General features: G+C 38.8%; 1 protein-coding gene and 1 long non-coding RNA gene across 3 annotated transcripts in view; both read left to right on the plus strand.

Moving 5' to 3' along the window:
* Window positions 1-10,433: 10,433 nt before the first annotated feature.
* Window positions 10,434-46,286, plus strand: EMC2 (ER membrane protein complex subunit 2). 2 transcript variants are annotated; one of them, XM_064394730.1, is made up of 11 exons: window positions 10,434-10,580; window positions 16,287-16,400; window positions 17,047-17,111; window positions 21,241-21,326; window positions 24,093-24,150; window positions 34,882-34,967; window positions 35,138-35,197; window positions 37,632-37,713; window positions 38,846-38,956; window positions 39,817-39,921; window positions 45,878-46,286. In XM_064394730.1, exons 1-11 carry the CDS (start codon window positions 10,493-10,495, stop codon window positions 45,962-45,964), a joined length of 942 nt encoding a protein of 313 aa, XP_064250800.1. In that variant the 5' UTR covers window positions 10,434-10,492; the 3' UTR covers window positions 45,965-46,286. The 2 variants fall into 2 exon arrangements, with proteins under 2 accessions (XP_064250800.1, XP_064250809.1); XM_064394739.1 differs by lacking the exon at window positions 35,138-35,197.
* A 20,741-nt stretch (window positions 46,287-67,027) lies between these two features.
* Window positions 67,028-72,089, plus strand: part of LOC135289805 (uncharacterized) — an 8,229-nt gene continuing 3,167 nt past the window's right edge. The window contains exon 1 of the long non-coding RNA XR_010352550.1: window positions 67,028-67,378. This is a non-coding gene — a long non-coding RNA (uncharacterized LOC135289805). The remainder of the gene's footprint in view (window positions 67,379-72,089) is intronic.

Consider the following 72,089-nt stretch of genomic DNA (forward strand, 5'->3'; position numbering starts at 1 on the left):
CTTCTTTCTCCTCTGCATATGTACACCAAATAAATATAGCCCATATGGCATTCAGAGTATGTATGTGCTCACATTCATGCCACACATAGTTATCCTTTCAAGAAATCACCTGCTAACTTGTGCTATTCTGCAAACTGGAAGTGCTCCTACTGCTGCAATACTGCACTGAAGAAGATGCTGATCTGTAGGACAGATGTTATCCCTGAAAAAATTCTAAATCTGGTAGTGTATAAAACATTGATTTTTCTGCTGAATTAAGTATTGATTTAATTGGAGCTTTTTTCTGCCTCCAATTTTGAGATCATGGAACACTTTTTCTAAGGCTTGTATATATTGCTTGGTGGTTTGCAATATTTCAGTAATGCCTTGAGGCTTTCTGTTTCATTGCAATTGCATTTACAGCAATAAACTGTTCAACAAACACTGAGTTTTATTAAACTGGCAAAATATGTCATAAAGAAAGCTAAACAAGCCCACATCAGCTGTGCCAAAAATAAACAAATGCTTTCTTTTAAATGCTAAAAAAACAACAAACGAGGTCCAACAAAACTAAAATGCAGAATAATTCCAAAAGCGAAGTGTGTATAAAATTAAATTTCACAAGAAGAATAGTCACACTATCCAGCTGCAGTTCCACTACAGCAGAGATTCATCATTCCCTGTGTAAGGAATCAGCCATTTTCTCCTATCCATGGCCACAGTGTATTGCTCCTTCAACTTAATGAGAGACTGGAGTGCCACCCCTGAGCTGGAGGAAACGATCCCCCTTTCCTAAAGCTTTTTTAGGGTTAATTTTCATCTGTCCGTAGTGACTGGTTGAGAACCAGAGAAAAGTTGCACCAGCACAACTGAGGACAGCTGTGTTCTCAGGATGACAGCTGGACAAGGCACGCAACTCTTCACGCCCGCCTTGCTGCCTAATCTTACATGTGGCATAAGTGTGGTCACCCTAGGAATGATGCACTCTACAATCTTCTCCCTTTGCTTTCTACTTTCCTTTCCCATCTTTTCTCCCATGAACAAGAGTGTAAGAAGAAGAGGAAGCCATGGCCTTGCAGCTGCTGAGCTTCTTCAGCACCGACAGAATGACCCTCCAGCCATCTGCAGCAGCACTGCCATATTCCTATTGAGCAACAGACAACTCACCCCACATGCCCCCATGTGCTTTCAGTGCGAAATAAAGTAGTTTGTTCAGTGTTTTGTTTTCAATTGATTACATACAGTTTCTCCTCATTTCCTCTTGTATCTTGTCTTGAATATTATAAAGCTACAGTTTGCATTTTATGGTTGGATCAAGACTACAAATATCCAAGATAGGTAATGCAGAGGTGAACAGTGAAAGGCAAAGCAACTGTTGCCATATTAGAAGGTAAGTTATTGTCTTTTCAATTAACTAATATAGGCAGTCATAGAAACATAAAATTCATCCTCATCACTCCTATTTTGTCTGTTCCTAATATCCTTCACTGATATAGATGCCATAATTTACCCAAGCAGATTATCTTCACCATCTTTTTTTAACATGGTGGCTTGCAATTTTTCTGCAAATGGAACATGGTTATGACTGATACAAAAGATCTCTTTCACCAGTCAGGGCTCCACAGCTTTCTTTTTAGCTGATCATCTTGTTCAGAACAGATATTTTTCAGAGGTTCCTGACAGGAATAGCATGGCAAATCTTCATGCCAGTAAAAAACTTTCTTCAAGGACACTCTTTTACAAGTCTGGTGACTTCAGAAGATACACATAAACTGAGGGGAATGATAATTTCTTTAACTCACCACTTAATAAAAACCAGCAAATCTCACTTCTTTATAATAGCTTGAGAAAAGAAGAACATCACCAGTGTGAAGAAAGAAGATGCTCAGGAGCTTTGTGCTGAGAACTTTAATAGCCTATTCACTTAAGTGAGAGACCTCCTAAAAGCAGTTTGTTCTGTCTCATTTTCAGGGGCTGTAGCAAGGCTTAAGAAATGACAGGATATACTCCTCTAGAGATATTACATCTAACTAAACACAGACATTGTCAATGAAGACATCTGCAGATGAGTTGTTCTTCTCAATTCCCTTCACAGTTAATGGAAAGAAAGAGTTGCATTTGGTTGTGATTCAGCTTATGCCTTGGACACCTTCTATAGGATAAGACATACCCTACAAATGCATGATTTGCTCCACTGAGTATAAACTCAACCCGAGATTAATAGCTTGTATATAGACATCTAGACTGTATGGATTTAAAGCAAAGTGAGAGGAACCCTTCTGCTGCTGACTTTTAACAGGAACAGTTTCCATGGATGGAGTAATTTTATTTGCAGGCCAAATCACAGTCTTGTTTTGATTAACTTTTTTCTGGAACTGCAGTCCATTAACACTCACTCATGCAGATTGTAATGATGTATTGTATATTCTTTTTAAATCTTATATAACAGCTCTAGTGTGTAACAATGTCACGGTAATTAGAATCACAGTTTTGACTATTAAGAGGCATTTTCTGCTTGTGGTTCTGAAATACAATTTCTGTCATTTGGCAGCTACACTGCCAAGAATGTAGCAAGGTGAGGGAGATGTGTAAACAATTTACTGAAGTTTCTATTCCAAATCAAAGCTAATGACACCCCAGAAGAGTAAAAATCATCTGTTTCCATTATCAATCCATGAGAAAACTTCTCATCTCTGAAATTTTTCTTCCAAGATGAAGCAAAGAGGGCAAATTTGAGATTTCTGGTAATAGAGAGTGCAACTTAGGCTGCACTAGAAAAAACATCTGTGGAGAAACTCCCCAGGCTATCTCATGGAGCAGGCTCAGAGCAAAGAGGTTTGCACTTGCTGAGAGGTACCTGCTATTGCAGCATCCATGTTCTACTTCTGCTCTTCCAGTCTTTTCTGCCTCCACAAAGAGGCCCCAAGCAGAAGAACTGAATGAAGCAAACAGTAGATTAGCATTGAGAGAACCAGCAAGCATCCAAATTCAGGATTTTGTAGCAGGGTAAATAGTAAAGACATTCTTGTCCCTTTAATGAATTTCATTTGATTTCCAGCTGAGCTGCTTCATATGTGTGTTGTGCTTGTGGCTCTGGTATAGTAAAAAGACAGCTGAGGCAGCTGCTGTTAATACTGATGTGCTTTACTACTGCAATGATTGTGCTCACTGCAGCTCCTCCAGACATGCCCCTCTCTTTGGACACAGAGTCTACTTTTCCAACCTGCAACTTGAGTATGAGAGCAAATGCTTGCACTGGTAAAACAGCATCTAGCTGGCAGTGTGGAAGCTCGTAAAGGTTGGACAAGCAGCTTCCAACAGTTTGTAAGGAAAAATGAAGGATTAAATGACAAATAATGAGATCTATATTGCCACTAAGTTTCTAAGAAGTCAAGGCAGGAAAAGGGCTGGAATACCTAGAAAAATCAGTGCTGAAATTTAACACCTCACAAATGTACCCAAACTGCAACAGGACCTGGCAGTGTAGGATGTGAGCAGCATGTAAAAGAGATGTGTGGCTGAAACCAGGAATAAGGACTTTCAATTTGGACAGTTAGATTATGCATAAATGGGGAGTAAATCCTTTGTTTTGCTTTAGGAGTTTAGATAAGTTACATGAACTCCCTGTATTTTAATTTTCTTATCTCTAATACTGAGATGAGAAACATATATTCAGAATCTGGTTATTTTCTTCAGTATGAAGTGATGCTTTGCTCAAGGAACAGAATGGAAGTAATTTCTGCCTCTGCTGAAGCAAGAATGGATTACCTAACAGTGACGAACTGTCACCATCATTTTGCCTTGGCAGGTTGAATAACTGATTCCTCTTTCTTTTTAAGGATAAAACCACAAATCACTTTATCCATGAATAAAACATGTTGCCCTACAAAGAGATCATTTCCTCTCCAAATCAAGTGGTTGCCCAGACAAAATCAGCTCAGAAACACCGCAAAAATAATGACATATAGCTGAACACAAGGAGAGAACTCAAGAAATGGAACAAAATTAATAAATAAGGATTGGGAAAAGCACAGGAGAATTCTTTGTGAGACAGATACAGGGTTCAGAAATGAGAAGATTTTTAAATGGTCAGGATGTCAGGAGGGCATTAAAGAAACATTCAGAGAGCAGACTTCAGTCCAGAGAGAGTACTGTAATTCTCTTAACTTCAGTACAATTTATTTCAAGTCAGTCAAAAAAGATCCCAAATGTATATGACACACTACTGCAGCTATGAGGAGATGAGTGACTGGGCTGGGAGCTGCAGAGGTGAATGCAGGATGGAGTATCTGACCCTCCTTGACAGCAGCCTGGTGTGTCCCGCCATCCCTGAAGGAAATCCACGGGACGCGCTGAGCTGCAGACCCCCAGATTTGATCCCCTCCTCTGTCCCTTCCCCGCTGGCGGCTCGGGAGCTGGCACGTCTGCTGACCCGGGAGCGAGGCGTTCTCAGGTCTCACCGCTGCTCGTCCTCTTTTCTTGTGCAGCTCTCCTGCACAAGCCCTCGTCCCCGCGCCAGAGGCATGACATGCTCTGTCCTCTCTCAGAGGGACATTGCCGCTTGCAAGCACGGACTGCGAGCCATTGTAAGGAGCGCGGGGCCCGGCCCTGGCGGTGGCAGAGAACTCGGCGGAGGGCGGCGGCAGCAGGGCCCGCAGCGTGCCGGACCGCTCCGTCCCGCACCCGGCACGGCTGCGGGGAGAGCTCCGCGCCAGGCCCCGCTCCGTGCTCGGACTGCTCCGTCCCGGCACGGCTGCGGGGAGAGCTCTGTGCCCAGGCCCCGCTCCGTGCCAGGGCCACGCTCCGTGCTCCGACTGCTCCGCCCCGGCACGGCTGCGGGGAGAGCTCTGTGCCCAGGCCCCGCTCGGTGCCCAGGCCCCGCTCCGTGCCAAGGCCACGCTCCATGCCAGGACCGGGCCCCGTGCCAGGGCCTGCAGCGTGCCCGGACCGCTCCGTGCCAGGCCCCGCTCCGTGCCAGGCCCCGCTCCGGTCACCTCCCGGCGGGGCTGGCACCATTCCTGGCGTCCACCGGCTGGGAAAGGGGGCTGCCCTGGACTGATGTCCCCTCCTCAGCTCCCGCCTGACTCCGGCAAAGGCATCTCCTAACTACAAACGGGCTCACTTTAGATATAAGGAAAAACAGCTTCCAGCACCAAATTTAAGCCTCGGCAACATATTACCATTCAAGAATTCTTACACTTCTTTAATGCCCACAGGCGCAGTTAAGACTCTGCAAAAATTCTTAATTGAGTGTGCAGCAATTTCAAGCTTTTGTACACTCGGCTAGTAAACATGAACTTACACTACCTTACTCTTTGGAATCAGAAACTTGGATCTGCAGTCTTTGTTCACCTCACTGCCCTTTTAGAATCAGGCTCAGAAGGCTCTCAGGGTACGGTTTAGGGTATCAAGCCATAGAGGAAGTGTTGTTTTACTTGCTTAAGGATCACTAACATTGTCAATTCATCAAGTTGATTTATATTTCTTTTCCCCAACTTTCCAAAATTGTGTCCTCTTTGCCTTTTCTCATGGCACTCTGAATGATGTGATTCTGACATGTTCTCCATTTGTGATTGTCAATACCCAGGAAGATTTATAGCCTAGAGTTAAAAAAATTCCTCTGGCTATGCTGTCTTGTTCTTTAGCTTAGGAATCCAAAACGGGAAATTAGCTTTAAATTGATTGTAAATACTAATGCTGGATTAAAAATTTGACATTATACCACTTTGCTATGTATGTTTCAATATATAATATTTTGTGTTGGTCAAAATGATATGAAAAAGCCTCAATTTTTTCAGGATGACAGAAAAAATTTTACTTGCCACTTTTTACTGTGGTGATGCTGTGATAAAACCTAAAAGAATGTTAAAATGTTCTGCATATATTAACCACCATAGTAATGCTTTTAAAGCAAACGTATTAATTTATTTTTTACATTTTTTTTTGCAATGTGTTAAGTTTTAAATTTGATGTAAGAAAATATCTGAAGCTCTAACATTAATAAATGAATGACTAGGATCAGACTCAAAGTTATCTACATTAAAGCATGAAGTCCTTCAATTGCATTATTCATTTTTTTTTAAATTCCCTATACTTTTCATCCACTTATTTAATTTTTTTGACTGATCTTTAGCATCACTAAACAAGACAGTAATATCTTTAAAAGCTCCTCACATAAAATGAAGACTGTTCCTATCTTGCATCTTAACAAGCAAATGAATCATTGATTCACACAGAGGATTAATTCTCACTTTATTCATTCACAACATACATGGATCCTACATGTGTACATTCTTCCTCATGTCATGGTGTTCCTTCAAGGCTGTCCTGGAGTTATTTTCTCCTATGTCCTACTTTCTTGAAGGATGCCACCATTGTTCCATTACTAAACGAATCCCCCAACATCACAGAACTAAAATGGGTCCTAGATGCTATTTGTTAGGTGGTGAGCCCAAATGTCTCTATAGGCCCCATATCTCATGCACAGGACGCAGACTTACATACTTTACTTCTATTGGTAAGCTGCAAATTAAACTATTCTGTTTTTCTTCCTTAGCAAGTGTCACTTGTCTGAACAGCAATTCTGACTGAATTATTATTGAAGAGACAGACTGGTTTCACAATAAAGAGAAAGGTTTTTTAATAGCACACTGAGATAGAAAAACCAACAAAAAATTACTTTTTTTCATTTTCAATTGGTTAAATGAAGAACTAGCTGTGGTACCTACCAAATGTAGGTGGTGAGTTTTCTGTGCTTTAAAATAATGCCCTCAAACAAGCTGTGCATTTACAACCCATTATGTGAAGTTGGGATCCCTGCCGTCCTACTTGGCTCCTGTAAAAGTGGTAGAAAATTACAGAAGAGCAGAAAATTACAAATCCAGAAAGGAAGTTTCACACACTTTTAAAGAATATTTTAAGCTTTATTAACAAAACACTTTAAACTTTGAATTAAGTGATGAAGCTGCTTGGCATCAGAAAACAGCTTTGAAAACCAATGTTTTAGTTTCCAAGAAGAAAAGACTTAATACCAAAACCATTTCTGTTTCCAACTATAACAGTATTTGGCATAATGTGATATTGTAACAGTAATTCCCATCTCTTGGTGAGTGTGGATGGCTTTCTGCTCCACAGCAAGAGCAGAGGTATGCAGTGGAAGGGTCAGGTTTGAGCTTGGCAGAACACAGCATATGTGATTTTAGGCAAGTCATTTGAGACCACGTCCAAGAAAGGCAGCAGGCAACACTTACAGTGCATAACTTCAGGGCCTGCTCTCCTCTTACAGTTCAGGTGAAGGACTGCATAACTGGGGAATTGTCTAAATCTAGCTAGGAGAGAGATCACTGAGAACAGTAACTGGACTGAGTGCCTGTGGTGTACCATTGCCTGCCTCTTGCCAAGACAAAGTTGTGGGCAGGTGCACAAGCATGGAGCACAAACACGGAACCAAAAGTCCAAACCCCTCCCAAACACTTCAAACACACATTTCTGAAATTTCAGCTCCTTCAGTGCTGGATGATAGCTGACAGAGCTTTTAAAAGAATCAAAATATTGGATTTATATGCCTAAAAGTTCTGTCTGTCCCACATTAGGCATTCCAGCAGCACTGAACTCTCCAAGTTAATTTTTCTTTTTACCTCAGCTATTTCAGTGTTACCCATAATGTGCAGAGCAGGTGTGTGCTAAATTCTTTCTGCATCTGGATCATAATCATTCTGTATTCACTCCTTTACACATAGAACAAGAATATAAATTCCCTACTCATATACTACAAGAACAAATATAGAAATATTTCTGTAAAGTGTTCAGATAATATAGACACTGACATTTTAAAATTAGATGGAAGTACAGCTATGCTATACTTCCATCTAATTTTAGATCTAAATAGTGTAGTCACTCAGAAGATCAAAAACCACTTTAGAGAGAAGAAAAATCAGTAACTCCCCCCTGTTTCTAGACCAGCATTTGAATTCTAGATGAGACCTTTTAGCTGTCCACGTATTGATATGTAATTACACTGTAGACAGTATTAAGAACTGTTTATTTTAGTCAGAGGAGGAACATAAATATAGAAAGCATTCTTGATACTAAGGTTCATTTGTTGATGGAGCTAGAGGATTGATTTTGCTTTTTTTCTGAGAGATTTCCCATGAAAGTTCTTGTTAGAATTAAATGCCAGATAATTAAGTTTCTGGTGATATTTTCTAAAACCCAGTTTCTTTAGTATACATTAATTTAAAAATCCATCTTTTTTTTTTTTTTCCTCAATGTCTTCAGCAGAGCTACATCTGTTTCTTACCAACTATACAGTATTGAAATCGGGAGCCTCATTTACTAAGAAACACTTCCCAGCAGAAGCTGTGATGCCAGAAGGTAAATAATGGAGAGGACACGGAGGTGGGCACAGCTGGCCCCACTCCTGCCTGTAGATACCCTCAGAGCTTCTCTGGTCCATGGTCAGAAATCAGCACTGTGGTGGTTCACTGCCCATGGGGTGTCTGGGGCACACGAAGAGCGTATTGGTTTTGCACAGCCTGGTTTTTGGTCGCCACAGAGGGGGCCACAGAGGGGGCTCCTGTGGGAAGTTGCTGGAGGCTCGCTGGCCAAAACTGGGCCAATGAGAGAAGCTGGTAATGTGAGAAATGAAACACTGGAGATGGGAGCTCTTTTTCCAGAGTGGCAATTGCTAGTTAATGTTGATGAAGTTGATGGGATCTTAATTTGAAGTGTTGGTCTGTTGTTGAATATTGGATGTTAAAGGAGCTGGACTCCTGGCCTTGTTTACTACAGTAACAGCTCTGTGATTGTTATGAATAAAAAGTTATCTGTTTTTTTTAGGTTGCAGAGTTAAAAACAAGTCAGACCAGTTGCTGCAAGTTAGTTTCATTGTTAAAGAGTTCTTCTTCAATTACCTGTTAATGGTTGGTGATTAACCATTGTCCCCCTGATGCTTGCCGCTTGCCAGGGAGGGGCACCGGCACCCTCCCAAGTACCAGGAGGATAGGAGCGGCATCAGAACCAGTATGCAGATGAGAAATGCATTGCGCCCTGAATTTTTCTCCTGCCCATTTATTTCATAATGACATATTTAAGACGGAAATCACATCAAAGTCAGGTTTTTCCCCTAGTCAGAGAAAAAGAGGAGGTGAGAACATGTGAAGGAAAACAACATGGCGACACCAAGGTCAGTGGAGAAGGAGGGACAGGAGGTGCTCCAGGCACTGGAGCTGAGACTCCTCTGCAGGCTATGGTGCAGCCATGGTGAAGCAGCTGTGCCCCTGCAGCCCGTGGGGATCCACGGGGGATGCAGAGATCCACCCGTGCCCATGCCGGAGCGGGTGGATGCCTGCAGGACGCTGTGATCCCGTGGGAGACCAGGTGGAGGGAGAGAGCCCTTGCTCCCAGGCTGGAGCAGCCTTGGAGGACTGCACGCCGTGGGAGAGTGACCCACGCTGCAGCAATTTTGGGAGGAGTGTCTGCCTGCGGGAGAGAGTCACGTTTGCAGCAGCTGTGGTGTGGGAGTGGACCCAGGCCGGAGAAGTTCACGGAGAACTGTCACCCGTGGGACGGACCCCATGGCCTCAGAGGGGAAGGACTCCTCTCCCGGGGCAGCGGAAGAAAATCTCGGTGATGAATTGAGCAAACCCCAGGCCCTGTCTCCCTGCACTGCCGGTGGGAACGAGGGAGGGACTCAGGGGAAAAGGTTGTTTTAAGGGCTTGTTTTACGTCTCATTATCCTCTTCTGATTCTGTTAGTAATAAACTTTACTTTACAACCTTAAATTGAGCCTGTTTCCACCTTGAAGTGTTTCTTTCTGTCCCTATCTCACTCATGAACCTTGTGTTAATTTTTTTCTCCCCTCTCTGCTACCCAGCTGTGGCAGGGGAGGGTAAGCGAGCGACTCTCGTGGGTGCCTGGCCATGGGCCAGTGTCAAGCCACGCACAGAGCAATCGATGGTTCACCCTTGACGGTTCATGCCCCTCACCAGGACGCCAGGGGCAGGAAAAACACTGGCAGTTCTCATGCTGGACCCAAACCGCACCGGGCACCTCCGCGCCCGCCGTGTGATCAAGGTGTAAAACCTCATGCCATGCGAACGGGCCCTGGACAGTTTATAAGGACTGTAACACAGGGAATTAACATAGAGCCCTGAGTGCCACCTGCAGTTTGGGCTCTGACGTTTTAACCCCGGTGTCTACGGGCGAGACAGGAACGGAGCGCCGCGGACTGGGGGTCACGCATGGCCCCGTCACCGCGCTCCCGACTCGAGCACGGACTAACAGAGCCCAAAGGCCCGGCGGGACAGGCGGCGGCTGCCTGAAGCTTCGGCCCTTCGGGGGCTCCCCTCCAGCGGGGCGAGGCTCTCTCTGGCCGCCGCGACGGTGACAGAGGGGATGGAAGGAGCCCCGCGCGCACCCGGCCGGGCAGCGCGGGCGCTGCGGGCGTCAGGCGGCCGCGCACCACTGCCGGGCTCCGCTCCGCCGCGCCGGCCCCGCTCCCGCCCTCCCGCCAATGACGGCCGGGGCCGTCACCGCGCTGCGTCACGGCGCGGCCGCCAAGATGGCGAAGGTGTCGGAGATGTACGACGTGACTTGGGAAGGTAACGCCGCGCAGCCGGCGGTCCCCGCCCGGGGCAGGGGCTGTGCCCGGCCCGACCGGCCCCCGGTCGCGGGGAGGGGGCGGCGCTCCCGGAGCGCGGCGGGCTCGGGCCGGTGCTGGGCGGCCGTACCCAGGCCTGGGGAGCAGCAGCGAGGGGCGGCGGTTCTGGCGGCCGCCCGGCTCCTCGGGCTGTGGGCAAAGCGGCGATCCGCGCTCGGCTGCTCGGTGCCCGCAGGTCCCCGGACGGTGAGCGCCGCTGGGCCGGAGCGTCCCGTGCTGCCCCGGTGCGCGGCGGGCCCGCCTCCCCTCGCCTCCGCTCGGCGGGGACCCCCCCGCGCCTCCCGGGCACGGCCGCTTGCCGGCCTTCGCCCCCTGGGTACAGCGCTTACAGCAAAAATGGTCTCTGGGCAGGGTCAGCAGTTTGCGTCATGGTTCGTCTTTTGGTGAACTGAAAATTTGTTGATACTCTTGTAAAGCTCGATCATAAGCATTTATATGCAAACTTCAAGAAGGTCTGAAGTGACCAAAGTTTTTGCAAATCCCACTCTTCAGGTCTTTACAGCTTTCACATCTGTTTGATCCTAACGGTGATTTATTTTTCCTATAGCAATACTGTCTGAGCTTTACTTGACATTTTCAGTGGTTATTTTTCCATAAGCAGTATTACCATGTGAGCTCAAGACAGCACTCAAGCCCTTTCCAGTCTCCTGTCAACAATAAATGAATAGTTTATAGTAACAGTTTTGGCCATAAAGGGGGTGTCTTTAGCTATGTACCATGCACTGCAAACATTATAGTGTAGAGAATATAATGCAGAGAGAAGTTGTGTGATCTTGGGTTCTCATTTACATACTGCTGAATGTACAGATCTGTACATCTTTACAATCTGTAAAGAAATAATTGAGTAGTAGAATAATTGTCCAGTCATGAATTAATGCTTGGTTTGATTTTGTAGCTAACAGGAGGAACATTGGGAAAACCTTGATTGACCATTCTTTTATCTCTTGAATGAACATATAGTACTTGAGAAGCTCAGCTTGGGTGGAGATCACATAGATCATTACTTGTGTTACTGTTGGATTTTCACAGAAGTTACCCCAAACCACCTTGTGTTGAAAAAAATTCCAGTTTTTATTATTCTTGAGCAGATGGGTTTTTTGGGGGTTTTTTTGGTATTTTTTTGGTTGGTTTTTTTTTGGGAGGGGGGGTTGGGTTTTTTGTTGTTGTTTTTTGGTGGGTTTTTTTTGTTTTTTGGTTTTTCTTTTTTTCCCCTGGTTGCTCTTGCGTGTCAATGATGGAGAAGAGCAATGAGCTTTTTCACAGGGTGGGTAACACACATGTGAACATGTCTCTGTACATTCAGCCCTAGATTGTTTTGTTTTGGCCCAGGGTATGGCAGAGTGTATGTTTATACTCTAATGTAGAGGCCAAGTGTAGGATGTTCAAGCTTACTGCTTCTAGACTTGGCTAATTCATACTGAGGTGAGCTTCCTGCTCTTTGAAATAACCTCCGCATTTTGTTTCCAAGAATTCTCATTGGCAGTTGTGGCATGGTGCTAGGTGTAGAGTCTTGCGTATGGGTGGGGTTGAATGAGAAATTTCAGAGGACCAGCTTATGAGTTTTATTATATCAACTTCTCAATCTCTTCAAGTGTTCATCCAAATGAAAGGCTGGTGTGTGTTGGTACAAGGGACTTGCAGGACTCCTTTTTCATTTTACTTTTCTCTATTGCTCTGTGTGAGCTTTAACAGATCCTAGTGCAATGTAGTTTTTCATGGGTGAGGTGATCCCAGCAGTGTTGTGACCTAGTTCCTAGCAAACAACTTGAACACAGTTCTAGGAATTTTATGTAGCTCATTTTGAATCTATCTAAAATGCCTAATTATGTGAAACTAGGTGTATGATTCATATGTCCTTTATATACCCAGGCCTTTCTAAACAAGACATGTGTATCTCAAGCTTTAAAGTGTATTTGGAAATCTGTGTAGCAGGAAAACATCTTGTTTAACTTTATGGTCTTGATCAATGGACTTACATGATCCAATACCACAGAGTACTGTGGCATTGAAAGAGAAGCTTATATGTTGTTATGTAACATATATTTTACAGTAAAGCTTATTTACTTGAGACAAAGCTGATGTGTTGCTTTTTTATTTTTTATTTTTTTAATACTTTTTCTAATTATTCTAGGGAAAGTGGTGTATTTCCTGGTTCCTTCATGAATAAAAGAATTAGAAACTCTGTGGAGTGACAGGAAACCAAAAACTGTGGGTGTAGCCAAGGGGCATGATGTAATAGGTTTGCACATCACTTGGTACCTGGTGATGTGTAGCCTCTTACTAGGACTTTCTTAAGCTATGTAGAACTTCTTAGAATAAATATTTATCATATTGTCAGTGATACATTAAAGATGAATTTGTCCCATGAGTGGAAATATTTAAAAAAGCAAACACTTGTGTAACTTCATTTGAAGAGCAGGTTTTGGAGAACACAAGTGTAAAATTTAGCACAATCTGCAAAGAGGCAGCAGTTCAAGAACTATTGAAATAATAATTGACTTTCACAGAAAATGCATCTGACAAATTGTCATAATTGGACAGAATGAGCCAGGTTTTCTTTTCTTAACCTTGCACAGCAACATAATGGTGTTAAACACATCACACCCTGCTAAAGGGAAGCAGTGCCTTTCAGCTGTCACTGCTGAGCTTTTTGGGGATCTTTGAGTGCTGTCACGGCAACTCTTCTTTCAGTCAATGATTCTCTTAAGTGGTTATCAAAATGAAAAAGAGAAAGGAATGGCGTATTCTTTAAACTAGCTTTCTTTTTATATAAATTGAAAAAATGAAGTATTTTTTTTAGATTTTTATTGGCTCTGAATGCCTCTTGCTTAAGTTCTCTGTAACATTAAATTAGTACTGCTATTTTCTGTATTAAAAATTACACTCCTTCAATAGTGGCACTTTAAAAGTTTTCATTATCGTGTTCTTGTGAGACTTTTTTCAAGGAACTCTTTGTCATTTTTGAAAATATCATAAAATGCTTTATAAGATGACGTTTACCAGCGTGTGTATTTCTTGCAAATGTGTGTATCTCGGAACACATTATGTACAAAAACAAAATTCCAAATTAATTTAAAAATCAAGCACTTCTGTCTTTAATGTTAGGTGACAAACTCCCCTTCTATGACTTAGAAAATAAATTCATATTCAGTATGTATGGCAAGTCTCTAGGAAATAGGAAACATCTAGTATTTCATCTTTGTAATAATCTATGTGCAGTTAGCTGTTTCTGATACAGTTTTTTTCTGTGCTGTCTTTGCTCTCTTTTAGCTATTCCTAATTTTCAGTTGTAATCAAAGGGCCAGATCAGTTTACTCTGGATTTTATATATAGATTTATGGGATTACAGCAGGCAAAGGTGATCTGCTGTTTTTTGGTTGTTTTTTTTTTTTAATTGGAGCCCTTTTGACTGCAGAGTTGCCAGGGTTAGAGGCAGCATCTGCAGCCCCCAGCGTGACACCTCTGCCTCTGCCTGCACCTGCCAGATGAGAGTGCGCAGAGGTGGGCTGTGCGTGAAGATTTGGTGTCTGTAACAGAGATATCAATATACAAATGAGCTCTGGAAATGTAATGGCTGTGGGGTCCCTGAGTGACTGCTGTGGTAGCAGCAATATGCCAAGGTGACATTCTGGCATTTTGTGTCTGCCCCAAAGAGAAAATTTCCTTCATTTCATCACGTGCTTTTAGATCTCAGGGACTTGAAAACTGTGATGCAATTAATCAGTGAAAGTGTTGGTAATTATAGGAGTATTTCTTCATATCTGGTTGTTCAGGCCAAATGAACTGAGACCTTACTGGGCCCAAAAATTAAACACAGGTTGTGTCTCTTAGCTTCCGTGGTTTTGGGCAAAAGTAAACATTGTCCCAAGTGTCTCCTTTCTAACATTTTGATTTACACATGCCATGGGTGCCAATTTAGAAAAACCCAAATCTAAAACAAATGTATCAATTGCTCAGCACCAGTCTGTATGTGACAGTAAAAGTTCTAATTAAACTTTTGGCATTTCCTTACCTTACTTGCTTTTTTCTTCTAAAATCTGTAATTGTGTCTCCCCAGCCTTGTATTATGTCTCCGAGACTCAAACTATTATTGCCTGACTATTTTGATAGACTTTTTAGTAAAAAATTCATTGTTTGACAACATTGTAAAAAGACTTGTATAATTTTACTGCAGTTCTTAGTGTTTTCTTTCTTCTACCTTTTACATAAAATTCGGTATTTCTAAAATCAATAAATGTTTCATTCATCAGCTGATGTTCTATTCTTTATGCTAGAAGTTTGTTTCCATTGCTGTAAATGTTGGACTTGTGTGATGAATGGTAGATGTACCTTCTGTTAATACATAATTCAGACACTATTCCATTTGGAATCACACTGGAATGAAGGCATTGATAATTTCCAAGTAAATGAGTGGGTGGAAATCAGACAGCTTATTTATTTTTAGGCGTTTAGCTTGTCAGCTTTTGTGAATGTTTGTGTTCACTCACATTCTTGCCGTCTAACGTTGAATTTCCAGGGACCATCATATGTCTAGAACCATTTAACTTTGCCCATGCATATGAAATGTAACCCTGTGGTGGTTTTGGTTGAATTTCAAAACACAAAATGTAGCACAATAAGAGTCTTATAAGCGATCCGAGATCACTTCAGGTAGATGGAACAACTTTTAGTGCTTAATTTTTAACTGTCATTTACATTAACTCTATGTTTTGAAGTGCAAGAAAAACTGACAGTGTTTAGTTCTATCGTTGTATTTGCTTTTCCAGATGTTGTAAAGTTTTAAGAAATACTAGCAAGAGTTATCCTTGTACTTTCTTATTAGTAAAGCCACTATCTAGTAATGAAAACTGTTTGCCTTAAGTTTTCTTAAAATTCGTTCTTGTGTATAGAACAGCTATACTTAGATAAATGTATATATGTGTATAAAATCACATTCTTAACAATTTCCTGGTTTAGAGGATAAATAAAGCTCAGGCAAGGTAGCATTCTCTAGCTGACTTGATGAATATGCCTGCTTTCTTGGAGATCTTAAATGTGCTCTTGAAACAAAAATCCTAATTATAAAATAAACTGTCATTTCTGTCTTGCCTGGGTAAACAGTGATGTTCTTTTATACCTTTGGACACTTCCCCCATGTAGAAAGCTTTCACATCCATGTGTACCTTTATTGGAGCTCCTTTCTCTGGGAATGTGTAGATTCCTTTCGGAATGGAAGTTCTAATGTTTTTTCTAAAATTTCAAGTGAAAATTTATTCACCTGTAGCAGAAATGCAATTTTAGTGTTTTTTGTAAATGGGTGAAACTACTCAGGAGAAATCTCTTGTAGCCTATTTTACCTAACAATGGATACATTTTATTATTTATTGTATAAATAGGTATATTTTTTTACTTCATGTATTATTGTCCTGAGAGACTGCTAACTTAGAAGTTGAATTGATAATGTTAGAGCATGAGCACAGTTTGGGTAATAAGGTTTCAGAGATCTGTTCTCTAATTTAGTAGAAGTACTTAATTTTAGTAGAAGTCACTTTCTTAGCTCTGTTGCTCTTTAATCCCGTTCTTCAGGTGTGTCTTATCTATTATATGCATATTCAAATGCCATTGCTATCTGAAAATCTCAGGTTTTTTTCCTCCCCTTTGCCCACAGATATGCGTGATAAAATGAGGAAATGGAGGGAAGAAAACTACCGAAACAGTGAACAGATAGTGGATGTTGGGGAAGAGTTAATTAATGAATATGCATCTAAACTTGGAGATGACAGTAAGTAAGCAATCATTATTTTAAAAGTTCCCTTGTCTGTTTTGGTTTTGTTTTTTCAGTCTGTACTTTAGTTAACAGCCTTTATATTGTATTCCAGTATGTGCTGATGTTGATGAAGTATATATTGCTTTCTTAGTCTAATAGGTTTCCAGAATTCCAAGAGCTTATTTCTTTCCCAAATGTGGGCTGCAGTGAAAACAGCCTTAAAAATTACATGATAGAACTGTTAGCTTGCTATATTAGTATTTAGACTGCAATGTGAAAACTTCATTTGAAACTGTTACAGAGATATTATTTGCATGATTTTCTGTTCTTCAGCACATGACAGAAATTGAAGCAAGTCCTCACAGGGATCTGTCTAGAACGTGGCAGTTATGATGTTGGGAAAAATAGAGAATTAGAGCTTTTTTGCCTTTCAAGATGTCAGAAAGTACTTTGGCACTGAAAGTGCTAAATTGCTTAAATAAGTTGTTGATTAATTCCAGTAGTTTCTTAATTTGTTCATGTTTCAGCCATGATTTGTGGGAGTAGAAGGGGAAAAATATACAGACAGAATTAATTAATCCTGTTTACGTGATAGGTGCTTCCTATTATTTTAAACAAGCCCCAAACCAATTATCTGCATTTATTGTCTCTTTGTGTCCAGTTTGGATAATTTATGAACAGGTGATGATTGCTGCCCTGGACTGCAGTCGAGATGATTTGGCGCTGGTAAGTTTTCAAGCTGACTTTCCTTTCACGCTGTTGTGTATTCATCCTGGGTGTCTCTTCCAGATAGTTTTTTGGAAGTTATTTTGGAAGCATATTTTGAACTCCATAGCTGGGACTGGTAGAAAGAATATCTGTCAAGAAATGCACAGCTATGAAGAACTTGCCACCACCTACCTCCTCTAAGGCGTAACTTTTGTTTAGACAGATCACATCTCTTCCAATAGCCATGAAAATATTTACAGCTACTCTGGTATGGGCTGAAGGTCAAGAATAATATTGAAGTTGCCATATTGTACAGAGAGTGTTTGTTTATTGAAAACCTCTCAAATTATATTGGTTTTCTGAATGTTTTGAGGTAAAATGACCCATCTTACATATATTATATGTCATGTTGGCTACCCTGAAAGAAAGTCACTGACATGTTGGAGCAGGTCTTCAAGATTAATAAGGAGCTGGACTGCATGATGTGTAAGGAAAGGCTGGGAGATCCGTGTTAAATCTTAGGAGAGCCAAGAAGGGATTTTTGAATACTGATGGGAAGGAAGGTATAAAGAAGGTAGGTGCATATTTTCATAGGTGTGAAACAAAAGACAAATGTGGGACATAAGCTGTAACAAAGGCAATTCCACTTATGTATTATGAAAAAATTAGTGAATACTTTATAAAAATGGCACATTGAAGCTGTGGAATCTCCTTTGGAAATGCTTAAAAATAGGTTGGGATATGGCTCTGCACACACTGGCTCTGTTTTGAGTGGGAATTTGGAGCAGGTGACCTCCAAAAGTCCACTGCAATCCAAGTTATTTGGTGGTTGTTGATAAATATATTGTTAATGGATATTTGAGTCAATTTGTATGCAAATTTATTTGAATTATATAAACAACAATTGAGATAGAATTAACTTATTTTGAACTGTAACCTGTTTGTTAAATTAAAAACAAAAAAAGCCACTGGAACAAACAAACAAAACAACTGAGTCAGCTTAGCTGACCCTTTGAAGCCAAAATCAGAAGAAAACAGAGGCTTACCTTGTGCCCTGAAAGCCATCAAACTTGAGCTTATTCTAAGGAAAAAGCCCTTTTCAGGGCTCCAGGTCTTTCACTGCAACTGTTCCTCCAGTGCCTTGTTCCCTGTCAGATGACAAAGTACCTCATAAAATCTTTGAGGTTTGTGTGATGTCATTTGGGTAAAACTTAATGGAAGGGGTGTGAAGGTAGGCAGAACTAGACAGAGTTATCTGGCCATATATGTATATACACATATGTTGAAATGGAATATACTGGAAAATGTAGTACAAGACTTTGAACTTGTGAACTCACTGAACTTCCCTCTCTTTGTCCCTCAGAAGAAAGTACTGTTGTAGTATAGCTGTTTGTTTAAACAAAAACAAATAGGCTTACTGTTTAAATAAATACATTTCTGTGTCCTGATTTATATGTAAAACAAATTTGGTCTTTATTTTCAGGGTCTTTTAAAGAAGACTTTCACAAAATTGTTGGCAGAGCCAGTATTGAAAGATCAGTTGTGAAACGTTCTTTATTTTTACTAACCCTGGCAGGGAGTTTAAATTTCAGTGTCTGTGCACTTTAAGGAATATTGCTTGAGATGAGAGAATGCAGCACTTTGTATACAGCTTGGAAATAAGATTAAAAGCACAGGTGGAAACTTAGAGGGATTTAATTTTTTAAAAATTTGATTGATTTATAATAAATAAGTAGTTAATTTGAACAAGTTAACGTCATCTGTGGCATTTTACTAGACCTGTAGCTCCAAAGTAGACAAATAGCTTTGGCTCTTCTGCTTTTTTAGCAGTGAGATTTTGACAGCTGGGATGCATTTTGCTTGTGGGGGGGATAGGTACAATCTACTCCAAATGAGAAGCTGAGGTTGTTTTCAGAGTAATTTCTCTGACTTTCATATTTTCTTTTGCTTTCTTTAATTATTACTTTGTCCTTTTTATCCGGCACCAAAAACCCATGTGTAATGCAGCCCCTGCTGCAGCCAGCCAGTTGGTTCACACAGGTGGTTTAGTGCAATCACCTATTGTTGGCAGCACTTGCATTACCAGTGTTTTACCTGCTGAAGTCCAGGTTTACATTTCTCTGCCTCTGACTGATGTTTAAAAAGCTAGAAAGCAAATGAAGTGTGAGTTGAAGTTTCACATGCAAATTGTGTTTGCCATTGTAACTGAGAAAATTCTGAGAGAATGTCACAAGTACATTACTGACATGATGCAAAACCAGTCCTCAATAAAATAAATTATTATGGGAATTACAAGTCCCATTTTAAAAAGAGGACATTCAGTGCTGCTGAGTCCAGAACATTTTGAAGATCTAGCTGGTATAGTCTATTAATATGCCTTTGGTTTTATCAGTGTTACAGTGAGTTCTTCATGACTTTCCTACAACTTTTCCTGTCACTTTACTGTGTCTGATAGCTTAATCTACAGGAGTTTATTTTGGCCCCTGGACTGCGGTGTTCAGTTCAGTAATGGTTGTGTAGTGAGATCTAATGTGAACAGTTCTCTTCTTGCATTAATCCTGCACTTGAGCACTACTTTGATATTGTCAATGAGAATTTTTTAAAGTCCATCTACAGATGGTGGACTTTAGTGTTGTAAATACTACATTTTTTTTAATTTGTACTGTTATTTTTGAGAAAAATAGTACATGTGTTTCTAAAAATCACAGTCCTTCAGGGTTCTCTGATCACTAGACCACAGTATTTATTGTATGCAAAAGTTCTTTTCAAAGTCTACAAGGTTGTCTGGGTTCTAAAAGCTGGAATGAGTCTACTTTTCTGGAGTTTTATGTAAATTTTCCTGTCTCTTTAGAATGGTCAGAGATTAGTTCAGTCACCATGTAACATGCTGATAAGTGCATGTAGTTTTTTATGACTAGAGCAACAGCAGTTCTCCTAGGCATCACTCAAAGTGCCAGTAAGCAATTCCTGTGCTAAACCTGAGCCTTTCAATGTGAAATCGCATTGTAAGGATCTTGGTTCATCACAAATTAAGTTGATTGTGATGAAAATAGTCTGTTCTTGCTTGAGGCTAAGCATCACAACTTTGGTCACTGTTGCTTTTCTCTCTTCTATTTCTTAGCATCTGGGAGAGATATGAATATTCCTCTTGGATGTGCTTTAGCAACCTGTTTATCTACAGAAACACAAAGGGATCCTACTAATTGTTACTGATCTGTACTTTGTCCTTTGACCAGTGGATTTGATGAGATGGAACAGATTATGTAGATAGGCCTCTGCTAGAACCTTATATCTGAAGAACAAGTTTCTAAGTTGAGTTGCACAAATAAGTGCCTGGAAGAGAATTCAGTCTGAAGCTTTTAATGTGATGCACACCACTGGTCTGTTCTGAGAGCCTATGGACTGTCCTGCCTCCCACTGTCATGAGTCAGCTAGGAACTTCACAATGCTACTTAGCCACATCCATGATATGGTTGTGAGTTAGCTTGCTGTGGGGAAGTTGTGACTCACTCCCTCTTCCAAACGTCCTCTGCTAATCCAGAAAAATCTGTCTATGATGAATTCCTTTTATCCAGCCCAGGTGTCTCATTGATTTCAGGAGTTAAAAATTATGCCTCTTCTGCCAGCAGGCTGTACCCAAGCCAGTGGCAAACATTTTCTTTGGATTGCAAGGTTTTATTTTAAAAATAAACACAGAGCATTGTATTAGCATAGTTTGTTCCATTGTGAAATATCCATTTATTAAAGAAGTATCACTTAAGCTCTCACTGTCTTTGTTTTTTTTACTGCCTTGTGTGACTGTGGGACAACTAAATAGAATTCAAGTTTTAAGAGTGTCAGTGCTGTTTAATTGGTGAGTGTAATTTTCTGGGCAAATAACTATTTCCAAGGGGGCCTGACAATCTAATGCCCTGTATGGAAGATACTTCTTAAAATCAGTCATCTAACAGACAGAATTTCAGTTTCCAACCTTCTCTTTGTCAATGCCTTTTATTGCTTGTTTCAAAAATTGGTAATTACTTTTACTCAGAACTGGTATGTCAGGTAGTTGAATTATGAGTGAAGGCCTTTTTTTTCTGTTTTTTTTTTCTTCTAGCTTCTGTGAAGATAATTATATTCACAATAGTATTTTTGGTTCTTTGTATAGTTTTGTCTTCAGGAGTTGAGACGGCAGTTTCCTGGGAGCCACAGAGTTAAACGATTAACTGGGATGAGATTTGAAGCCATGGAAAGGTAAAGCCTGAATTAAAACAGAAATGTACTTTCTGTCTGAAAAAAATCTTTGCTCTTTCTTTAAAAAGCATTCAGCCATTGCAAGTGATAAAATAATGCCGGGCAGTTTCTTTATAGGAAATAACATTGTCCATGATCATATTAAGATTTTTAGACATCTGTATTGCATTTTTGCAGGTACTGTGCAGTATTTCATTTTTGCAGTCTTCCAATCAGATATCATACATCAGAAGGATCTCTTAATTCACAGCATAAGCCATTATAAAGTAGAACAATGCAGAGTTTTTTGGCAAATTCTGTAAGGCCTAGGTTTCATCTCAGAGAGCTATGGCAGCATATGAAAACTAGTGCCAGCTGTTTTTTTGCTTTAATTGTTCTTCTGTACTCCTTATTACTGCAGGGTGCAGATCTTTACCCTTGTTTCCTGAGTGTAGGTAAATGAAATTAAAAAGGCTTAAATCTATAGAGTTTGTTATAGAAACAAATAAAAAACCAAATGGAATAGAATGCCTGAACATAAACATCAGACTGACCTTTTTGAAACATCAAAATGTCAAAGGATTATAACATACTAAGTTCAGCAGAAATTACTAAAATAATGAACAGATCAAAACTTTGCAACTTTCCAAATGAATAACCTCAGGACCTGAGGACTAACTTTATTGTACACATTTCTCCTTGGATACATCTTTGTTGTCAACATTCTGTTCTATAGGAATTGTCTTGGGTGTTAAGAATGACTTCCAGTGCATTTGAATGATAGGAAATCTGTTCCATGCCACATTTTGCACTGAGTTGGTGAGTTTGGAGCCTTTGGGCCATCTTGATAAAAAGGAATTGGAAGTACAGCCTAAATGCTTTTTTAAAAGATGTTTATTTAGCATATGTTCTTCATCCATTACATTCTTGCAAAATTAGCTTTGAAAATGGTATTTGATATGAAGCACTGATAAGTGTCCATTGCTTGGATCAACGAGAATGAATAAATAGACTCCATTCTCAGGAGCTGTCTCAGGGCAGCCAGATGCTCTGTTTCACACTCACTGTATATAAGGTGTGTATTTTTGAAGAATTTCCATTAAACTAAGCTCTCTTGTCGTTATTTTATATAGGGTAGGAAGACAGAGAATTTCCCCCTTCCCAAAACCTATTCAGAAGTACAATGGGTCATAATTCCCTTTAGGTTTATGTGTCTGCATTAAAGATGTTACTGCATGGGACCTGATCTTTGTGGGAGACAACTGCTGCACAAACATGAGAGTATCAAGGAGCAGAGAAAGTAACAAAACCAAAAGTTTCATGTCCATAGGTTTTCTCTAGAAGTCAGAGCAGAAATAGGTTTCAACTTGGGCTTGTTTTGAACAGGATCCCATCTGCAGGTTCTCTAAGCCTTGCCCCAGAGGAGCGTGTCTGTCTCCCCCAACTAAAAGAGAAATCCAGGAAGATTTAGGCTGCAGGCATCATGTTTAACTTCAGCTGAAGTGAACTACTTATTAAATTCCAAGTGACTTGTAGGATCTAGGGAGGATCCTGCTTTCCTGGACAGGAAGAGGAAACAGTGAAGAACATCCCCATAGACTGAGACATTCCTGTAGACACCTGCTAAAAGAAAGAATAATTTTCTGGAACTTTACCATGTGAAGCTGGGATAATGGCCATCAGATTCAGCCTTCTAAAATGCATTTGACAAAGCAGCAACTAACAGAGAACACAAATACAGCATTTTACAGCATGTCTGCTCAGGTCTGTAGCAGTTGCCTTCTGCTCATTTCTGCTTTTGTGCTTCCTTTCTGCCTTGTTTCTACAAGTAGTTTCTACACCTTAGGGTAGCTGGGGTGGACAGCTGAGCTATGCTGGTGTCAGCAGTGCTTATGGAGCAGTGGAAGTATGTAAATGAGTGTCTAAGGTGATGTCTAAGGAATGTGGAGCATCAGAAGTCAATCAGTAGTATCTGACAAGCTGCTTGTCAAACTACACATGAAGACACAATGTATGCCCTAGTTCTGTGGCAATATCCCAACAGCTGTGTAGTGAAATGTGGTTTTGAATTGAATTATTTCATTTGCTGGGGCCATGTACACAACTAATTGAACACACAGAGCTGTTTCCCAGAAGGTTTGAAGGTTTGGAGTGCTCATAGCACCTGAAGTAACCTGTTTCAAGCACACTTCAGATAACAGAATTAATTGATAAACAAACAAAAAAAGTTGGAAATGGTGGAAAACATTTTCTGTGAAGATTTATGTTATAATCTGTGTTAGACTCCTATAGGAATATTTCCAGTTTCTGGTATGCAGCTACTTATACTTTTTTAAGTCACAACAGAAGGAACTTTACATTAAGTTACAACAGTGAAGTGGAATGTCATTATTTTGGATGGCTTTTCAAGTCTTGGAGTTTCTGTTTCTTGGGAGATGTGAAAAGGGGGAGTAGGGATGTGATGGCTGAACCTATTGGGTAGACAAAGAGAACAGGCAGGAGAATGAGATGCTGGCTGTAAAATATACAAGTTGCTGCTGAAATGGTATTTCATGAAGCAATTTCCATGTGTTTTTCTTAATTGGTGACAAAAAAATACTGCTGTTTATAATTACCACTCTCAGAGGAATTTTGTATAAATATAGTTTGCTTACTATATGTATATTATATTATATATAATATTTCAGTATTAAAAAATGCAGGAGGGTTATTAGCTATTGCAAGGAGAGTCAAAAATTCAGAAGTTCTGTCTTAGCAGAAATAAATGTGAGTAATTTCTTTGTACAGGTATGATGATGCTATCCAGTTATATGACAGAATTTTACAAGAAGATTCAACTAATACAGTAAGTTTAAAAGATAATTCTAAACTGCACTGATGTGTTTGAAATTGTGACTGTATTTTCTGTTTCAGTGTGGAAAAATGTGTGTCTGTATTGCTGTATATGTTTCCTATAGTTTTCTGTTATAATTACCATTTCATGATGGGAAGATGTAATGTAATACCTTCTTAAACACTGATTTTAAGAGACAGATTATAGCTACTGATCTTTCCAGAAGTCTTAGTAGTGTTTAGAGCTAGGCCTTTCAACTCTTTCATTTCCCAGAATACAGAGTATTTAAAAGACTAATATAGTCTGTCACATGTGTTCTATGCTCCTAATGTGTAATCTTACTTAAGGATTAACTATTAATACACTCAGGTAGTGCTTGAATAGCAGTTATTTTGATTCATGTCTGAGCCATTTTACTAGTTCTTGAATCAAAATGCATAAAGCATGCCAATTGTACAAAACAAAATGTGAGACAGACTGTACTGTTCTTCTAAGCATTTTTTGAATACTGTTTGTAAAAGCCACTGTGAGCTATTACCTGCCAAAATAGAAGTCTAGAAAAGCTTGTAGCAATATATTTTCATTGATATTTTTTTCTGCAAGGATAAAACTTGATATATGAACAAATGCTGGAGTTTCAGATTTTGTATAACATAGTTATTTATTGGAAAAATCAAAAAATTATTAATCATTATGTGTTACTTGGTTTTGAGGAGCTGTCTATTGGGTGAACTTTTGTGTAAATGTAATACTTGGGCTATTTCAGATATTTTGGCAATCTCACGTAAATCTTCCTAGGTGTGTGTTGAACTTACACCTTTCCTTGGTCAGCTTATTTGATGAGGTCTGCTATTCAGGAGGGGAAGACCCACAGAAACACAGATAACTGGGATTAACTAGGGTATGCCAGAGCTGGATATAGATCATGTGCCATCCCTTGAACTTAGTAAACGATTAAAAAACCCCACAAAACAAATTAAAAAGCAAGCAGCAACAGTAAAAAACACCCCAAACACCAGAAAGTTATTTTTGAGGCAACACATGTGGAAACAATACCAAGCTGAGTACTTGGACAACAGCGGAAGGTTAAACTCACAGATTTTGTGCAAGGGTAAAAGGAACTATTTCAGTTCTTCACTCTTCTTTTTCACTCTCCCTGAAATAGTAGAAGCTTGAGCTCAAGAAGTTTTGAGCGCAAGATGCATAGGTGTCCATAGTAAGTGATGGATTTTATCACTGCATGGCCCAAAGAGTTTGACACTAAATCTTCAGAGTCAAGTTGGACCAATATGGAACCCATTTGCAGTGAAATCACAGAATGGGTCACCTTGGTACATGTTTTATGACCTTTTGCTGACACCAGTGGAAAATGGAGCACCCTATTACAGTGACTTTCATGGACCACAGATCTTTGAAATATATATTTTTGGCAGTTTTACTTTTTGCTCATCTCAACATAGCTGACATCACCTGAGTGCTTTGTTGGATGGCATTATAAAACAAAATTATATATTTAAATAAGTAAAATGTATGATTGCTACTTTATTTGAATTTTCTCCATAAACTTGTAATATTTAGAAGTATACGTTGTAAATATTAGAACAGTTGTGTAGTTGAAGTTCTTAATTCTAATAATAGAATTGGAAATTGTTGAATGCAAAGGAAAGCTCCTTGCTATATAACTAGAATTGATTGGGTAAGGCTTGCATGTCAAGAGTGAAAGTTAAGTACAAAGTTTTGGTAAGTTGTCATGTGTAGATTTCTTTGTCACTTACCTGTTAGTTATTTCCATGCACACGTGTGGCTGCTGGAGGAAAATAAATATTTCATGATTTTAAAAAAGCAACTGTTGAAGAGTTTGTCTTGGCATTCACCTAACTTTGTAGAAATTTCTTCTGGTCTGCTGACACATGGAGTTACTTATATGCATTAAATGTTTTGGCAAGTGCTTTAAGTGAAACATAGACATTTGTTCACACAAATCATGTAAAAATCATAGGTTTCATGGACTAATCAAAAAATAGCATGGAAAAAGATTTTTCCAAAAAATACTTCTTGTAGACACATAGCAGAATTTTCCATTATAAAAAAGTAAAGTTTGAGCTCAAATTATGTAATGGACATTTACACTTTCATGTGAAGTTTTGTTGCTGAAATTACATTAACAGTAATTACTTAATTTCTTAGGATAGAATTCCAAGTAGTCTTTATATTTTAAAATAGGATAATCTCTAAGTTTTTTCTCATCTCTGAAAAAGATGATTCATTTGACAATGAAATAGTGGTAATGTCACCTCAGATTTTGTTTCATTTTTCAAAGCATGTAGATGTTGAGTCGTAGTCTCTTTAGTTCTGAAGACTTTAATGAATGAAATGTGACTCTTGTGAAATGCATAGCTTGCATACATTTCAATAGGGTAAGAATTAGAATCTTTTCCATTCCTGTCTGTTTTGGTTGAAATAATGGCATGTCAAGCTTTCAGATTCTTCTTATTAAGGCTGCATATTATTTTCTATTATAGGGCTCTTTTATTAATTAAAACTTCATGTAGTGTCCAATTCAAAATGTCTATAGTGATGCTGAACAGTAGCTGATTTGTTTGTAGATCTTCAGATAAAATGTTTATTCTGTTTCTCAGAACAAAATAAAAGAGTTATTGGGCTTTTTAGTAGTGTTGGTAGAAAGGTTTTGTTTGTTTGTTTTTGCTCTTTATGTATTTCATTGAGAAATCCTTATCCTGCTCTGCTTTGGAGGAAAACTTTTTAGTTAGACAGCTAAATATTTTCCATCAGTCAGGCTCTTCTTGAGGTGGTCTGTTCAGCAGAGCAGAGAAGCTTGTTGTTGAGAAAGGAAATTGAGTTCATGTATTCAAGGCTTAGATTGGTCTCTAACCCACTCCACTGTCATCCTAGTGCGCTTGCAGTCTCTCTTGGTTATTCAGCTCAACCGTCAAGAAGATTGCAGAGCATTTGCTCATTACCAGGGGAAAGCGAGATAAGGCACAAAGTTCTGTCATAATTCTAATCCATAGAATCTGGAGCCTTTATTAGGATAATTCTTCAGCTGTTTCTTGCCATTTTTTCGACTAAGCTTTTAATGCAAGACACTGTCTGCTTCCTTAGCTTAGAACATGTGGATAGTATCAATACCATTGTGGGTTTAGTAATATAATTGTGTGAATGAAGAATTTAAAATTTTTGTAGTAAGATAGTGTTCTCATCAACTCTAATGTTTATAGGAGTGGGCAGAAAAAAAGGGTATGCATGTGGTCACATGAAGTTACCCTTTCTCTTACTACTTTGAGATTCTTTTTGTAGATGAGCTGGACATATTTCAGAAGAGGCAAAGGAGGTGGTTGAAGACCTCTGGGAATCCAGAATACTAGAAGGATTCAGAGCAATATCTTAGTACTTAGTATCATGTAAATAGGTAGCAGTTATATACCATGAATATCTGAGTTCATCTCTTTCTGCATTAATTCCATCTAGACTGTATAGGTAACCTTTCTTTCCCTACCTCCTTGTATTCACTAAATGAGATGAGAGTAATGAGCACTGAATTTGAGCACTGGATTTCTGTTTATCATCTGAACTGTGATAATTCCTTAAAACTGCTGCAGTAGCTGTAAATTAATTTTTAACAGGGACCTCCTGTGAAGATCTTGCAGCTTTGTACATTTATCTACAGGATGCTCTGAGTTGCAAAAGAGAAAACTGCTCACCAAATGAAGCATCTACTAATGGGCAGAATTTTCTGAGGTGGCATGTGTGTTTGCTTAAATATATTGGCCACACTGCCAGGAAAGACAGAACTAGACCTAAACATAGGTGTGTACAGTGATAGTTTTAAAGGGAGTTGAAAAAGATAGCTTGGCACTGACTGACACAGGGTGGAGTTGGTGAGAGTTGTGAAGAGTGGCTGCTGCTACTTCAGTTTAGTACCCAGTGAGAGCTGCTGGGGAAGCTGGGAATGCACTATGTGGTCCTAAAAAAATGGGTTTTTTTTTGCTCTTGGCAGAGCATCATTTACCATTGTGGGGTTTTTGTGCTTCTTTTTCAGTCATGATTGGTGAAGTGAGAGAGCAGAGTGCATTCCACCATTTGTCCCGTGTTTTGTGTGCATAGCACTTTTAAATGTTGATGGAGATTTTGTCTCTTGAAATTAAGTATTTGAGAACAGAAGAGCAGCTGTACTGCAGTTGTGGCAAAAGTCCGTTTTACTTGTCCTGGGTCTGGCTTTCACTTACTGCAGATACCAGAAATGTGTAAGAGCAGGGCAATGACAGTATGCTGTGGTCTGTTCTGCCAGTTTCTATTCATCTTCATGTTGCAGTTTTCCTGAGCCAGAAGTGTTAACTCTGTTTTTAAAAGCTCTTCATGAAATTCCTGCATAGACTTATTTTTAAACTTGCTTAAGTTTGCCATGCCTACATCTACAACATAATTGAGAAATTAAATGTTGTAATTTTTTAATGGGTTGTGCAGATCTCCCATTTGTGTTTTTTTTTTCTGTTCCCACACCTTCAATCTAACAATTTTATTTAATGCCTCTGAATTTGTCTGTTACTGTCAGCAGTTGTTTTCTCTTTATTAATACTTATGACTATAGGGATCTTTTGCACTTTTCTTCCCTCTAAGCTGAGAAGTCCTAATGTGCAGTTGTTCTTGTTACCATTCTGTGCCTTAAAACTCTGCTGCTGTTCTCCGTGTAATTTCTGTGCTTTTTCTGATATTTGGGTGAGAAATGAGAAGACGGAACAGCAGTCAGTATTAAAAATGCAGGAGCATTATAGACTTAAAAATCACAAAGTAATGCCATAGATGTGTCTCTTCTGTATTCTCTTCTGATAACTCCCATATCACAGTATTTTCAGTTTGTGTTTTTGGGGCAGGGTTTTTGAATTTTTTAAGATGGTTTCTGAACACTGAATTGATGTTTTATAGAACTGTTTATTGCAAGTCCAGTATCTCCCTCCTAACCAGACCAATTCAGACAGGTTTTTTGTGTACATTAAATTAGTATTGTTTGTCCCTATGTGCAGCCATTTGTGTAGATTAAATTTCACGGGTCGTTTTATTGTGCTGGTAAAAGTATTCATTATGATTCATTATTGTGAATGCTAATATTTGTATTTGTCTTTTGTTCTTTATACTTAAATAAATCCTTATTAACATTTAACTTTACGTCACTATTAATTCCCTTGTTAGATCTCTTCTCAAGAGTGCTGAGCAGTGGTTTTTAATACAGGTAATTCTGGGATTCTCAGTGCAGAGAACTCTTTTTCTCCATTTTATATCTTTTGACTTACTTATTTATCCATGTGAATACCTTCCCTTGTTAGGCTGTGGTAACTCTAGTTTCCTTCAGAGCTTTCAGCTTCGAGGTGAGATATCTTGTTGAAATTATATTTTAAGTCAAAGATGACTTTTACATGGATCTTTATTCACCTACACTTAACGACTCCTTGAAGAACTCCACCAGATAAGGGAAGCCTTACTTTCCTCTGTGTAAACTGTTCTTACTTTTTTGTTGATATATAACATTTTTCATGTTTTCCAATTCCAGGCTGTAGTTTTCCAGCCTGTGAAGCTCCTACCAATTTTCTCTGTGCTGGTGTTAGACTTTATAGGTTGTTTATTGGATACAAAAAGTTATGTTTTGCTTTGAGGTTATCCCTAAAAGGGCAGCTTCAACCCAGTAGTTCTGTGCCTGAGTGAGTTTGCAAGATTTAACTGTATTGCACGGCTAACTGTGAAAAAAGTCTGAATTCTGGTAGGAATAAATTTGTTATTGTGGTTGTTTTTGATTATGTGCTGGTTTTGATTATGTGCTTTTTTGACATCCGTGTAATTTTTTCCCTGTATGTCAGTTGTAGCTGTTTGCACTTCTGTTTTGATTTGCATATTACAATTTAAAGGAAAATGTTTCAATGGATCAAATTCTTAGACTAAATACACATTTTCTAAAATGTTAAAAGGAAAGAAAAAATTATTTTTAAGATGAAAAATATAATGTGTTAAATGCTGTAGTGTTATACAGATAAGAAATTCTTTCTTTCATAGAGGTCTCAGTCGCTGAAAATTCTCCTGCTAATACTTTCTTTACGGCCATGAAATTTAGAGCAATGTTAGACTCTCTCTTGGTATGTTTTACTAATGAAATGCAGAAGTTGATAAATGTTCAAGTCCTCACTTCATTTTGAGTCTACTTGATGCTAATTAAAAAGAATCATTGTAAATTGAGGACTAGTTCTTATGCCAGATTGGGGATAGCTAGTCTTTAAAAGAAATACCTTAGAAAGGTTCACTCCTTAATAAATTTGTACATACTGAAGTAGCTTACTCCATATGATACTGCTTCTTTAAGTATTTCTTTAAGATGCAGATATCTTTCCATAAAGAATTATGGATTTACAGAATTAGCCAATAACCATTCTAGTATTCTGCTTTAAACTCTGGAAAGTTGAGGGGGAAATCTGTGTCATAGTATCTGTGTGGTCAAATGCTGCAGATCTTGTTACAGCACTGGAGGTTTTGCCTTTTCTTCTTTACTTAAGGTGGAAGGAGAAAGAAGATTGAGTTAATTTTTGTGGAGGCTTGTTCTAGAAAGTCGTACTGTTGTGATGTGAAGAACTGAAATGTACACCTTGAACGCCGTTTTTTAAATCTTTATCAATGTAATTGTTTGTGACTATTTTAGTAGACTTAGACTTCAAACTAATTTCAAGTTCCTGCATTTAAAAACTAATTTCTCAAGAATATTCTTGGTGGACTTGTAATTAATAATTGAACAAATTTGTGCTCTGCATTTTGCAGTTTTTTAGTATCTTGCAATAGGTCTACTAAAAATGAGTTTGTGTTTTGAGATGTGAGTTTTTTGGTAAAGAGGACCTTTAGCATAATGGAACATGAAATTGTCTGGTTTTCTTTTATTGGTTGGTTGTAAGGCAGGTAAAAAATAGGAAATATGGTATAAATGCTAGGTAAAGCTTTTGAAGAACTGTGTAAGCCTGGCTTTACTTAACAAATAACTATTTTTGTATGGTGAAGTGGTTATTAGTGTTGACAGTGGTTCTGTGCAGTAAAGCATTTTGTTTAATTTATATGGGAATAAAGAAAAATTGATGCTATGAATGTTAGTTGCTGTTAGTTATATTGCTGTCCTCAGGATGCTCAGGAAATTGTGTGAGCTGCAGCTCACAGAGCAGCACTTAAGCTGACTCACACAGTGAGCTCAGGAGCAATATAAATGAGAACAAGAATTAGAAGTTCACAGCACACAAACTGTGGTCCATGTTTTGTTTGTAATGCAGGCCTTTTTGTATATATTTTTCTTAATGTACTGACTACTGGAATTACTGAATTTCATTTTTATTTAAAAACTGATAGACTTCATGATTGAAGGAAAATCTAGGAATAGGAAGTCAGAAAGGAGAGTAGTTTGTGAATACCATTGCAAGCAATAGTAGTTTGTTTTATGTATTCATTTTTTCACCTTATATCAATCCTGTGAATCACAGATCTACTGAAAACCTCTGTGCATATCTCTTGGCTTTATGACTTTATTAATGTAATGGAAAAAGTTAGAATCTGCATTTAAAAACACTCTGCATCCTCACTGAATTCTTTCCAGTGCTTTTAAAAGGTCTCTCAAAAATTCTGTGCTACTAGACAAGGTTTTGTTCTTCCTCAAGATGTTAGCACTGTTTTGAGTGGCTGAGCCTCTCTTTTGTAAACTTGGAGTTCTCTGTAAATAAACTTGTCTCCCAGCATTTTGAGGGTGAAGAGAGTGCAGATTCCAAGCCTAGATGCTGCTATATTTTTGATGGTGAGGAAGGTAGACCAAAAAACAAAGTTTTAAAAGTTGTAAAAGTGTAATTTTGAAGAAATTTCTCGGGATTTGGTGCAGCAGGCGGATTCTATCAGATGTAAACGTAACTCATTTAATTCCTAAGTACTTCTGCCAGAATATGTTAGTTGTGTCTAATGCTTTTGTTCTTGTTATTTGATTGTGTTAGATTACATGCTTGCTATAGGTAAACATCAGTTTATGTTTGTGGCTAGAAGTAGTTGTAGCTTTTCATAAATTAATGTCTTGAGGCTACTGTGATTTATGTTACTTGTGAGTGCTGTGGTTAAGAAATAAAGCAGCTATGGAAAAAAATCTATTTCCAAACTCTCTTGGAGGACTGACTTGGATACAGTTGAAGGAGTTGCATTAGAAACAGAGAAAAGAGTGACTTATGTAGACTGTTCCTGTTTGCCATTGCAAATTAAGTTTTCATATACATTGATTGATTTTATATATTTAATAGATTATTTTAGTTCTCAGGGGTTTACTTTAATCAAGCTCTTTCTTTAGATTTTGAAAATAACCGAGTCGTTAATCCAAAAGCTGCATTTTAAAAGCTGCACTTATAAAGTCAATAGTCTGTTACCTGCAAAAACCCTTCTGTCTTCCTAGGCTGTGATTGCTTGATGCATTCTTTTGGCTGTGCATGTTGTTATCCCCACTTTTCCTCTTTCCATGTTTCAGGCTCGGTGGGCAGGTCACTGGGCTGTGTATAATGTCAGTTTTGGATACTGGGTTAACACTGCCCTGGTGTTCCCACCAGAGAAGGGTGTGACCTGCTTTACAAAAGCTTTGAGAACTCCATAAAATGTGACAGCAAAGAATGGTTTGGTTGAGGTTTTTTTGGTTGTTATTTTGGGGTGTTATTTTGTTTTGTTTGTTACAGCAGCATGATAAGCATGTGGGATTATTCTTTTTGAATTTAAAGAAAATAAGTTTAATTATGCTGTTATCTTTATTTCTAGAAAAGCAAAAATAAAATAGAGAGTGTGTTATTGTTACAGTAATAAATGTGTCAGCAGTTAAAATTTCCTGTTATGGCTTTTAGCCAGATGTCTCCCAGTAAAAGTAGAATGATGTATGTAACTTCACAGGTTGCAGTTTGACAAAGAAGCAGTGGAAACCACACTCGTGTTCTAATTTGGCCTCTGATTAGTCTTCTCTCTGTCTTCTTCTACTCTACATGTAGTCAGAAGGGTGAAATATTTTTTTTTCCTTACTTGAGTTGTTTTCACTGAATTTCTATTGAATATGTGTTTGTGAGGGAGATAAAGGGGATGAATTAAAAGGAAATTAATTAAACGTCAAAATAATTTTTAGCTTTTCTGTTTTGGTGCTTGAACTAATTTACCACTCTCTTGTTTTGAAAGCAATTGATGTGTTCAAATGGATCAAAGGATAAAAAAGTATTTAGGAGAGTAGTTATGTTTAAAATGTTCTGTAAATATACAAGAACTCTTGTAGGGTATATGTGACTGTGAACTTAGGGTACATCATGAAGAAAGTGATTTCAGAGCTATCTGAAATTCAAATATTTAAATTGTTCAATATTTTGTAGAAGAGTTGTCCTGTCAAGGCTTCTAAAAGATGATATCCAACTATATAAACTCTTTAGAAGATCTGAAATAGAATGAGAGCTATAAGGGGATAAACAGTGGGACTTAATTACCAGAGAAATGTGCTTTATATTTTTTGTCATTAATGTTATCTCATGGAGGAATTGCAAACAAGAGGTGTGTGTGCATGTTGATGTCATGGACACCAGACTGTGTGTTGTCTCATGTCTGGTCTCAGTGGTTGTGGTCACCCAAGAGCACAGGGATGAGAGGCAAGGAAGGAGGCTGATGGCATTCCTTTGTTATGTTCTGCTGGAATTGTGTTTCCCTTCCATTTGGTCAGATTTCTGATCTGATGACTTTCAGGCTGGCTGAGGTGTATTGTTTGCTCCCAGCTGGGAAGATTCCTTTGTTTTGAATCACACCTCAGGTGTATGTTGATATTCAATTGGTTTGAGCATGGTGCTGGTAACATCAAGGTCACAGGTTTGATCTGTGTAAGGACCATTCTTTTAAGAGCTGACTCAATAAGATCCTTGTGGATCCTGAAAACTGTAACCAGCATCATTCAGAAGCTGGAATATTGGATTAAAGTACAGAGTAATCAGCTATTACAATCCTCTATATCTTTCCTTCTTTTGGTCTCTGACAACTTTTCTGGACTTCAAAATTTAAATCCATTGTAATTCTTATAACTCATTTGTATGTTTAAGTTGAAGTACATTTTCTACCCACATATCAAAGTACTGCTCAATTTTTGGCATTGAAATAGTGATTTTGTATCACTGTTCCCTTTACATTGCAGAGCCTACTTTTTCCTCCAAGAATGATGAGAGACTATTTTAGGGAATTGGTGTGTATTTAGCATTAGTTAAAGGTGCCATTCAGCACTTCAACAAGAATATTTTATAGAGGCTGAAAGCCATTCTTACAGAGATAACCAAGATGCAGCTGTGGGATTCTCTAGGACTCAGTCACCATTTCTCCTCTACAGTCTTAGATCTTGTGAATGAGAAGGTGGGGGTAGTTGGAATGGCTGAAGATTAGCATCCCCTGCTGTTTTGTAATTATCAGAATCTGGACAGTCATTTATTTGAATGAAATAATGCATACAGTTTGTGCCTCCAAAGAAAAGCATACATAATGTGATTGTAAGAAGAGGTTTTCAGTCTCTCAGTGGGATGTGATAGGGTATGTTTATAAACTTCAACCTAGCAGTGTCTCTGCAGTGGAATTCCACTGGTATTGAGATACTAATTTGCACAGTCAAATTGCTTTCCTTACAAAAACCCAGGGAATTATGAGGCCTAATCCTTTATTAATGTCAACCCATAGGCAGCAAGAAAGCGTAAGATTGCCATTCGAAAAGCCCAGGGGAAAAATCTCGAGGCCATCCGAGAGCTGAATGAGTATCTGGAACAGTGAGTGTCTTACAAGAATACGGATTGTGTTTTGCTGTTCTGATAAATCTTTTTAATTAAAGTGGAATTTGCATTTAATTTACGCTTTTGCTTCAGTGCTAGTCATTTACAGAATCCCTAGCACATTCTTTCTTTTTTTCCTTTTTCCCTCTCTTGTATTCTCTATACAGATTTGTTGGTGACCAAGAAGCTTGGCATGAACTTGCAGAACTTTACATCAATGAACATGAGTAAGTTGTTTGCTAAGTCTGCATAAAAAATGTTAATTTGAAACCCACTCTGTGTAAGTCAAAAACCACAGTAATTTTTTTTAAGGACTAGTGTTACAAAGTATGCTGTCTCATTTCCAATATACTGGGCCTCAAATGGAAATAATTACCAAGCTTATTTGGCTACCAAATACTTTAAGAAGGAATTTGTTTTTCAAACAAAAAGAGTTTATTTAATTATCTTTATGTTTTAGTAGTTTTTTTTAAAATCTGACGTTTAAAAGAAGTGGTTTGAGCGCAGCAGAGAACACTTCCCATCATTTTTTGTTCAAGTTATGTATTTTACTTGTTAGAGATGTTAAATTCTCTACTTCTAAAATCAGTTGATCACAGCAAGCTATATTCTAATTTTCTTTTAGCCTATCTCTCCCAGAACTTTTAGTAACCTTTAAAAAAAACCCCACAAAGCAAAACATGGATCCAGAGTTGGAGTCATCTGGTCGCCTGGGTACAAAACCCAATGCGATCAAGAATGCTGAATGTTGTAGTAACTTGCTTATTGGATATTTAATGTTTTTGTTAGCTTTTTTTATTGCTGTAGTGACAGGAGGAAATCCCAGTGTGAGAGGATTAGCTCCAAAGCCTTAGTGCAAGTTTTCTAATATCACAGCATTAATTCAAACCTCCACCAAAAGGCGTATCCTTTTTTTCCCCCTCTTTCTTTGGTTCTTTAGGCCAGCCTGAATTATATCACATTGTTTCCTTCTTTCCTTTTGAGAGGGTGGTAAAAGAATCAAATTGTCAAGGAAGAAAGAGTCATTCTCACTGTGAGGAAAGAATTGTTCCCCAAACACCTCTCCTTGCACCCCATTCTCAAAGAAAATAGTTATTAAACTCTTTTAAATGTTGACTTCAGGAATAAACTAGAATTTTGATACCCAGGCTTCCATTTGTTTAGGGAAATCTACCAGCCACTTTTCCAAGAAAATAGCTACTAAAAAAAAATTGGCTGGGAAGATATTTAAGCTTGTCAAATCTGTCAGTACAAAAGTGAGTGATAGAGTGGTTCAAACATACGTATTCCATTATTGGGTTGGGGGTTTTTTGCTATAATCTTTATTATGAAATTGTGCAATAAAACCCAAGAAAGAAATTGGTTGTATTTGTTTTGGTCTGTAATTCCAATAAAAAGCAATATGCAGTATTTCAGTTCATGGAAAGAATTCATTCTCCTCACTGTACTTCCATAAGCATCATTATTATTATTTTCATAACAGGCTCTTGGCTAAAAGCAACTAGAAGTTAAGTTTCAAAAATGAAGACAATTTTTCAGTTTATATGTTTTATCAGGGTTACAAGTCACAGGGCTTGTGAGATCACCATGCTCTCATTTTTGTTCATAAACAGATGTAGATGTGCAAGGTTTGCACAGTCCTCATTTCTACCCTGTTCTGCAATGAGGACTCTGGTTTCTGCTTTTCGAGAGTGAGGTGGCTGCCCTTTTATCTCCAGATTAATAAATTATACAGATATATGACAATCATAACATGCACCGAAGTAAACCACAACATATTTATTTTAGGATACAAGATTTTACAGATAATATGGCTTAATATGGTCTCATAATCCCTAAATTGCTTTTACTACGATATTAAATATCTATCCACACTGTCATTATAAATCTTGTATCTCTGAATTTTGGAATCCTATGACATAAACTGTGCATAGTGCTATCACATATCACTAAATGATGCAAATTCTGCAGACAGTTCTATTATTTGAAAGATTGCAAAGCTAAGATTCTTCTCAATAAACCTGCGTTTTGAGCTTGACTTCTTGATTCTTTCTGAAAGTTTCCACTAAGAAACTCAAGGACTAGCCTTCTCAAATGATAAGGATTTGCCCATTTGGAGAGGTCTGATGCTATTTTCATACATAGATTTGGACTGTTTGAATTTTAGAGCTGTTCTTAGTATGTTGGTTTTTTTGTCTCAATTCTGTGGTTGACTGTTGGCAGGTACAGTTAATTGACAGTGTAAATGCTGTGATCAGTAGCTGCATTTATGAATCCTCAGATAGTTGAATTTTCTTAGGAAAAAAATGAATTATTTTGTAGTTTCAGTTCAGTGTCTTGCAGTAAGTAATACCTGTTTTTACTCATCACTCCTGCTGATGAAAAATGGCACTTACTAATAAGAGATTAGTATATTAAATGCTTTTCATGAGCTGTTCCAGTTATACCTAGACCATTAGATTTTGGATATTTTTCCCCTGCCTATGATATAAAAAAAGTAACTTGGTTCTAAACTTTCTTTTAAAATGAACCATTTAAATTAATTGTGAATCATGTGATTTTATGGGGGGAGAAGTAAGGCTTGTATTGTGCTGTAAAAAAACTGAAGCAAAGTGCTGTGTACTCGTGTTTCATTTTGTCACTGTTTTTTGTATTCCTCAGCTATGCAAAGGCAGCCTTCTGCTTAGAGGAGCTTATGATGACTAATCCACACAACCACTTATATTGTCAACAATATGCTGAAGTAGGTATTTCAGAAAAAAATCAATTATGTTTGATTACATTTTTTGTTTTTATGTTACTGAAGTGGTGAAAATGGTTTCTTTAATTTTTCCCTAGGAGATTTTAAGAGTTCACAGAGAATGTTAACATCTCATAGAACTGAATATGTTCTGAAAACTGTGTTTTCGTACTCAGTGACTCAGTCACAGTGTGACTAAGCTAAATATAAGACTTAGGGGAGGAATTATTCAAGATAAAAGCTAATTTTAAATGAACTCTTCTTGTTGAAGTTTTTATGCACTTTTCAAATTAAGTGCATGAGAAGCTAAACTTTTCTACAACAATGCTGCCTAGGAGGTTATGATGTATTGCCTGTTACTGTGGACTCAGATCTTGGAATCCACATACTAAATTCTGCCTGAAGGAACACTGGTGGAAGAAAGGTAAAAGCTAGAGGTAAAGTTAGGAGTTTTAGCTCAAGGTTTTAGCCACCTGAATTTGTCTTTTTTTTCCAGATTTTTTTTTCCTAAGTTATACTGTTAACTGCTTAGAACAGGTTTAATTTGTTTAGTTAGCATGGGTAAATTTGGGTTGACATTCAAACTTGGAAGGCTGAGTAGCTTTCTCTTAGAAAGACTTCGAAGCATATCTTCTAGTATTTATCCCTCTTTTTGTTGATCTAATATATAGAAAAATGAATAGAAAAACAATGGAGTAATCCTCTAAACTTTGTGTGCTATTTTGAATACATAATGAAAGACATTGTGTTGTTATGTGAACTGTTTTCCTGCATGCTGTGGGAACATAGTGTCAGTATGGATTTCTAGTAGACAGAATTTGGATTTAAAGTTTGTGCAGCTTTTCATAAGAGACAATCCCAAGGTTTCAGGTATTTATAGGTGAAAAATAATCACTTTTTAATCCTGTAGCAATGCATTAATGAAATTAATGCTGGGGTTTTTTTTCTCCTATAGTTAAATATTTTTAAATGTATATATTGCGAAGAGCTTGGATTTCTCCCAGGCCAGTTTTTGGCCTTTGATAGGACTCACCTGATTTGAAATGTCATGTGAAACAAACTGGGAGTGAATTTTTGTAATGAAAGCCTGAGGTATGAATGACATGCAAGTTTCAGGAGTTTACCATTTTTACAGGTTAAATACACTCAGGGGGGGCTTGAAAACCTTGAGCTGTCAAGGAAGTATTTTGCACAAGCACTGAAGCTTAACAACAGAAATATGAGAGCTCTATTTGGACTTTACATGGTAAGCATGATTATGTATTTTCCATGTTACCATTCTGAGTATGTTTATGCATGTATGTTATCCTTTGCCATTTGCTGGTTTTCCCCTGATTTTTAGCTTAATAGCTCACTGGTTTAAAATACAGAGTATTTTACATACATTTGGAGTAGGGATCATTTTGTGCTAGTAACTACTCCTTACTGAAGTGCTCTTAACCTTTAAGTCTTGCCTGCATTTTCAAAAGAATTGTCATTATTGGCACAGGAAGGTAACTTCTTCAAAAAGGATTTAAAGTCATGCATCCTCTCTAGAAGATGATGAATTGCTGAAAAACACCAGCACAGCAGCAGTATTCCTTGCAGAGTGGATTTATTTATATAAGTAACTTTCTTTGGTTCTTAAGTAATATTTTTTATTCTTTCAGGTGAGGGTGGACATATTTTATGTATAGTCTTATCTGCTTTTAAAAAGTGTTTCCTGATGCAACAGGGGAAAATGCCATGTCTTTAATGGCTGCTTGGACATAGAAGTGATGCATTTTATATTGTCTCTGGTAAAAAATTGAACGTGGAAAACTAATTCATAACTCTCACTTTAGGAGATGCAAATTGGATTAGCTGATCATGTCCAAGTTTGGTTCTTAACTCAGTACAGAACTGAAGTCTAATGTAGCTTTAAATAGAACAAACAATAGTTTAAAAAGTCTAGCTGATTCTTATCTGGATGCTGTTTGCTGGTAGCTTTTAAATTTTTTTTGTCTTTTTCCACTATCACTGTCGATGGGGCTTGGACTGTAAGGATGCTCAATGTTCTCAGCTTATTTCATGCACATAAATTTTAGAATTACACTGAGTTTTGTTTTTATTTTATTGTATTCTTAGTCTGCCAGTCATATTGCTTCCAATCCAAAAGCAAGTGCAAAAATGAAGAAAGATAATATGAAATACGCCAGCTGGGCAGCAAACCAAATAAACAGAGCATACCAGGTTAGTACTTCATTCCTTTATGATACTCTGAACATGCTCCATAGTTCTTTTCTGCACTTTTATCAGCTGCTGTTGAAGGGGTTTAGTATGACATGTAAATCAGCATAATCTGCTTGGATTTTTTTACATTCTTCTTCTGTTTGATTTCCTGGAAACCTTAATTAATAAAAGGTTAAGGTTTCCTGGAAGCCTTAATTAATAATTTTTACAGTTACTAATTGCTATCATTTACTTAATAGCTTTAAACCTATTTTTCCTACTAACATTAACTGAATGTACATTACTGTAATATTGACCTTCAAGACTTGATTCTACAGCTATTTTGGTAAAACTTGGTATGTCTTAATTCTTAGAGTGACTTTGTTATCCACTTCTATTTTACTAGAAAACAAATGAAAATTCTAGGAGTTTTGTTTTCCTTGAATTTACTCTAACCTTTCAAAATCATATTTAATTGACTTAATATTTGTGACTGAAGTTGGTTTCGTGTAGTTTTGTAGAGAAATGCTCATTGAGTTGTGAAAACGTAGACTTTGTAGGCCACAATCAAAGCTTGCTGTAGTAATTTGGAGTCTTTCCAACTGTTTGAAAAGTTATGTGTAAACTTTTATATGTCCTGTTGTATTATAAGCCTCTGTTTCTTTCTATAACTATGAATGAAAACATGTTTTAGCTCATAGGCTCTGCTGTCTGTGTATCCCAAATATATTATGTCTGTTTGACTCCCTTACAGCTATTCTTAACAATCTGCCAATCAAAGTTTATATATAAGAAATCCTGGACATCAACATCATACTGTCCAATTCTCCCCACAACTTTTTTGTTGAGCAAATGTATTGATACTAAATGCAAAGACTTTGTAGCTCTTTGCACATGTAGCTCTTCTTTCTCCCTGCAACATATCAGTATTGGAACCCATTATTTAATTTTTTTCTTCTTACTACTGTTTCACAGTTAATACTACCAAATGGCCTTTTTACAAACAGCATCTATAAGGGAATTAAATTAGATTTTCCTTTTACAGACAGTGCAGTTTTCTTAATACTTAACTGCATTTCAGTTTCTGGCCAAGTGCGCAGTTTCTTGTGGCTGATGTGTTTTTGATATATTCCAATTTAGAGGTATTTTCCATTTCTCCTAATTGGCCCTGTAGCTTCTGACTGTACAGTGAAGAGCATTGTATCCCTGGGGACATAATGAAGAATTTTTTAACATGTGCCTAAAGTTTAAAGTTTCTCTTCTGCTCTTGAAATCACTCTGCTTTTCAGTAATAAACCACTTACCTGTTCATGATGGTAAGGTGTGTATGAATTAGCTGCTTTGTCTGATGTTTCATAAATAACCAGAGCTTCTTTTGACTCCAAGTATGCCTGACATTCCTGTAAGCACAGTGCAGATGGAAAACTCAAGTATTGCAGGATTAAAACCAAACAAAATCCAAAAACAACAACAACAACAAAAACCCCACAAAAACAACAACAAAACAACCCAAAGAAATTTAAAAAAACCTTAACACAAATCCAACCAAAACAACCAACCACTTACTAAAAACTATTAAAGAATTGAATACACCACAGATTCGTAATTGACAGAACAAAACAGGTTTAAAAAGATGTGTGAATTTTTAGTGAAAACCAGTATTCCATGTTTCACATCTTAGTAAAATCAACTGCTTAGATTAGAGTGGATTTGCATATGTTTTAAGTAAATATTGTGACTGGAGTTCAAAGGACTGGTAGAAACTTGTTAGCACTTCTGGGAAGCAGTGCCTTTCAGGGTTCATCAGGGTGGAAATTTACAGCCATTTACAGTGTGGGCCATGGAATGGCCTAGAAGACCTGGAAATAGGCATCTTCTGGTTCTAAATATGATGGATGTTTAATTTTGACAGTTACTAGTTAAGTCTTTCCTATCCAGATAAGTGCACCTTTTTGGTTTTTTCTTTTCCTTTTCTTTCTTTTCTCTCCTCACGGCTTTCTGTTAACATCATAATGTCTCTAATAGAACACAAATTTTATTGGGAGTGGTGTGGTGCTGGAGGCATTATAAGTGCAGGGGGTTTTGGAGGGCATTGTTTGTTTGTTTGGGTTGTTTTTTTTTTTTTCTTTTTGGAATTTCTATTACTGTTTTTCTGGATCCTACTTTAAGCATTTTTGTTTGATGCTTACCAGAACAGGCCATGTTAACAAAACTAAGGTACATACTTACATACATACATACATACATACATATATATATATATATATATATATATGTATGTATATACACACACACATACTTATATAGCCTCCTCTTCTGCTCTTGTTAGCTGTTTGGGATATAAAGTGAAGAACACTGTGTGTGATGAGAATCTTAGGGAAAATTCAGCTCTTGGAAAATGAAAGTGCTGAAGCTCAAGCCAGGATCTGGCAAATAAATGGGGTGACTACCTCCATTCCTCTTTCCAGAAGAACTACAAGAAGCTGCAGTGAGCACAGCTTGGCAGGACATCCCCAGCCCAACCCCCTGGGTTGTTACAGCACTGCAGAAGCGTTTGGCCACTCCAGTCTCTGTGTCAGAGACTCAGAACATCCAGCAGCTACAGCCAGAGGTGTTAGGTGATGCAGTAGGTGGCAGTCACCCTGTGAGTCAGTGTTGATTTGCTGCTCCCTCAATGAGCTGAGCTGTTAGAAATTGTCACCATTTGGACCTGAGGATGAAACCTTGGTCACTTGTGCCATGGGAAGCCCTTACAGTGTTCCTGCATTAGTGGGAGGGTATGTATAGACAGGTTTTAAACTGGATATTTATATGATCTCTATAAATCCTCCCCACTTTCCATGCATTATCCACCTGTAAAGTGCAGTAAGAGCCTTAACAGCTTGTTGGGTTTGACATTGACTTGTTTTATTGGTTGGACATTCTCATACTGCTAAATGACATTTTTCTGGTGGTCATGTTCATGTTCTAGAGAGCAAGATGAATTTAGAATCCTGATTTGGATGTCTATACAAATTTTATGAATTTGTGACTTGAAATTCCAAATCATTAAAGCAAAAAGTTCGTTTTGAGCAATTGTTGTGCTGTGAGATCTTTCCCTATTTCCAGTTTAGATTTGAACTTGAATTACCAGCAGTTTGCTCAGTAATTTTGGAAAACTGCCTTTATTTTTTCAAATTACTGGCTGTAGTTGCTTTTTAATTGTTTAATTATTTAAAAATTTATTTTTTATGCAATTTACTTGAAATATTTATACTGGTCTCCTTCTTTCAATTTATTCTGTCATTTAAGCAGTGTGCTTTGGCACTTGATTTTTGCTTTTCCTGTGCATTTCTCTATGAAATCAGAGGAACTTAGTTTATTATCATTTAAAGAAAGCAGTGTTTGAGTAAAGAAAGAAAACATCACTTCACCAATGTTGGTTAGACTGTGCAGCACTGTCTTTACAGGAAAACATGGTGATAAAGAACAGTTTAAAAAAATTCTGAAATCCACAGATATTTGACACTTCAGCTAGTTAATATATTTATTTTGATGTTAAATATATAACAATCCATGCTGATTAGTACTTCTCATCTGTGTCTTATCTAGGAGAAATGTAAACTTCTTTAGGAAGACAGAAAGGTTTTGTAACTAGGGCTGTTGTATGGAGCTGGAATTCCTGGCTGCTAACACATCCTCTGAAAAAAAAGTCATTATGCTCCAGGCTTCTTAAATTTAATTGACTGGGTGGAAAAAAGACCTAAATAAAATTTAATTTTAGTCTTTTATTTCAGAAGCTAGTGAAGTACTTCTTATTCAAAGGATTAGTTTTAAGTTTATTATTATTATAAGCTTACTTTTGCCTTATGATTGGGAAACTGGATCATTCCATATGTGCAGACTCTGAGAAAAACTTCTGTCTGCTCTGACTGAGGACATGAGTCACAGTTATTTTAACACCAAAACAAAATAAGGCTACCTGGTGCTCTTCAATTAGGTAATTGGTTTAGCATGTCCTCTGGTAGAAGCATTTCAGCAGAGGCAGGCGAGTTTGATTAATGCTCACAAAAATCTTTAATGTGATCCTACTCACAGTAATTTTCCAGATACATGCTTCTTGGGTACATTGCTAAACTCTTCTGTGTTAGCAATCTACATGTTATTTATGGCTGGAGAGAGGTGATTTTGTTACCAGCCATTTGGGAAACAGAAAATTAAGTCATGATTTAAGAAATGGATTCCAGCTCAATCAGTCAAATTGCTGTGTAATGGCTGAATAGACAAAATAATTGTTCGTCAGGGCAAATTTGAAGTGATTGCATTTCCAAGTGTGCTTCTGGTTGTTATGATGTAGAGTTTGGTTTTATTTGTTCAGTTTAAACTACATGTCAGTATCATGAAGGCAACTGCTCTTGAAATTAGCAAGTAGCATTTTTTTAAACTAATGTCATATGTCAATTTTGCTTCTAGTGTCCATGTCGAGAATAATAAAATATTTCTTTATTTTGAAGCTTTTCTCTGTGTGCTTTCTGCATGTCTTGCCAAGTGCTTTTTGGCCACAGTATATTTAAGCTTCTGTGCTTTTTATTGAAATTTCTGAATGCCTTGAGTTTGAAACAATTTTCACTTTAAACTTTTGACTTGTGTTTTTTAAACTTCCTTATTGTTGTGAAAGGATTTGGAATTTCCAAGTGTCTGTTTCATGTGTACAAAGAGAGAATATTTTATTCAATCAGATAAAAGCATAAGTTGCTGCTTTCACCTTGGAGAATCTTAAGAAAGCTTGGATTTTCCTCTGAAGTTGTCTATTGCATGTCCCTTTGGAAACTGCACACCCTGAAGAATGGGTTTATATATACTACTAGAATCAAAACCTGGTACACCAATTAATGACCTGGAAATATAAAACATGAAAATACAGTGCTTTCAGTACATCTCTAAGCTGTAAAATGTTGTTACAGTAAGAAAATTTCTCCTAACTTTGATTTGAGATAGCTTATTATTTACTGTGCCAAAACTATTTTTTAAAAAGAAACCTCAATGCTGATTGGGAATTGCAATGCTAGATTGTAGCCTAGGGGTCAAAAGCAGGTTAACAGGTCCTGCAGCTTGTTGCTGGTGTGATATTACCTGAGTTTGATGACTTAATCTTTCTTAACAGGTCATGAAGAGTTTGCTAAATTAAGTTAATTATAAGAGAGAAGGGACACATTATAAATCAAGGACTAACTATGCAAGACACCAGTGGTATTTGAAATAAAAAACTTCAAATTGAAAATTTATTGAGTGTTTAGATGTTAACATTCAAGTAGAGGATAGGGTTTTTTTACTAAAAGCAAGTTTTAGTTACTGTTTCTGTAATTTCTTTACCGCCTCTCCCAAGCTGAAATGCAAAACTTTTTAGTGCAGGTGTATTAAAAATGATTAGGAATTTCATTTGACTAAAGACCAACCTGGTCAATTAATCCCCTCTGTTAGATATGGCTTGTGAATAATGGCAATTTTCAGTATCATTAGAAGAACCCTTTTGAGTTCAACATGGGGTGGTCAACATTTCCTGTCCTTCTACCCCTTCCTTTTTAAAGCCACTACTAATATTTGTTAAGCTGTATCTTTCTTTCTTTCTTATCAAGACTGACTTTATGTTCTCTGAAATTGGTGTTTTAATAGTAGGCTACAGTCAAGTACAATATCATCCCACATGGATACTTCGAACCATAAAATATAATTATATCTTGTCTGGATTGTTTTATAGTAAATTTTGATAAGTAGAATTTTTTCTGTCTTTAACAGAAAGAATTTCTTCATTACTTCATAGAAGAAGATGATATAGCTTGTATTCTGGTAGAAATTCTGAGGTTTAGTTTTGTGCTTTTAAGTTTTTAATACATAGAGTTAATTATTGTTATTTGGTGTGTAGAACTGTTATTTTCACAGGATTTAGACATAGAATTTCAGGTATGTGACAAATAACAATCCTTTCTTTCCTCTTTAGTTTGCAGGTCGCAGTAAGAAAGAAACTAAATACTCTTTGAAGGCAGTGGAAGACATGTTGGAGACTCTGCAAATCACTCAGTCTTAGCTTGGCACAGAGCTCTAATATGAAATTTTCCAATACCACACTCAACCTGTAATGACCTGTGGGTTATGTTACTCTAGTGCTGTTAAAAGTTAATTTTGTATTGATTACGTGCTATATAAAATAACATTTTATGAAAAGTAAAATGCCTATTTATTGCTGCTATAAGAAATGTGATGAATACCCACTGAAATGAATAACTTATCCACATAAACAACACGAAGAAATTGCGTGCTGCACATCAGTATCCTCAGATTTTTGTATGTACAGTACCCGCTTCTAAGCCATAATTTGTAGAAATAAACTTGTTAAATGATTAAGAAAATACAGTGACTTAAATTTATATATGTAGATTAATAACATATGCTAAATATTTTTCTTATTTGCACATTTAAGAGTAAAAACATGCTACAGAGGTACACTTTCTGGAAAATACATCAAGGAGTGATTATGAGTACACTTTATTAGAGAAGAAAGTTTGTTAAGGGTTTTCTTAATGAGTTCATATCTAGTACTGTAGAAATGGAGAAAACTTACTCATGGACTTTGCTTCAGAGGTACTGTTGTACTGGCTTAAGGGCAAAGACATTCTTTCTCTGTGGCTTTGTGGGCAATTGCTTCTATGTCCTTGTAGTTCTCTGATTGGTGTATGCAGATTCCCATTTTTTTCTTCCTTCTATGTGTCCTTTCTTGTACATGTGTTCCACATGGTGAATTTCAGCTGGGGCTCTGTGCTGGTCTCTGCTGTTCTGTGTCCCTGGTATTGGCACCCCTGCTGTGGTGCTTGGCTTCTCCACGTGGAGCGGGGGTTGCTGCACTGAAGGGGTGACATGAGAGCTTGTTCAGCTGCCTTGCACTTACTGTTTGTTACACCATCAGCATGAAGCATCTAGCACACTGTAAAACTGATGGGTTTTTGTCTTCAAGCACTTGTTTATTTACTCAGATAATTAGTCAAACACCCTCATCCAAACATTTTGCACCTCTGATCGTTCTGGATGTTGTGCAGATGTGCACTGTGGCAATTCAGTTGCACAGCTCTCATTTCATTTACTACAGCTTCAGTAAGATTGCATAACAGTATCAACAGACCCTTGGCAAATTCTAATACCAGTATTGCAAAGTTGTTTTCATGGCTGCTACAACCATCCAAGATGATTAGACTTTCAGATTTTATACTGCCTAATCTATATAGATAGGTTAAAGGTTGTGTATTAAATCCTATGATCCTAGACTTGATGTAATAAAACACTGCTGAGTTCCTTAAAAACAAACCAGCAACAAAAACTTCCTTCAAAGCTTGTAAATTTGTATAACTGAGCTGTTTTTTGCATGAGACTGGGCCTTCAAGAAACATGTAGGATCTGACTATTATCCATGAAATAGGTTGGAGTGTGACAGAATAGATGCCATGCCATGACAATTAATTGTATGTGGAATCATAAAGTAGCTTATTTCACTGCTGTTGAACTACAAAACTACAGATACTGCGTAGTGTTATATTAAATCATCCAGTTCTAACTTGGGGGAATAGTGCACATCCGTTTATAATAATAATTCACAAACTGGCCTCAGAACAGCATGTGTGGCTAGATTATATATGCTTTGGGTGGAAAACATCATAGTTGAAACATATCATACTTGGTCCTGTGTGTTTCTGTTGTAGTCTTTGATTGTATGAGTGTGCCATCTAGAGTTTTAAACCCTCATTAGTATTTTTTTCTGTTGTGCCTACATCTCGTGTAACTTGGTTGCATTTTAAAATTAAAAATGGTGGGAAATTGTACTGAAGGTTAAAATTACTTAGTGTGTAACGTTTTACCTCCAAGTTATTGAAAACCAGCAGTGCAGAATTTTTGTGTGGCAGGCACCTCCTGCTAAAATATGCTGTATATAAAGCTTTGTTTAGAGGCAGCTTTTAATATAGCAAAGTCAGACCTGGGTATTTAGTATATCAGTTTCTCTGTAAGGAAATTTGTTCTGTTTCTTGTTTTCAGTTATTTGATGACAATTTTCATGTCATTTGGCTGCTCAGCACTTTCTCATTTTCATTACTGTTTAGCATCTTTTTGAAATTACTATTTAGCACCCTGATTTGTGCTTGTATTTTGGCAACCTACCACATGGTAGACCTTACAAGTCAACCTTGCAAATATTTCTGACAAATTTGTGTTTACTTCAAAGGTTAAATAAATTACTCCAATGAAAATGCATGGGCAGTCTCTGACAGAACTATTGAATTGCAGCAATAGAAATTGAGAGTATTTTTCATATTGAAATATAAAAACAAAGTTTTAAAATCCTCTGCAGGGGAAGTAACTGCTTGAAATGCCCTGCACTCAGCAAGAAAGGGCTTGCTGAGAAGAGAAGCTGTCATATAATATGATCTTTGTAAAAGTAATTTTCCAGTTCTAGTAAATGATTTTGTAATGTTACGGATGCTGTGTTGCATTAAAGAATAGGTTTTCAGAGAATGGGTTACTTAATTAACAAATGAACTTCATTAAGTTCTGTATTGTGCTCTGACAGTGACAAATGCTACACAAAAATATTATCAAGCATTCAGTCTCCTCTTTCCAAAATAAAAGGCCATGTTTTCATATTGTTTCAGTTGACAGCAAAAGCTTGGGGCCTTTGCAATGCCAGGCTGTGTAGCAATGACCGTGTCTTTATTTTCTCAACCATACTTTGATAATAGGCTTGACAGGAAGAGCTCAGTGTTACCTGATGAGGTAAAAGTCATTGAAGAGCCACCAAAACCTCCAGTTCTGCCTTTGTGATACAAGTTATTGATAACTTCATCAAAAGCTTTGGTCCAAATGTAATACTGTTCATTTTATGTAGCTGCAAAAAGCACATCTTGTTTAGAATGTATCCCTAAATCTCTTCAGTTCAGTGCCCAGAATGTCTTGCAGTTGCTATTGGAAACTCTGTTATTAGTCAACGGAGGACTTCCTCTTGGCAGTGCTGTATTTGTAATGGCATCCATGTTTGCTAGTCACTGCATTTACAGTGGAACTTGTATTTCAGCCAGCTTTAGAAGGGAGGGGAAAAGGAAAGCAAATTAAACTTGACTTACTGGCATGAATTTGTTAGCTTCTTGTTACTTGCACTCTCATCTTCCAAGAACACCAACTGTAGCTGCAGTCAGGTTTGCAATAATAATTCTTGTAATTTAAGAGCTTCTATATTTTCAGCTCTAAACACGAAACTCTGTTATAATCTAAACCATAGAGATTCCAGTGAAACAGTGCTATGTGATGTGCACATACCTCTATGCAGGAAAGGACTACACCCACCCTCCTTCAAGTTGGTGTCAGAGTAGAGGAGCATTAGTACAGTTTTTGACTGTGGTTTTGTCTATAAAATTAATGTGGCTTAGTATTTTTCAAAATACTGCTTAGTATTTGTTCAGTGTATGAATAGAATGTCAGGACTATTGCTTAACTACGGCAAGTGGTCTACTGTACTACTGTCTGCAGTAGTAGAACAGACTACTTGAGTCTACCCAGAGAGTAGTTACCAGGAATGAATGGGTCTGCCTCTTAAAAGTAAACTGAAAAAAAATCTCCCAAACAACAAAACCCAACTCCTCCCCACAAAAAACACCCAGAAAAAACCCCAAACCACCCACCAAAACAACAAAAACCCAAACAGCCAACCAGAAAAGAAAAAAAGACCAACCAACCAACCAACCAACCAAAAAAAAACACTAAACCAACCAAACAAAAAAACCCAAAAAGACACACACACAAAAAAACCAAACCAGAAAAAAACTGCAAAGACAAAAAGAAATCAACCCCACCATCACCTGGTAAAGTTGTTTTTCAGCTTCTGGATGTGAAATGAAAAACCTTTATCAGTGCGTTTCATAGGTGAATTTATTTTGCCTTGTGAGAAAGTCTGCTGTACAAAGCAGTGCAATCCCTTCAGTGCTTGTCAGGAAGTAAGGCTGGAGAAGCACACAGGCCTGTTCAACCCAATGCCGTAGTGGGGTTTCCACTGGCATGTTGCAAAGAACATGCCGTTCATCTGCACTCAGAATCCCAGAGCTGAGCAGTCATGGTGAAAAGCACTAAATGAGCCTGGCCTGGCACAGCCCAGAGCGTGCAGAGTTGGTGCTCAGGGCCATGTGCTCGCAGACCCAGCACAGCACCTGAGCTCTGCCTATCTGCCACTGGGGCTGCACTTTGCCATGAGTCCCTGATTCTCCCCACAGAATCTTGCTTCTACTAAGGACTGTTCTGTCCTCTGCTTTATTTTTCTCCCATTAGCATCTCCACAGCTGGAGAATCTTGCAAAAGATCTGTTTTTGCTTTGGGACTGGTATGGAGATGAGGGTACAGATGGATCAGTTTCTGGAGTGATCCTGGCTCTGTGAAGGCTTTGCACACTATTGGCTTCAGTGCACTGAGTGACCAGTGCACGCCTAAAGGTCAGTGTGTAAGCCTTTGCCTTGGACTGAGTCCACTCAAATCCTTTGTGGGTGCTTGACAGAGAGTGCCTGAGGTTGGATGTGATCTGTGCTGAATGACCTGGAAGTGGAAAGATCTGTTATGGTGACATGGTGACTGCAGTTTGGGTCTCACAGTCACTGGGCCTTTTGGTGCATGTGTATGAAACAGCATGGGGTCAATCACTGCAGTAAAACAGTTGTAGCTGGGAGGCTCTCTCTATCCAAGTAAAAAGGATGGCTGGAAGGAGGACGAGCCACCTTTTCCACTTGAGTGAGTGAGCAGAGGTCCACTAGCTCTCTGCCCTGTAGATGACATCTGCTGCACTTTTGCATTGCCAAAATAATGATAGGTGCTAGGTTGTGTTTAAAATTTTAAAAAAATGTGGTGCAAACATGTTTCTCTCATCATCCCTGTGTATTTTAACTGCTTTCAATGTGAATTTGATGTTACGATTCCTCACGACGTTTGGGTGGCGTGTAGGCATTTACCTCAAGGCAGGGGAGAAAGACACATTTGCAGTGGCTGCTCACATGGGAAGTTTCTGGTGGGCTTCCATCATGGCAGGCCACAACCTATTTGCACTTCTTGTCTCATAGATGGGGCTTGCTTAAATAACATTTCTCTTAGCATCCAGGCTAATTTTCCCCAGAGAAGGAAGGCTCTTTTCCCAAATTTGTACTTTTTTTCTGTAGCAAGCTATTAGGTTTTGGACATGGTGTTTGGAAGTGAAACTTTAAACCAGGCAGATGTAATCCTCCCAGGAAGAGACTGCAAAAATCAACACTGAAGCAGTTTCAAAAAAGTGAGCAGCAAGTAAAATTAACCATTGCCTCTGTTTATTTAGATAATTGAGCTTGACACCATGGTGTGTCTGACAAGTTGGTTTGTGGTTTTTATTCCATTAAATACGGATACGACACTCATAGCTGTCACTGCCCATCTGAGAATGTTTGTTTCAGTTTAAACATTGAAAACCATGTAAATACGGATAGATCATGAGGTGGGCAGCAGTATAAAAAAACTACGCAGTAGAACTGTATCTCTTTCCCTGGACAGCTGTTGTATTTTATTCTGTTTAAGTTAGAATCAAGAATGAAAACCATAAACAATTACTATAAATCTATTAAAAGTCAATAGCTGCTGTCTCTTCAATTCTGAAATCAGTGTTGTTAGTTCTTTTTTTAATTAAATGGTTATTCTATGGGCTGCTTGGCCGTTATTAGGCTTTGTTGTAAACTTGAATGTTTTAAAGATTCAAGGAGAGGATGAAAACTCTGATAAATCCAAAAATACCCTGGTATTTATGCAATTGAGATAAATTGTATATAAAATGAACACAGAATTTCTGTGTTAAACATATCAATACCATTTAGTGCCTTGTAACAATATTGTAATTGTAGTCATGCCAAGCTTTTTGATCAAAACTTCCCAGAAATGTGATGTCTAAATGGAGCCAAAAGCTCTAATAAGCTTTTAAGTAAAATTTGATTTAGTTAAGTGTAGGCACCACCCAGACTTAGAAAGGAGCCTCTGCTAATACAGATAATTTGCTCCTCTTGGGAAGCTCCCATATTCAGGTAATTCTGAGCCTGATAGCCATATGAAAGAAACAGCTACAACTATTAGAGTAGTTTCAAAGAAAATCAAGGCTTTTCCACATACAAACCATCTTCTCAGCGGAGATGTAGATGTGGTCATTTGAGAGCATCTTTGAGAGCAAATCAATACATGATACCATCAGTGGAATTGGATGGAGAAGCCTAGAAAGAGACTTACATCTGATTTTCTCTAGATGGTTTTTTTTTTAGTGTGAAGTTTGCTGAAGAAGAAAGAAGTTTGGTGCTTCATCTAACTACATAGCAGTGAATTTTGGTGGTATGAGCCTGACAGGCTGGTGGGTGGCTGGGATCAGTGCAAGGAGCAGTGTCTTTCACTGGTTCCAGGTTAATAACACCTGGGCCTTCTATGCCAAGGCAGTAGGGCCTGGTACCCTGCTCTAACATCTGTGTTGAGGATGAGAACAAACTTTCTTGTGTCTTTTCAATGCCCAGCCATTGTATTCAATCTTCTGAATGCTGGTATAACATGAGCAGTGCTTTTTAAAAAAATTCCAGTGATTTCCCAGTTCAGAGGAGATCAGTGATCCAATTTATTCCTTCCAGCTCTAGGCAGCATACATACAAATATTTCGTTCAAAATGAGATCCTGGGCCCTATTCCTGGATTCCTATTTAGACAACAAAATTAGGGATGGAATTCTCCAAGTCATCACCTCCCAGTTGGCCTTGCTGGTGCTTTCTTGATTCCAAATTTTTTTTTAAGATCAGACCACATATTTAAGTGCTTAAGTGCTTAGACATGGATTTTATTCTTAAATTTAGGCACCATTTTTAAAAAAGATTTTATTTTGTGTCCTTCATTTGCCAGACTCCTAAGTGGAAGCAGAACAGATAGTTGCCTGAATCACTCAGGCTCTTGTGTTTGTAAGCATGTGAAGAGTAACTTTTCATGGACAGCCATCTGCACTTAAAGTGGAGAAAGAAAGCAATGAAAGTGATTGCTGACTAAAGCAGTAAGATCAATATTTTAAACAAAATTAATGCAAAAAAGGCTACAGATACGGGAAAGTAGGAGTTAGTGAAGTATGGAAGGTGTAACAAAGTCTGTGCACTGCTGGGTTCTGGAGAGCCCTAGTCCTTTGTCTTCATGTCTCCATGTCCATTCCCACAGTCCCACCAGTTACATCTTTTGTGGTGGTTCTTTGGGTCAGGTTCCTGTCCATGTGCTGTGGCCAACTGTGACACATATGAGGATGGAGGGATGACATCTGGGTGGTTTGTCTGTTGTTTTGCCCTGTTTCCTTCAGTGGTGGGTGAGACCTGAGAGTGTGTCTTGTGGCAGTGAACAGGAAACGTCAGAAGACTGCCGTATGTTGGCTGTTTCCACTAACCTCTGGTCATTTCAGGTGTATGAGCCAGAGAAATCAAAAGTGTCAGAAGGATGTCTGTCTGCTGTTGCAACCCCAGTGATCAGAAGAAATATGTGGGACCAGCTTTCAGTGCCACCATGGGAGTAGGAGGAAGGTGAGCACAAACACCCCGAATAAAGAAGACTAAAGAGATGGGAAATTATACTACTGAGGAATGGCTAGCATCCAAGAATTTAATTTTACAAAAAAATTTGAGGTTTGACTGGTGCTTTTGTTCCATAACCAAAAAAAAAAGAAAAAGCCAAAAGAAACCCTTTCTCCACTGAAAAAGCCGTACCCACAAGGTTTACTCCACACTGGATTACCAGTAACCTAATGACTGAGTCATTTCCTCGTGTGGTAGGAGGTGAGGGTTTATATTGTCTACCTGATTACAAGAGACTTTGAGATTGTGTTTCTTGTATTCCCAGCAAGTGACCTATCCATCATGTGTGGAGGCAAGTCTGGCCCAGAGAGGGTTGGAAAAAATGGAGAACTCGGTATGAGACAGCTTCTCTTGGCAGCTTGAAAAGAGAAACTTTGCCTCGCTTTCATGGTGAACTTCATGTATCAGCAAACTACTGAAAGGTTAACAGAGCTTGAATAAAGTGAATTATCTTTCAGACATACAGATGCATCTTCAAATCTTTAAGTTTAACTTAACACATTTCTTGGCTCACACGTCAAGTGATGTAACTGGTGCTGGCAAGGAAGGTGCATGCCATTGCAAAGACATCTTAAAACATAACTTCATTTTTCTTACCTGCATAAGTATGGTGGGTTTTCATTTGTTATATTATTTTAGCAGGGTTATGTAGATAAATTTCCTTATTATACTGATCTTCTATAAAAGACACCTGTAAATGCTTTTCTTTGTTACATTAGTAGTGTCTTTTCTCTCAAGTCATTTAGTCTGTGGGCTTACTCATTTTTCCCCTCCCTAGGTAGTTTAAAATATCTCTGATGAATTCTGTATGCAGAAAATAGGTAACATCGCTGGATATTATCTTTTATTAGTTATTTTTCCCTTGTGCAGTGGGAGTTAATCTTTTTTAATGACAAAAAATCTTGCGGGTAACAGTAGAGTTCTGTAACCAGAACTTGAAGCAACTTCCCACTGTAGAGCTTGAAGCAACCTCCCACTTTCCGAGTTTTGTTACTGACTGGGCTCTGCAACATGGTTCAATTCAGTAATTTTGGGGTTTTGTCCTTCAGATTTCTCAAATGCAAAATATAATCAATGAATTTTTTTGCTCCCCCCAAAAAATCACTGCCCATAGGTGTTGCTATAAAATTAATCCAGTGCTTATCAGTTTTATCCTGCTTAACTTCATAAGTGTTGTATTACTAGTTGGCTGGTCAACAAGCTAAATCTGTCAGGGGAAAGAAATAATTTCTCACAGGTAACAAGAAATTTATGTCATGTGGGTCATTCCAGTCAGTGCTTTGAGTGACAGGAGAGTGTAGGGTAAATTTGGCAGAATTCATGTACATTTTATACCAGTTCCAGATGTTTTAAGCATTCTATGCATTCATTTTTAAAAATGGTCTTTTAATAGTTGAGGTGCTTATTAGTTTTTCTGCTCAAACTGACCTTTAATGTGAGTAGTTGAGGGATATAAATTAGCATGTCTTGCTAATCTAAAAGTTTTATTTGTTATCCATGGTGTATTTTCTATAGTTGCCAAGAGCTTTTGATCCTGTAGTCTTCATTGACTATATAAAAGATAGTCTGCCATTTAGATTAACAAGAGAAATATATTTGAAATATGTTGTATGCAGAATTTTTATATGATCGAGTGCAAAATGATAGATCACACAGTAAAGGGATGTGGAATAAAGTATGAAAAGGTCTTGAAGAAAAAAAAAGAGAAGTGGTTCTAAATGTTAGTGGGGTCACAGCTAATCCTGAAATTAATTATTCTGTATACTGAGAGTTTGATCAGCTCTGATTTAAGTAAGCAGGAGTTTTTAGTTTGATCTGAATGTGAACTTGAAGTTGTGAGTTTTAGGTCAAATATTATATTCCATTAAAATACTAATCTATATTTTGTAAATAATTTTTAGACCATTTTCATTTATAATCATAGGTTTCTCTATATTGAAGGTGCTGCATTGCCAAATACTTTGTAATGAATGGGACACATGACAAGTCAATTGTTTTAAGTACATGATAAAATAAGGAACTCATCAAAAATTTTCTCTTATTTTTAAACTATTTTTTCATCACAAATCTGAAAAGTAAGTGACTGATTTTTTTTTAAATTGTCATTAGGCAGCTCTGGTAAAATTTATGTTAAGAAGTTTTGGCCTGTTTATGTGTGCTGAAATTTGCCAAAATTGGTAATGTGATATTCCATCTTTAGCAAGACTATAGAGCAATAAATAATGACACATGACTGTATGTGAGTGTTGTTAATTAATTTTTTGTGGCGTTCATGAAATGCAACAATCTTCCAACCCAAATTCTGCAGCATTAGGCAGCAAGTTGTACTCTGAACTAAACCAGATGCTGATCAGCTCTGTTCCTATTATCGACTTGGGGCAGAGATGGTAACCAGACCTTATTTGCAATGTTAACATTTGGAACAGATTAACAGCAGTTAGGCTGAAATGAGAAACCTCCACTTCACTGAAAAGGTTCAAAACATGTAATGCTGTAAAAATCAGGATGTCTGTAGTATGTTAGATAGGAATAAATAAGTTAACTGTAAGCCGCACTTTCTCCTTCGTAGGATGTGTTGTTTCCAGTTTATGAGTGACTCTTTAAAGGACATGTTTATGAGGTATAGTCAGGCTTAAGTCCTGATAAACCATCTACCTGATGAGGTAAAGTATATCCAAACTTGCTGTTCCTGTTCAATGTGAGAGAGCCCTCCCAGAGCCAGGCTGTACAGAAGATTTTTGTCTGGGGGACAAATCTGCCAGCCTTCTGCTACATTCAAACCCAATGGGGAGCGTGCCCCAGAGGTCTGGTCAGAGTGCATGGAACATGTGGTGGCCCAGAATGGCACGCTGGGCTAGGGATGTTTCTCTGTGCCTGCTTGTGGTATCTCAGAGGACCCACTGGGAACTGGAGGGGTTCAACAGGAGTGTTGAGCCCCTATGCTTAGGCCCCACAGGCCTAATGCTTTTTAGGCTGAAACTGGGCTAAGCTTCCCACCTCTTTGTGAGTATTGTACCATATTGGTGCAACCGTAAGCTTCTACAATGCATTAATTCTGGTGTTGTACTACTTTCATCCTCCTTTCCTGTGCTTTTTTATTGGGAATATTGCTTTACAGGAATTGAAGAGCAAGCTTCAATTATAAGGAGAGTATTTCTGCAAAAGTCAGTCAAGAGATGTTGCTGGGTTCTCATTGTGTCACCTGCTGTATGATTTTTCCATACAAATGAAGAGATCCTGGAAGCATGGGACAAGTGCCTGCCTGACGTTTCCATGTGCAGTGGGTACATGCTGGTGTGTGCTTAGACCCGTGCTACCCAGGGTTTTGCTCCTGGCATTCAGTCACAAAAATAAAAAAGTTACTTCCTAGCTTGTGTGCACCCAGCATGGATGTGAGGCAAGTTCAAGTGAATGAGTAGGTTCAGACAGCCTTGGACCTCTGCTGCAGAGGTCTGCTGGATTTCCCTCCAGTAGTCTACAGCTGCATCACACAGCTCCTGAGTGACTCCAGTTTATAGGTCACCCCGGGATGTAGGTGTAGGTAAACTTTCAAAATTTATTATAAAAAGTATGTTTGCCTTTTTCTTGACCTTCTAGGTATTTGGGCCTTATGAAAATTGATCAAGCTGTTATTGAATTACAGGTCAGTGTGCAGCCATCCCTGGCCATGGTGTTACTTAGAAGATTAGAAGTCTGAATTTCAGTTTGCAGCTGGACCTCTTCTGCGCTCCCTGTACTTTAAGTCAGAAAGAATAGTTTCAGGTGCAGAAGAAAAGCTGAGAGTACTTTGAAAGTAATAGTGTTTTCCATGTAAAAGTGAAAAAGTAGTACAATACAAAGCTGTTAGTTTTTTAAAGAATTACTTCTTTGAGATGGTGTATATCTGGGAGGCACAAAGCAGGGATTAATTTTCCCCCTCAGGTTAGCAGCTATTGCCAAGGAAGCTTGAAGGGAAGTATTTCATGGCACTGGCAGTGCAGAAACAGGCAGGTGGGCAGTTCTTAAGCATGGTGGGTGTTGCTATCTCTGCTTAAAGGTTCTGAGATGAGCTGAATTTAGGATATCTAGCATAAGCATACAGTGCCGTGTAGTGAAGCTTGAGTAAAATGCCAGCAAATCACTGCAGCTCAGCATGTCAGTATGCACTGCTGCATGTCTGTATGTTAACATCTGCCACACTGAAATGGCTGCAAAACAGTTTATAAAGTGGAAGCATAGCTTCAAGCAAGGCAGAGTTTTGAGAAGAAAACTTCGAAGTGACACTGTTGAGCAGAAAGTTTTTTGTGCCCCTTCTTGCATGTTTTCAGTCGTTCACCTCTCTGCACTTTTCCATCTCTCAGACACATAGAAGTTCTAAGGGGGCTCTGCTCCGCATCCACAAGACTGGTAACCAGGTCTCATTTCTGACAGTAAAATTTTGCTCATCCTTTACCATGGGCACTTGAAATGTTTTGCTAGGCAGTGGCATATTTGCATAGGCAACCTTTTGCTCTGCAGAAAAAATCATGCTATTTCTAACTCTTGCACTCTAACTTCTCTGCTTTACCTTTGCAATGAGCATTCCTATTGTAAAGAGTTCCTTGACCCTTTAAGCCCTTTTAAATAGAAACCATTGCTTTTAAAGGTTTGTTTTGCCTGTTGTAAGAAATCTGACATATTGGAATTACTGACAGAATTTTAAATATGGAGGTGATATGCTGTAAAATCTCAGTTGCAGTTTGCATTAGATTTAGATTTAAAATGAGCAAAAATGTAATTGAGGGATAAGAGTTGGCAATACTCATAGCCTAGGAATTATGTTTCAGACTTTGGAAGGAAAATGGTTTGGCTTCTTTTTTTTCACTTTCAGGAACACTGTTATTTTCTTACTTAATGGTTTCAGATGCTGTTAAATGAAAAAATATTTCTGGAGTAAGTGAATTTTGCAGGTGCTTTGTCCGGGGGTGTCTCTTGGAGTTTTACAGTATGGCTCTCTGTGAAAGCAACAGGTCACAAACCTTCATGAAGTGGCTTCCAGCCAGCCAGGAGTGACAGCTGAAGTTGCTGGTGTTGCAGCCACCCTGACAGAGTGTGACCAACCTGCCCAGCCCAGTGCTTCACCATGCGGGGGGGTGGCTGCAGCAGGAGACAGCACTCAGACACCCCTTTGGAAAAAATGTGTTGTATTGCATATAAAGAAGAAGAAAAAGGATTCAGATCTTAAAGGCTCAAGGACTAATAATGGCTTGGCATGTTGATCATATGTGGCCCAATCTTATTGAGATATTGACTGGACTTAGTTACTACACCTGGAACTTTGCTGGGCACCCAAACTAGTGTGAGAGGTTTGCTCTTAGCAGGAGCTCCCCATGGGCACCACTATCTTACATATTTATTATTTATTTATATATAGCAATATATTATTCTTACTGTCCAAGGCATGCATTTGGATTAGCTATGAGCTTAATTGTAAAGAAAAAGCATATTTTTTGTGGTGATCCTTAGAGGAAATTCTTGTGTTTTCCTTTCCCTACAACTGAAGAAGTAGAGCCCTCTGTGTGAACCACATTGCCCTACTGTTCCCTCCTTAAGAGCCCAATCCCATGCTGTGCTCACACCTCCTGTCACAGCAGCAAAGTGGCTGAAACAGTGGAATTTGGTGGAGTGAGAGCTTGTCCATCAGAGACCAACATGGCTCTTACAGTCACTCCAAAGCAGCCAGCATCCCCATCCTGGTACAGACAAGGCAAATTTGATCAATAGGCATTTCAGCTGCTTCTACTAAAAAGCAAATGGGACCAACAATGTGGTCATGATGTCTGAGGCTTCAGCACATTGAATTGGGAGGTGGAAGTTGCCTTGGAAAACTGAGGTTTAGGGTATCCCTTACAGCCTCATATGTCTTGTGGCCTCTTCCAGGAGCAAACAGCTCTCTTTGGGGAGTGGTAAAAATGACCTAAATATTTAACTTATTTGAAAGACAGCCTATGATTTCAGATATACGATTGCTTTCCTGCCTTTTACTTGTCTCACTAAAGATCAATTACAATTTTTTTCTGCCCTAATATTTTTTTTCCAATGAAAATTTGCATGTCAAATGATAGAATTTTTTGTGTGTGTGTGTTTTTGTGCTATTTAGTTTTCCTCAAAAAAAATCCAGACTTGTACTCAAACATGTTAGTTCTTTAGTTTCTTAGATGCATCTTCTTTGGTTCCCTCTACCTCTTTTTAAATGGAGAAACCTTTTTAGGCTTATGCATGGTCAGATGCTCTTGCCTGCTTACACAGTGCCATTGCAGTAACGCCCAAGGCACTGGATGGCTGAGGTGCTTTCTGGAGCACTTTATACCACAGCAACAGTTTGTGCAGTCATCTGCACATTGTCCATGTTGGTAACATCCTGAGGATGGATCAGGCTCTTACAAGTGTCTTGATTTTGTTTTATTTTCAACTTGCTAAACATGAAAGAGAGGTAGGAGAAATGTTAGTCAAAGAGGAAGGTTTTGCAAGTATTTCTCATTCATCTGATGTAAAATAAATTCTTTACAGCATAACTGGAATGTCTTTGCACATGTTCCAGAATGGTTGTACCCAGCCCTGAGAAGAGAGCAGTGCCTTTCCAAGTAAGACACAGTTAACTCTGCCAGCTTTACATGTAGCCTCTAGTCAGAGACGTATGTAATTTCTATTTTACAGCTGTCCAGACACACTTCTGAAAAACCTAAGCCATATACACCAGATGTTACTTAGTCCAGTGTGGTCTACCTTGGACCCATTCCAAACCTGCCTGCATATAATTTTCAAGTCCCAACAGCCCTGCAGTGCTAGAAGATAAAAACTGACCATAACTATACCTTTTGTATTGCTTAGAGCTCAGTTTAATTATCTGAAATGCTACCAGATAAATAGTTCAATCACAAGAATTCTACCTTGACAATAACTACTACCATATAATTTTTTTTTTCTAATTTGAGACAGGTTTTGGGTTACTAGCTCTGAATTATGCAAAGTTCAAATCAATGATTAATATCATTACCTAAAGAGGGTTTTTTTCCTTAAATTTTAAATAATGGAGTGTGTTTATATGGCCTTATTGAGAAAGGTAGTCCATGAATTTATATGATTTTGTTTTATGTACACATGGGTGGCGTATGTGTGTATGATTAGGACTTGATATTTAAAAAACATGATTTACAGACCTGCTAAGCAATCAGCAGTGCTGATGAAATCCTCTCAAGAAAGAAAGTTTTTCAAATTTTTTGAGTCAGCCTTGTTTAGGCATTAGCCTATAATCAAATGGATGCTGAAGTGCTTCCCTGAAGAAATCAGTAGCCCAAAGATGTTTTTAAATCAGGGCCTTCAGTGCCTGTATAGTTTCTTTCATAGAGCCCTGGTTCTGACTATAGCCTGACTCTGAAGAGCTATTTAGGTTTCTAGCCCTCTGTTGTGGGATTCTTGTGCTTTCCTTGCCCTGGAAGCATAAGGATAAGAAATACGAAGTTGTGTGGAGAGCCCCACTTTCTTTAGACTGTATTTTCAATTTATTGATTATTATCTCATATTACAACTATATTTTAATATGAAAAAATAGAAATATTAATAGTTTAGTTCTTTTTTAGTCATTGCTGATTTTTCTTAGTATTTTCCTTTATTGCTGTGAATTTTCTGCATATATTGACTGTGATAAATTTATCTCATTTGTCTTTGCTGATTTTTTTTTTGTCTTACACAACTGTTCCTTTAGTTTTGAATCAGGAAAGAGTTCAGAGAAACAACAAACCAAGAAAAATATTAGTGAGAATTTGTAAAAAGTGATGACTGATGCTCAAAATGTGTAACTGATGGAATCAGCAGCCACTTGGTTATGTATTAATTTTATCAGCACACATAAGCAAGACCCATGTGGCAATTTAGAATAAACAAACACATTTGATTTTGATATTAAGTATTAAACATGTTCCTTTTATAAGGTAATCTATGTCTTGGCTGTTATTTCCCTGAATGATCCATTACATTTCAAGTAGTTGTACTGCAGGGTAAAGTTAAATCAGATAAAAGTGGTTAATGAAGGAAGTAGATATTTCTATCTCACTCTGTGAATAGCTTCTTTCCTTTCTGATTTTAAAATAGAAATAACAACAGTTATAAGAAATATTTCCAGCTAATATATTATCTTTTATAGATTTCTTATAACCTACTTTAATTAGACCCCTTGCTTCTCATGTTTCTCCTTTTTGATTCATATTATGTTATGTTTTAACTTTCTTTTCAACTTTAAATTTTGCAATCTGAGTCAGAATTACAGAGTACTGAAGATTTTTACTTCTTTTTGTCTTGCACTTTAAGAATACAATAATTTCCCAAACTGCCTTCACATTTGTGGCTACAAGCTCCCTGCTCCACTTTCTCAGTGCTCCATTTGAGCTCCTGCTAAAACTGAAAGCTTTGGGAAAAATAAATCTAAGATGTCAGTGACTTAAAGCCCAGTGCTGTAAGTTTAAGATGTTTGCCTAATATCACATCACCGAAATGGAACAGATAAAGATGAAGTGTAAAGTATATGTAACGTGGCTTGCAGTTAAGTGCAGTAATTGGAGAATGCAGGCAGCAGATCTGGGAAGGTGATAAGGTAAGCAAAAGCTTCTTGGGAAAGGTAAACTGTCTGAAGAGCTGACAGTGATATGCACTGACTGGAAGGAACCCAAAATTGTTTTAGCCTTTAAGCATCCAAAAGACATTGAAGTAATTGAGTAATCATACACTCTGGGTCCAGTATTCCTGTCACTGATACCCCATGCGTCTCAGTTATTGGTGTAATTTAAATCTGATAGCCACATAATGGACCAAATTCTCTCCTCTACTTTTCATAAGTTGTCATATTGGATTCAATATGAAGAATGTTTGCTTAAGTGCAGCAAGCAGGATTTGTGTCATGAAGCTTATTTTGCTTCTCAAAAGTGGTATTCCCTGCTGTATGTACTGAATAGCACCATAGAAGACAAAATACTTATTCTAGAGAAAAATACCCTGAAGCACCATAGATTAGTTTAAATTCTCAAAAAGGTGTGAGCTTTTCTGTTTCTTCCAGTGTTTAGGCACTTTTTCTTAACATTTATGCCAAAAAATTGTCCCCAAATCTCCCTTTTGGTGCCAGTGCTTTGAAAGCGTGTCAGATTCTGCACCGTAAAAGATGATGCCTGTCCCTATGTATTTCTTGGAATGACAGCTTCTACCTTTCAAAGGTCATTTGGGTCAGAAATTTTCATTAAAAAATATTTGAGTACATGCCACATACCTTGTCTGTTTATTCAATCTTAATATTCAACAAAACATTTCAATATTGCTAAGCAGCCAGATCAGAATAAGCTCATTGGAGCATGGGAACATCTTTTTGTGCTGGTTTTGTACATAGCACCTCATATGCTGAGGCTTAGGGTGCACAGGCTGTACTGTGCTGCAGATAATAAATACTAATCATCAGGAGAGCTTTAAGGTGGGACCCATGCAATGAGCAGACAGCTTTGCAGAACAAGCCAGCCCTAATTTGTCCAGTAAAATGGGTGATGGGCTTGCACGTGTCTCCCTAGTGCTGATTGATTAATATGCATGATGTGTTATAGAACAGGTTAAAAGGATGTGGTCAAACCCCCAGCCCGCAGTGGGTAGAAAGCCAGGCCCAGAAAGCTTAATGCAGAAACTTGGCCCTTGTAGAATTTTCCCACCTGGAGTACATATGCCATGGGGGAACCTTTTCTTGAGATTATGTGAGTTATTTAATCTTGGGATTTGTTCAGCAGGTTTCTTTTGTGAACTCCCCCCTCTACATGTTTCTTTCCACCCTCTCCACTCTCCCCAGCAATAGGGTTGGTTTCAGATTGGCTCTAGCACAGTTAGATTAGTCTGGCAAACTAAATTAGTCTGAACAATAGAGTTAAACTAAACAAGACACAGCACTGCTGTACAGTCATAGTGTAAATGGTAGCACACTTTCTAGCCGGACCTGGGCTGTGACAACCATTGTTTCTCCATGGAAGTATGTCCACAGAAAGGACATCCCTAACAGGCTGGGGTGCAGGGCAGCCAAGGAACTGTTCCAAAAGCCAGAAAAGATGAGAGCACCCTCTTGAAGAGAGAGGGGCAGGGTACAGCTGTGTTGATATGAGCTGTGCTCTGCAAAGTCAGAACACACTCTGGCATGTTGTATGAAATAAAATAAGCAACAAATATGTGTAAATTTGGGGGGAAAAATGTCCTCTGGTTGTAACCTGATTCTGTTCATTGAAACTCTGTATTTAGCTATCTTGTCCCCTTTATACCATGAAGCAGCCTGCCAGGCTCTGAGTCTCCCCTCTCTCATCACTTCTGCAGACAGCAGCACCTCATGGCTTTCACCCTTCCAACTGACACATCACCTCCCCACATCTTTCAGAGTTTTCACTCCTGGAAAGAGGACTGAGTTTTCAGAGAGAAAGCTGGGTTGACGATGCCTAGCCTCTCTAAGACATGACTGGTCCTCTCTAGCTGCATGGCTAAAGCTCACCCTGTAGCTCATGTCTTGATATCTGCATGTTTTTTCTAGGTATGATGAATGCAGCCTTACTCATTGCTTTCATCAGCATATTGCTACATGGGTCATCATTCAACCTTGTTGCTTTGTGCCACTTCTCTCTGTAATCCTTCCCTGGTCCCTCTTTATCATTTCAAAAATAAGCTCCTTTCTTAAGGAGCTTTCCAAACTTAATCTCATCCTGCTCATTGTTCAGTAGAAAGGATCAACTCCACCTTCCATTACCCCTGGGAGAGGTTTTCAGCCAAGCTCTCTTCCTTTGCTGTACTACAGCACGGGCAGGGCTCTATCCACAGCCCCATTCCTTACAGCCATATGCACATCTTCCTTTTACCTGCTGCCTGTGGAAAACTAGAGGAATGTGAAGTGTCACTGACTATCCATACCTCATGGTTATACTGTCTTGCCAATCTATATCAAGCCATTTCCTTTGGCTTTAAATTTGGTTGAAAAAGTGAGGTTTGCAAATATGTTTAAGTTTTTCAGAAATATACATTTTAATAGGATGTATGAAGCTCAATGGTTTTTTTTCTGAATTTGAGTTTAAATTCTTCTAGAAGAGGGTTGGTATATTAAATCAGAGAGGTCTAGGAATAAACTCTAAGGTGTTATTTTATCACAGAGTATTTTTTAAAAATAAAACTACTTGGAAAAATACCTGTCCCTACTTCATTCTGCAGGAAATATACCCTATATTCTGCTGCCTCACAGTGTTTGCATGGTTTTGTATGTACTGTTATACTTTTGTTGGTCTGGAATAGAAGCACTTGACTACTATTTCTGATCTCAAAATAGGTGTTGATTCCAACAATTTCCCAAGATGTCTGTTTTAAAGTTAAAATCAAAACAGAATCTGGTTCAAAGATATGACTGAGAGGAAATGGTACATATTTTCTCGTGTTTAATTCTGAATGCTAATAGAAAAAAAAAAACAACTAAAGCCAGTCTATTAAAAAATATATTATTTTAGGAAAAGTTACTTTTAAAAAAGGTGATTTCTTGCTGCTTGCTTCCTTTTTTGCAATTACAACTAATTTCTTCAATGCAAATAATGAACCACAAATTATACAATATATATTATTTTTTTTGCTAGAAAATGGAAGCAGTTGCCTTAGAGATTTGTAAATGTTGGAATAATATATGAGATCGTCTTTCCCAGTGCCCTGTAAAGCTTAGACTTTTCCATTGAGAGATGTCAGCTAAGGTGATTATGCTGTGAGCAGACTAAACCTTGTTATTTCACAGCAGACCTCTAATGTATTAAGTAAGACTAATAAGCTCATTTTTAACTGGACTTTGTATTTTTTAAAAGAAGAGCACATTTATATTTTTTATAGTATTTCTATGGGACCAGTTCAAGGTAATTAAATGGAAAAACAATGTAATAAATTCTTGGAAACAATCCCCTATAAATATTGGTTTATCATTTGCCATTCTCTTCTCATTTCCACCGGATACCAGTGGGATTGTATATCCGCTTCCTTTATGTTTCCAATTAAGAAACCACGTCAGATTTGTGGAAAACCTACACAATCTGTCACTTTGACTGCTGGGGAACGGGCATGCTTCCCTGACCCCTATCCCCATCAATCTGTATAGATCCAATTTCTTTGATTTATATCGAGTAGAATTTCATTGGTGGCTACTGCATAAATCTACAAAGACTTTCACATTTTGTTTCACCTAAACAATGATTGGGTGGAATGTGTCTGTTTAAAAGTGACCTTGCTTCAATATTTTAACTTTGGCTTATAACAGGGGAGAAAAAGGTTTTAGTTGTTTTTGCTCCCAAAGATTAAAAAAAATCATCACTGAGTTTTCCAAGGTATTTGGTTAAAGTTAACCCAAAATCCAATGTTCTGTGCAATTTATTCAGAAAAAGGCTTTAATAAATTTAAAAAGACTAATTGGATAGAGTTTATTTTTTAAAACCATTTAAAAATGGTTTCTTTGTAAAAACATGCCTTGTGCCAGCACTACACAAGTGACAAAGCCAAGCTGAAGTGCATTAAGCATTTGAAGACATTCTGTTGACTTCCTTATAAATGTTGAGATGAGCATTTTCTCTTCTCTGGGCTGGACTTGCAAGAGGCTCAGGGCAGGAGGCAGGAGGGTTGCAGGGCTGTAACAGTGCCTTGCACTCCCATCCTCACAAGACATTGATAAACCAAAGCCCAAGGGCGGGCACCAGGCCAGGCTGTGCCCAGGCAGACTCTTTCCATGCTCCACACTCCTGCCTGCTGGGACAGGTCCTTGGCCCCCCAGTGTGAGCCAACATTGCCTGCATGTAGTGGGAGCAGCCTGACAGCTAAAGAGCAGGACACCTTCTTTGGGTCCCACAGAGACAGGGCTTAGCACTGAGGAGGGAACAGAAGGGGTGATGCATCTCCTCTCTGCTGCTTCTTGGCTGGCCCCATGTCTTCTGACATTCTGAAATGATACTTTACATCCCTTGATCATATGGCACTTGTTGCCTTAGACAAAGCGTGAGGGCACCCAGATTGCAGTGTGAGTCCTGATGTAATGCTGCCTTAAATCCTGCCTTCATTTGCCCTGATCCCAGGTAAGTCTATGAAGGAACTGACTGGTGAGCAAGGATGGTTTGGCTGCCCAGCACTGAGTGCCTGTGTGCATACCATTGTCTCCTGCAAAGTGGAACCACACTGCGTTTTTGGAGCAGCATATTGTGTCTACACGTATCTCTATGCAAGTGAAATAGGCTGTAGCCAAGGCTTTCCCCGCCTCAGAAAATTTTGGAGGGCCCCTTCAGCTGATGTAAGAGATGTCACAGGCTGGGTATCACACCCAGTGCACAGCCCAGAACTCGATGGTGCAGGTGGAACTGCCTCATTGCCAGAGAGCACACCCAGGCACATTTGCATTATTAGCTATTACATCATATACAGTGTTCACAGACAGTCACAGACAGAAGAAGCATCTGAAAGATTCAATGTTTCTACCTTGGAGACTTAGCCACAACTTACCTCACCTCAGGGACCACATTCACCATCCACAGCAAGAATTAGGGTTCTTCTTCCAGTTATGGGACCAAAACCCATGCTCATTTATTCTAACTTACCCTCCAATTGCAGAAGGAGTTGAGGTATCTGCAGAGACAACCTGCTGAACCCCAAAACCAGTCTCATCAAATTGTGGCTCAGTTTAGCTTAACAACAAATCTGTACTGATTTGAATCACAAATTCAAAGCCAGCTTGCCACGAGGCATTTTTTGTGAAGCCTTCCAAAGCACTTCTTTTTGCTTCTAAAAGATAATATTTAGGTAAATCTTTGGTATTTCTGAAGATTGCTTTTTTCTTGGTAGTTTATTCAAATACAGTGGTTTTGCATACCCAAATGCTTTCCTTCTGGTCACTGTAGTGCTAACTCCCATTCCAAAGCACTGACAAACCTGATTTTTGCAAGTGCAGGGTGTGCTGCAGGAAGAATTTCATTACAAGAATCTGGAAAAGTTAAAGCCTTTCTATTGTTTTCAAAATGTGTAGAAGATGGATCACCACTGGGTTCCTCAGGTTCCACTAACAAGCTTCCCTGCCAGAATTTACTTATCTGGTATTTAGCATCTTATCATCCCCTTAATTATGGGCACCGTAAATTTCCTCATCTAGATTAACACATTACATGTAATTACTTACAATTCTGGAGTTCTGCATCATAAACTGCTTGCTTAATGATGTTTGAGATGATAGATAAAAAAATTTATTCTAGAATTGTAAGTAACATCTCCAGCCACTAAACTGGAATGTAATTTTAACCCTTATGTTTCTTTGACTGATAATTCCCTTAGTGTCCTTCTACATCAGTCATATGTCTTCTCTGTGTCCGATGCTGCTTTGCAAATATGCACATTATTGGATTTTGACCAGCAGCAGGCTTTACCAAATGGCTGCATGAACATGTGTTGAACTTATAAACATAATTTCTATATCTCAGTCTTTGCATTCTTTACTCTTTGGCATCAGACAAAAAGAGGACACAAGCAGTAAAAATGAGATGTAGATGTTCTTTGAATATGTTTTGTCTCCAAACACCTGAGGAAAGACCCTCAGCAGCCCACCTAGGATGATACAGCAACAGCCAGGAAGGGTGCAGAAGCTCCTGCAGATGCTTGGGAATGGTGTTTGAAATTGTTCAGGAATGTGAATGTGTGTCATCTGCCTGAGAGATGCTAGCTGCCAACTGTGCCTGTCAAGACACCAACGAGAGTAAGGCAGGAGAGGAGCAGAAACACAAACAAGAGATAGACCCTGTGTACCACTGTTCACGTACCCTTGGCCTGGCACCTCCTGCCACGGCTCGGTCTCACCTGGGAGCCACTGGATGAGCCAGTGGTGCAACTTCCTGACAGTTTAGGGTTTTGTGCTGCACTGCCCAACCCTCCTTCATGAGTGGTGTGCCACAGGCCTCGAGGCAGACGTGACAGGAGGAAATATGTCCTCCTCCAAGGGGCTGTAGGGTGCAGGTGTCTCCCAGGCTGATCCCTGCTCCTTAATCCCAGCCACAGGGACAGTGTTTCAAGTGGAAGTTTGCAAATGGCTGGACAGAATCCAGGGAAAGCTCAGTAAATGCTCTGCCATTTTAGGTACAGATGGAGCTTTCATTAATGCCTTGGGTCTGGATGATGTGAGCTGTGAAGATTTATTCTTTGTTTGCTGACAAAGCTCTGAAATATTTGGATAAGAATGGAGATTGCTTCTATCAAGCTGAAAAGTCCAGGGCTGTGTAATATGTTTATACTCCTGAGACTGAGGAATTATCTGACACTTTAGAGGGGAAGAAATCATATATTCAGGACAGTGCAAATGTTATGCTGGAGACTTACATTTAAATGCATGAAACAGGGATAAAATAGTGAAGTCTGTATCAAGAATACGAAAATTCTATGTTGGTGGTCTCTATGTGAAAAATGAAAAGGAGTTTCCCATTTACCTGTGGCCAGAGGGAGAGTTCCACCTGAAAACCATTTCTCCCCCATTTGCCCTCTACAGAGAACAGGGACACTTGACCTTGGAACCATGTTGCCAACTTCTATGTTTATCAAGCATATGCTGGCAGGCCACAATCAGAAAATGTGAAGTCTGACCATGAAACTGTGCCTCAAAACCAACCTTGTGCAAGCTAGTACCTTTGATTTCTCTGCTCTGCTTCCCTGTGTTTCCAAAACAGGGAAACACAGCATTGCACTAGGGCTTATACCCTCACTTGTCTGTGCTGCCAGGATGCCCAGCTAGCATTGCTTGCAGCCAGCTGCAGGCGGCTGTGCTGGAGCAGGGAAGGCTCAGGGCCTGGCTGAGGCCCCTTCCCATCCCAGCTGCTCTGCAAAGGGCTCGCTGTGTCCTGGAAAACAGCAAGCAGAGTGGAGGTGCACAGTGCCCAGGCAGCTCTACCCCGTCTCCTAAGGCAAGGCCATGGCTGGGACTCCAGCTGCAGGCTGGGATCGTGGTGGATCTTGGGGGAGTGGCAGAGCGGATCTGTCCAGTGTTGGGAATTATGGCTGGGACTCCAGCTGCAGGCCGGCATCGTGGTGGATCCTGGGTGGGTGGCAGAGCAGGTCTGTCCAGTGTTGGGAATCATGGCTGGGGCTCCAGCTGCAGGCCAGGATTGTGGCGGATCCTGGGTGGGTGGCAGAGCAGGTCTGTCCACTGTTGGGAATCATGGCTGGGACTCCAGCTGCAGGCTGGCATCGTGGCGGATCCTGGGTGGGTGGCAGAGCAGGTCTGTCCAGTGCTGGGAATCACTGCAGCACAAATAATACCTCACTACTCCTGCAGTTCCCTATGCCTGCAAATTACAGACAGCAGCAAGACAAGAAAAAACAAGTATTGCATTCATTGCTTGGTCTTCAGCTGAAGAGAGGCTGGGTGGCTCTGTGGGGCACGGCAGTGGCGCATGGAAGCTCAGTTCCCCTGTGCATTAGATTGGATGCTGCGCGTTCTCACCAAGGTTGAGGAGTTGGATAGATCGTGGATCAGACCAGGTTTCTGTGGTGGCCACCATAACAACTATGGTGGATTTTCTCCTCCTATGAAGTTTTTTTGCTGCCCCGTTCCGTCTCAGGAGGAAACCTTCTTCCTTATTGAAGATTTAGTGGAAGGCTCCAATGTGCCTCTGGACATTAACATAAATACTTCACAAAGATTTTTGAGGAGAATGATACATATTTTTGTTCAAAAGTGTTTTGACTGCATATTTTTCAATACAGAAAAATTGAGACATTATAATTTTTAATCACAAAGGTTGGCTTCTGCCAAATAATTTGTTATTAATTATCTCTAGGCCTGGAGGATTCAAGTAAAGCACCAGAATAATGTCACCTGTGACAAAAATGATCATGCAGCTGGGAGAATGAGAATAAAGCCATTACAGCATGCAAAATACATCAACAGAGAATCATAGAGTCATTAAGGTTGGGAAACACCTACAAAATCATTGAGTCCAACGTTAACCTAACACAGACAGGTCCACCACTAAACCATGTCCCTAGCACCACATCTCCACACTCTTTGAACACTTCCAGAGATGGATTCCACTACTTCCTTGGTCAGCCTGTTTCAGAGATTGACCACTCTTCCAGTGGAGAAATGTTTCCTAATATCCAATGTAAACCTCCTCTGGTGCAACTTGAGGCCGTTTCCTCTTTTCCTGTCAAGTATTACCTTGGAGAAGAGACTGACCTTCAACTCATGTCCCCCAGTGTATAAGCCCTGCTCTGAGCAAGAGTTTGGACAATGTGACTGTCATAGGTCCCTCCAAACTTTGTTAGGGCTGAGCAGTAATCAGTAGCTGTGAAATGGAGAAACAGGATTTTATTACTTATTTCTTTTAGATAAAGAGGTTTTGTTTAATATTCAGTATTTTCATTTAAAGTCTCTATACATAACTTCTGAGAAACGCATCCACCCTTTTTTCCTGTTTTTCTTGACTGATGCAAAGTATACAAACCAAGGCAGGACAGCAGGACATACTTTTAATTGCTCTGCTGTTTAGCAGCTTTTCCCATGCTTCTCATTTCAACCACTGATCTCCTGTTGGAGACATAGGGACTAATATCTTCCCATCCATGTTCCCACTCATAAGAATAAAGGCTATGTGTGTATTTGTTATGAGTATCTACAGTACTCTGTAGCATTCAGGAGAGGAAGGCTGAAAATGACCTGTTTGTTAGGAATGATGCTGCTTGTGATTCACAGGGGAGTTGGAGGGTCCATGGCCTTAAGAAGGCTTAGAAAAAAACAACATTCAAGAGGACCTCATCATCTGCACAGCTGAACATTAGTGTTGCAGTGGTTTTATCTTGAAAAGTGGAGTTGCAAAGGATTCAGGGACTCCCAGATGTTTCTCAGCCTCACTTTGCCAATACTTGGGCAGGCTCAGTGCTTGGTGTGGCCTTGTGGCCAATAGCAGCAGGGCAGAAGCAGAGCACGTTGCTCCTCTCCAGCAGCAATCCACAACCAGCTGACCTTGGCTTCTCCAGCTGAGAGCCACTCAGCAGGTTCTGCTGTTCCTGAAGTCACCAGGTGCCCTGCAGGCAATCTCAGCCTGCAGTGAAGAGACTGGGTGTCTGAGGAGCAACAGACCATGGGAAAGCTGCATGACCCAGTGCAGGCACGGAATCTGGCAGCAGGTCAGCCCCTTGTCAGGGTAAGACCCAAGCACCTACCTCTGCTTCTCCTGCACCAACTCTGCCAGAAGACTGTGGCCTGGAAAGAAGATATGGTCTATCTGGACCCTGTTGCAATGAGACCCACAAAGTGGGCTGTGTGGTGAGCAGCCCCCAGTGAAAACCAGGTTGTTTGAGCTGCCCTGTAGCACAGAACTGTTTAGGTCTCCAAGGCCTGCAAAGCAGAGATAATGAAGATGGTAATTTATGGTACTGCCAGGTCTGAAGACTGTTCCTCTGCTGAGATGCAATAGAGCAATCCAGGAGTGATGAAAGGCTTTAGCTGGTGCCTCATTCCACGACCCTGAAAGTG

This window comes from Passer domesticus, chromosome 1, assembly GCF_036417665.1.
Source record: "Passer domesticus isolate bPasDom1 chromosome 1, bPasDom1.hap1, whole genome shotgun sequence".
NCBI classification, from domain to species: domain Eukaryota; kingdom Metazoa; phylum Chordata; class Aves; order Passeriformes; family Passeridae; genus Passer; species Passer domesticus.

Coding starts and splice junctions, on each gene's coding strand:
- EMC2 (XM_064394730.1), top strand. CDS start 10,493: ATGACGGCCGGGGCCGTCACCGCGCTGCGTCACGGCGCGGCCGCCAAG. Junction 21,327..24,092: donor AGATTTGAAGCCATGGAAAG/GTAAAGCCTGAA, acceptor TTCTTTGTACAG/GTATGATGATGCTATCCAGT. Junction 34,968..35,137: donor CTGAATGAGTATCTGGAACA/GTGAGTGTCTTA, acceptor TTCTCTATACAG/ATTTGTTGGTGACCAAGAAG.